Source organism: Hirundo rustica, unplaced genomic scaffold, assembly GCF_015227805.2.
Source record: "Hirundo rustica isolate bHirRus1 unplaced genomic scaffold, bHirRus1.pri.v3 scaffold_234_arrow_ctg1, whole genome shotgun sequence".
Taxonomy (NCBI): Eukaryota; Metazoa; Chordata; class Aves; order Passeriformes; family Hirundinidae; genus Hirundo; species Hirundo rustica.
Window position 1 is genome coordinate 1 of NW_026690292.1, and position 52,292 is coordinate 52,292.

Sequence of the window (52,292 nt, forward strand, 5' to 3'; positions counted from 1 at the left end):
TGGGAGTCCCAGCTCTGCTGTGAAGCAAAGCTGTGTGTACCTCCTCCTCCGCGTTGCCAAGAGAGCAAGCAAGCTCTCCCCCAAGGCCAAGCTTGATAATAAGCAACATACAAAAGAGCAAGTCTCTCTCTCTGACTCTCTTCTTTTTTCCAGAACAATTTTTAGGGGCTCGTCCACAGGATCTGGCCACGCCTGAAGAGGGACCGAAGACGGGACGGCCGCTCGCTCTTCGGACCTCCGGGACAGCTGGCGAAGCGGGAGCAGCCTGGGACCGGCAACGAGGAGGAGCGCCGGAGGGTGAGCATTCCGGCGGCGGGTAAAGGAGACGTGCGAAGTGGGAGTGTGAGAGAAGTCGGGGGCGGCAGCTCGGACCCCCGGAACTGAGTGTGGACCCCTCGGTACTACGGTTCGGACCCCCGCGAGGGGGCCTGGCCAGGAAAAGGGGGAAGCGAAATGAAACTAGGTGAGTGAGGCATCTCCTTAGGGGCAGAAGGGCCCCTCCTCTGGGCGTGCAGGGGAAAAACAGAGTGTGAGTGGCACGCATTAGGGGCAGGTCCCCCCCATAAATGCTAGAGTAGCCTAGGAGGGTTTAGAGTCCCTGGAGGGGTGGGAAAACCGTACCAGGGTTGACGGGGTGTCCCCAGACACTGCGGGTGCCGAGAGCTCATGAGAGTCCCTGCTTCCCAGGACTGAGCCAGACGCACCGGAGAGGGTGTGCTGCCGCCGGTCTCAGGGAGGAGGCCGTAAACCCATAGCCCGAGGACACCGGGGGTGGGGAGTCAGCTTGGAGGCAAGCGGGCATCCTGCACACACACACTCATCCCTCTTGCCGAGGCTGCTTCGCTGGGGAGAAGGAGTCAAGCCAGTCCTGGTGGAAGGCAAAGGAGTCGGGCCCTGCTCGGGTTGATCCTTGGAAACAAGGAAGGGATACCCCCCCAGGTAACCCGTGCGGAGTCTTGACCTCTTACCCTCCGTTTCAAAAAGTGAAGAGGGGAACGGTACTAGTGACAGGGCAGTCTAGTCCGGGGTTTCGGACTGAAGGTGTCCGGCCCGGCGGGGGCTAAGGCGGGGGAAGGCCCTGAGGCCCGGAAGGGGATGCCAGTACTAGGGACCCTGTCGTGCGCCGCAAAGCGTGTCCAGAGTCTCAGGGGTGAGCAAGGCGCGGGGGTACATAGGAGGTGAGGTCATTAGGACCACCTCAAAGGGGTCAGAAGAGAGTCTGAGCCCCTGGTGTGAGTAAAGTGTGAGCGTCCAAGAAAGTGGAGAAGGTTAGAGAAAGTGAGTAGAAAGAGAGAGTTTGTTCCCTAAATGAAAGCAAAGTGTAGGAAAAAGTAGAAAAGCATAAAGTTTAGAAGTTTTTTGTTGAAGTGTTCAAGAATTAAGTCAGGAGATTTGAAGCTAGAGTGAGAAAGGCCGAAGAATTTTTTTTTGCTTAAAAACCTGTGTTGCCCATCAGTAGAGGGCACCTTTGAATTTTTTTTTCCAGTTTAAAGGAAAATGGGACAGTGTACTAGTAAGAAAAGAAATCTGAAAAGGAAAATAACAAAGTGAAGAGTATTCCACCCTGGTAGTCCCTTAGAACAACTTTTAGCTAAATGGGATTCTTTAGAAGCCACAAAAGGACTAGATCAGGTTAAAATGGTGTTTTATTGCACAGAAGTCTGGCCAAAATTAAAATTACCAGGAGAGTGGCCCATGGTTTGGAACACATGATGAGTGGATGTGCTATCAGTTAAATCAGTACCTAAGAACTCAAGAAGATCCAGACGTAAATCAATTAGCCTATGCTGCTTGTTGGCAAAAGAGAGCCACAAGTAAAGAGAATATAAAGGTCTGCAAATTAAAAGAAAAGAGTGTGAAAGAAAGGAAGAGAAAGAGGAGAAGGAAAACTAATCAAAGATGGGACCCTCTAGACCATTTACCCCCCTCCAATTTACCCAGAAGTGCCCCAAGTCCCTCAAAATCCTGTCCCAGTTCCCCTACTAACTTCCCCGAGTCAAACTCAAACTCCTTCAGAACCCTCTCTTCCTCTTCCACCAGTGGTTCCATCATCACCCCTCCTTAACACCCCTTCTCCTCAATCCTTAGTACCTTCTCCCCCCTACTCTCCCAACAGCCCCTTTGCCACCTCCTTCCAATAGTCAAGGTTCTTTTGCCCCAGTTATAACCCCTTCAGTTTCCCAAAACACAACCTCTTCCCTAGCCCCCCTTCCTCCCACAGTACAATCCTCTGCTTCTCCTCCTACAGATTTTACTACCTCCCCCTCACCTACAGTAATTCCCCTGCCACCCCCTAATTGGGAGTTAACCAAAACCCCTACAGACTCCAGTGAGTCATCCCATTCTCCTGGAAATCCCCAGGCATTCCTAGCCCGGACAGTGTTATCTGTTGATAATGTAAGTGAAGGACCCTATTGTAACACCAGATCAAAAGCCTTAAAGCCAGAAAGACTTTTTCCCCTCAGAGAAGTGCCTATGGGAGGAGTGATTGGAGGGGTAGGATTTGTAAATGCCCCATTAACAGCCTCTGAAGTAAGAGGATTTAAGAAAGAGTTAGGAAATTTAGTTGAAGATCCCATAGGTATTGCCACACAGGTAGACCAATTCCTTGGACCCAATGTTTATACCTGGGGAGAGTTAAATTCTATATTAAACATCTTGTTCTCCCCTGAGGAAATACGAATGATCAGAACAGCAAGTATCAGAATCTGGGAAAGGGAGAATAGGTTAGGGCCACCTGGAGATCATAAATTACCGATCAGCTGACCCGGGGTGGGACCCAAATCGAGAAGAAGAAAGACAAAATATGAGAGACTATAGGTCCTTGATAGTAAGAGGCATAAGGGAATCTGTCCCCAGAGGGAATAATACTAAATTAGCTTTTGATGGGTCCCAAGAAAAAGATGAGACTCCTGCCACTTGGCTAAACCGATTAAAAAGAAATTTTCAATTATATTCAATCATAGACCCTGATAGTCCTGAAGGACAAGTAATTCTAAAAGTGCAGTTTGTAACAAAGTCATGGCCAGATATACGGAGAAAATTAGAAAAAATTGAAGATTGGCAGGAGAAAAGTATTAATGAATTATTAAAGGAAGCCCTAAAAGTTTACTTGAGGAGAGAAGAAGAAAAAGCCAGAGCCAAAGCTCGCATTATGGTAGCTGTAGCAAGGGAAAGTACTGGAGTAGCAGAAAACCAGAGAAACTCCTCTTTGAAATCTAGTGAGGGAGGACCAAGACCCTCATTTAAAGAACCAAAGTCACCCATAGTACCACCATGGGTAAATTTAAAAAGAAGTAACTCAGGAGAGAATAGAACTTGTTATTACTGTGGTGAAATAGGGCATTTAAAAAGGGACTGTAAGAAATTATCCCTTGATGAAGCTATTGCAAGGGAGCAAGATGCCCTGGAGAGGGTGCTGAAAGGGGAGGATTAGGGGTGTCAGAGGCTCTATAAAATAGGGGACCCAATGGAACAACAAGATGAGCCTCTAGTAAACTTTGATGTGGGGCCCCAAAGTGAAGAATATGAATTCTTAGTAGACACAGGAGCTGATAGGTCAAGTTTAAGGAAATTACCAACAGGGGTAACAATCGGGACAAAAACTTGTGAAGTGTTAGGGGCTGAAGGGAGGCCCTTTCGAGCATTAATAATTGAAGGAGTAGAGATAAAAGGGAACTCAAAGTATTGTGTAGCTGATTTTCTTTATTTACCACATACAGAAACCAATTTACTAGGCAGAGACTTACAAGTGCAGCTCGGGGTAGGAGTTATCCCAAAAGATGGAAAAATGGTTGTGCATATCATGAAACTGACCCAAGGGGATATACAAGAGATAAATCCAGAAGTGTGGGCTACAGAGGGAAAGTATGGGTGTTTAGATATCCCTCCCTATTAAGATAGAAATGCAAAAAGATACCCCCTGCCATCGGAGTCAAGCAATACCCAATGTCACCTGAAGGAAAGAAAGGGCTAGCTTCAGTAATTGAGCATCTTTTAAAAGAGAATATCCTAGAACCCTGTATGTCCCCTCATAACACCCCTATATTGGCCATAAAGAAAGATGAGGGAAAGTTTAGATTAGTCCAAGATTTGAGAGAAATTAATAAAAGAACTATTGCTCGACACCCAGTAGTACCTAACCCCTATACCTTGCTGAGTAAAATTCCAAGAGAGCATACCTGGTTCACAGTGATAGACTTAAAGGATGCTTTTTGGGCATGTCCCCTAGCAGAAGAGTGTAGGGATTGGTTTGCCTTTGAATGGGAACATCCAGACAGGGGAAGAAAACAACAGCTAAGGTGGACACGGTTACCGCAGGGATATACGGAATCGCCAAATATCTTCGGACAGGCCCTAGAGACATTATTAGAACAGTTTAGTCCCAAAGAAGGAGTCCAAATTTTGCAATATGTGGATGATTTATTAATATCAGGGGAGACAGAGAAAGAAGTTAAAAATGTAAGTATTCAACTTCTAAACTTTTTTGGAGAAAAGGGGTTAAAAGTATCTCAAAGTAAACTACAGTTTGTAGAAACTGAAGTCACTTATTTAGGACACATAATTGGAAAGGGGAGTAAAAAGGTTAAGCCCTGCAAGAATTTCAGGAATAGTATCTATATCACCTCCAAAAACTAAGAGAGACGTAAGGAAACTTCTAGGCCTGTTTGGATACTGCAAGCACTAGATAGATAAGTACACTCAAGGGGTCAAATTTCTTTATGATAAATTAATAGACCAGGAACCAATGAATTGGACAGAGAGTGACGAGAAGCAGCTACAAGATCTAAAAGAGAAATTATCCTCAGCACCAGTTTTAAGCTTACCAGATCTTAAAAAGGAGTTTGATTTGTTTGTAAACACCGAGAAAGGAATAGCATATGGAGTTTTAACCCAAGAATGGGGAGGATACCGAAAGCCTGTAGCATTTTTATCAAAATTGTTAGATCCAGTTGCCAGGGGATGGCCGGCTTGCCTCCAAGCAGTCGCAGCTGCAGCTATTCTGATAGAAGAAGCTCAAAAGTTAACATTACAGGGAAAGATAAAGATACATACTCCACATGATTTGAACACAATCTTAAGCCAGAGAGCTCAAAAGTGGCTCACAGATTCTAGAATCCTAAAATATGAAATTATACTAATAAATACAGATAACCTAGAACTAACAACATCAAAAAGCTTAAATCCAGCCCAGTTTCTCTCTGGTGAGCCCACTGAGGAGATAGAACACCATTGCCTAGAACTCATTGATATGCAGACAAAAGTGAGAGAAGATTTAGAAGACACACCCCTCCCATATGGGAGAGTATTGTTCACAGATGGGTCATCCCGAGTGGTGGAAGGGAAAAGAACATCCGGATACTCTGTGATTGAGGGAGAGAAAATGGAAGTCTTAGTAAAGGGAAAGTTACCAAGTAATTGGTCAGCGCAGTGCTGTGAAATATATGCACTAAAGAGAGGGCTAGACTTACTTAAAGATGACCGAGGGACCATTTACACAGACTCTAGATATGCCTTTGGTATTGTGCACACATTTGGGAAAATTTGGGAAGGACGGGGATACTTGAATTCAAAAGGGAAAGACTTAATACACACAGAATTAATAAAGTCAGTGTTAAAATCTTTACAAAAACCAGTAGAAATTGCAGTAGTTCACATAAAAGGGCATCAAAAGGGAAATATGCCTGAGATAAGGGGAAACCAGTTAGCTGATAAAACAGCCAGAGAGGCAGCTTTAGAACCGGGAGAACCAGTAAAAATCCTCAAATTAGAGAAAATACCAAGAAAAGTAAAAGAAGAGATAGAGCAGGTGTTTAGTGAAAAAGAGCAAAAAGCAATAAAAGAGTTAGGATTACACCAGGGGGAACACGGAGTGTGGTTAACAGCTGACGGACGGAAATTCTTGAATAAAGCCCTAGCCCGAAAAATACTTACAGAAATACATAATCTAATCCACTGGGGAACCCAGGGGTTATGTGATCATTTCCTAAGGGAAAACCTATGTATTGGAGTACACGAATTAGCAAAAGCAGTTACTCAAGGATGTATAATATGTCAGAAAATAAATCAAAAAGTTATGAGGAAGACTGAGCCTGGAGGGAGGGAGTTAGCCTTAAGGCCCTTCCAGAACGTCCAAATTGATTTTACTGAGATGCCCCCTGTTCAAGGTTACAAACACTTGTTAGTGATCATAGATCACCTTACCCACTGGGTAGAGGCATTCCCTACAAAAAGAGAAACAGCAGAAGTAGTAACAAAAATAATATTAGAAGATATCCTTCCTCGGTATGGGCTGATAAATAATATTGATTCAGACAGAGGGCCACATTTCACAGCACAAATTCTACAACAAGTAACACAAGCCTTAGGGATAAAATGGAGGTTACACACCCCATGGCATCCCCAAAGCTCAGGCAGAGTAGAAAGAATGAACAAGACCATTAAAAATGTACTGATGAAACTAATAGCAGAAACTCAACTAAATTGGCTTAAATGCTTACCCCTAGCATTATTACGAATCAGAACACAGCCACGAGCAGATCTAGGAGTGTCACCATATGAAATGTTATTCGGGCTTCCCTTTTTGTTATCTCCTTATAGTTCTAAAGACTACCTGGAAGGAGAGGAAGTCACTAGAAAATATCTAAAAACCATTGGACAAACCCTAGAAAATCTCAGAAAGAAAGGCTATCTTCCTCAAACTTCCCCTTTGGATGCAAACGTGCATAATATCAATCCTGGAGATTGGGTATTGATCAAAACGTGGACTAATACCCCCAGCTGACCCCGAAGTTTGAAGGTCCCTACCAAGTACTGTTAACAACCCACACAGCAGTGCGCACTGAAGAAAAAGGATGGACCCACATCACCAGAGTTAAAGGGCCAGTACCCCCTCCTGGAGAGAACCCGAGTTCAGCACCCTCACCGGATGAAACCGAGTGGACAGTAACACCACACCCGAAAGACTTGAAATTAACCTTTAAAAAGAAATAAGAGATAACAGAGACTGTGAAAACCTTTTTTTTCAGTTGCTTCTCCCCAAATCAGTGGACTCAAAAAAAAAAAGGGGGGGGGGGGGGGGGGGGGGGGGGCACAATAAGAGTTAATTTATGTAAACCTAAGTCAGTTTTTGTAATTAGCAATTTAAATAAGTTTAAGTAATAGATATACTAAAAAGAGTTAAGGGTTTTTTTGTATTAATTTTAAATATTGTTTAAGTTTTATAAAAAGAGTTAAAGTTTTTTGTATTAATTTTAAATATTGTTTAAGTTTTATAAATAGTGTTTTAAATAAGTTTCAGTTTTCTTATATGTTAATTTTAAAAGTTGTTAAGTTTTATAAGTAGCAGTTTGAACAAATTCAAGTAATAGATAAATTAAAAGAGTATAAGTTTTTTTTGAAAACAAAAGTAGATCTCCTACAGAACATTCTCTAAGGGCAACTAAATTAATAGGGAAGGGAAGTGGAAGCATGTAAGTGGGTTCTTGAGGAGACCTCTCCACTCCAAGAGGCAAGGCCGGGTGGAGTAAGAGATCCAGGAAGGATGGCCCATACCGGACTCTTGGGAGGGATCGTACTGATGATGGTCATAAAGCACACCTATGAAACAAAAGCCTGTACTAACTGCTACCATCCAGTGTACGATGGAGAGGATCTCAGATCCTTATTCAGGGTCCATACTAACGTGAACCCAAACTGCTTCGACCACTCCCAGTTGAATACTTGCCAAGAGGATGGAAAAGTTTATTGGACCACAAAAAACACAGCTAGTTATGCACAGCGCCTATTTGGGGAATGTCCTATAGGAGACACTTGGTTATGCTTTGAAGCAGATCAAAAAGGATTAAGAGATATAATCAAAGAAAAAGTGTTGACAACAAAATTTGAAAAAAGCCTAGACATCCCATCAGGAAAAAACCTGTTCATTGACTTAGTAGAAAGAATCAGTCGAGAATTAAATTTAACCGAGTGCTGGATATGTGGAGGATACACAAATGTCTGAAATATGGCCTTGGGAGGGAATTAGTTTAAGCCCTCTAGAAATTCTAAAATGGAAACAAACTGAACAGAATACACGAAGTCTAAGAACAAGAGGAAGAGAGAAGTGGGATCTCAAATCTAAAATCATTGGGGAAGAATGTATCATGAGGACAGGAACCTGGTATCAAACCCGTGTAGGAAAATTAATGTGTAAAAGGTATATAATAGTGATAAACTTAAGTGCTAAATGGGTTCCCAAAGGGCCTAACAAGTATTGGTCAACTGAGAACACAGAAAAATGTATCTTTAATGAGAGGTATGAATTATATGAATGTATTGACAAAGCTATAAATCCTTTTGGGGAATAAAAGAACTGTCTCGGTTTTGGCAACAGCCTTTCGAAACTAGGGAAGATTACTGGGAAGCTCCAAATCACCTGTTCTGGCATCTGTGGGGATACTGCTTATACAAAATTACCTGGGGATTGGTCGGGAAGCTGTACAATAGGGATCATAAGCCAGCTTTCTTCCTATTACCCAAGAGATTAGGAGCACACCTAGGAGTCCCGGTATATGACAATCTGGGAAAAGTCGAACGAAAGAAAAGAGATACTCTAACAATTGGTGGAGACCAAAAATGGAAAGGAAAAATATGGACCCCAGAAGAAATCATTAAAACCTATGGACCAGCCACATGGGCACAGGACGGGTCCTGGGGGTATCGCACTCCAATCTACATGTTAAATAGAATCATCAGGCTCCAGGCTGTCCTAGAAATGGTATCTAACCGAACAGCTCTCGCATTAGACCACATCAGTGACCAACTAACACAAACAAGAGCTGTAATACACCAAATACGTCTGGCTGTAGACTACCTTTTAGCAGATGAAGGAGGAATCTGTGGTAAATTTAATTCGTCTGAATGTTGTTTAGAAATTGATGATAAAAGTGCAGTAATTAAAAACATCTCAAAAGAAATCAGAAAGCTAGCCTATGTGGGAAATCAAGAGTGGACTCCTTTAATGGACACCAACTGGTGGAATAGTTTTTGGTCATTCAAGGGATTGGTGGAAGAAAGCTGGGTTTATGATAATTTGCTCAATCACCGGGTTAATGTTTTTACCTTGTCTAATCCCATATCTAATTCGAACTATTACCTCCACAGTCCAAGCCAGTATCCAGATCCCTAAAGCAACCAGTCAAAAACAAACCAAAACGATGGTGATAGAGAGTCAAGGACCTGAACATGAAAATGCCAAAGAAATATATGAAAAGTTCCAAAAATGTAGAAAAATTTATTTTCAAGAAGAAGAGGTAACAAATTGATGCGAGCCTAAAGCTCGATCAAAGAAATAGAGGGGGGAATTGTTATAATAAGTTCTATTCGAATAATCTATGTTTTAGTTACTTAATTGTTAAGTAATTTCATTAAGATTGTTTAATGCTAGTTCTGTATAAAGAATTTGCCTTATTCCTGTTTTAATATTGATTTATCACCTTATTTACTTGTTTGTTAATTAAGAATTCACCTTATTACCTGTATCTCTGCTCCCATTCGCTGGATAGTGTCTGAATATGCAAATAAAAAGAACACTGGAATTCTGGGAACAACTCAAGAACAAGAGACTCTAAAAAGCAGAAAACCAAAGTAAAATCCAGGACTGAAGTCGCACTTTAGACTAGTGCAAAAGGTACGGGGGTCCGCCGAAGCAGTTTTATTTAGTCGCCGTGACCTGAGAAGGAGTCCCCCATCGCTGGATGACCCCTGATCAGCGACGCGAGACGGACTCCCCGGCAAGGGGAAAAAGCCCGTGAGGGGGGGTGGGAGTCCCCAGCTTTGCTGTGAAGCGAAGCTGTGTGTGTACCTCCTCCTCCGCGTTGCCAAGAGAGCAAGCAAGCTCTCCCCCAAGGCCAAGCTTGATAATAAAGCAACATACAAAAAGAGCAAGTCTCTGACTCTCTCTCTTTTTTTTCCAGAACAAGCAGAGCCTGAGATCTCAGCCGTCGGGGTCCCCAGAGTGACTGTGAGGAACCAATTAAATGTAATTTATTCCTCAACATATGTTATATGAATCCATTTTCTGACATGCGGTTGAAAAATTTCTACAGCGGCTGTAGACGTGTTGGGAGCCTTAACACACCCACGTGTAAAGGAGGTTGAGAGGAGAAAACGCAGGCGGGCTCCGTTCTCTGGGGGGCTTGCTGGGCGACCCTCCCCTTGCAGGAGGGCAGACCGCGAAGCCCGGGAAAATTTTGCCCGTCTGACCAACAGTCTTCCTAAAAGGGCTGAGTTATGGGAGGAACCTTAGCATGTAAAAGCAGTTAACACTGCCAGGTTTTTCCCCGGCATTTTTGGCTTTTGTTGGGCTGGGAGCACCTGGAGGATCCGGCTTCCTGGAGAGCCACTCCATCCTTGTCGGCCCTCGCTGCTATCGCCGCTTCCCCGCCCGCCACTGGCAACTGAGAGCTCCGCTTTGTCCCGAGGGAGGCAGCCGCCGCGCCCTGACCGTGACAAGCCGCGGCTGCTGAGCCCGGCCGCCACAGCTCGCGGGACAGAGCCGCGCCCGTGCGGGGCCGGATCGTGCCCATCCCGCGGGACAGAGCCGCGCCCGTGCGGGGGCGGATCGTGCCCATCCCGCGGGACAGAGCCGCGCCCGTGCGGGGCCGGATCGTGCCCATCCCGCGGGACAGAGCCGCGCCCGTGCGGGGCCGGATCGTGCCCATCCCGCGGGACAGAGCCGCGCCCGTGCGGGGGCGGATCGTGCTCAGCCCACGGGACAGCCGCGCCTGTGCGGGGCTGGATCGTGCCCATCCCGCGGGACAGAGCCGCGCCTGTGCGGGGCTGGATCGTGCTCAGCCCACGGGACAGCCGCGCCTGTGCGGGGCCGGATCGTGCCCATCCCGCGGGACAGAGCCGCGCCTGTGCGGGGCCGGATCGTGCCCATCCCGCGGGACAGAGCCGCGCCTGTGCGGGGCTGGATCGTGCTCAGCCCACGGGACAGCCGCGCCTGTGCGGGGCCGGATCGTGGCCATCCGGCGGGACAGAGCCGCGCCCGTGCGGGGCCGGATCGTGCCCAGCCCGCCGCAGGCACGCACGCTCGGTGCGGCTGGCAGCACACGTGCTCATGCTCCATCTGCCGAGCGGGACAGAGCGCCCCAGGGTTCTAGCGGTAACGCTCTATCCCTGTCTCCTGTTAACTCTCTCTGTTTCTCCTTTCCTCTCTCTGCTCTCTTTTCTATCCCCTTCTGGTCGGGACCAAACCCTTTCTTTATCAACAAACAATTTTCACATATCATAGTTGCTGCGTTTGTGCCTTATTGTCGCCCGAGAAATCTATCAAAAAGAACTCGCCTCTCCTCCCCTTACAGCGGGCCAAGACAGTGACCAACACACGTGTGCCTCCCGCCGGTGTCTGCCCTGTGACAGCAGAGCCAGCCACCAGCCAAGGCCATGAGGGAGCCTGTCAGGAGAGCACTTGTTTGACCTTCTCTGTCCCCAGCAGAAATTGCTTACAGCCCTCTCTCTCTCATGCCTGGGTTTGGGGTTTTCCCCTCTGACTCTTTTCCCCCTTCCCACCCCCCTCTTTTTTCCCTGTACACTCCTCTGGGCCACTTGACACAGGGCTGGGGTCAGTCACTTGTGCTACTTACAAAGTTGGGGTTGACCAGAAACACACCAGGCAGATGTTGGTCTGCAGTGCTAGGGTTTATCACCCAGTTGAATTTAACCTTTGCAGGTGTTCTCCAGGGTGACCGTGCTGTGGATGAATTCATTAAAAATCTGGAGAGAAGGCATAGGAGCAAGGAAGTTACATGACCCATGGCCTGCTGCTGGGAATCCCCTTCTCTCTCCTGGGGTTGAAAGCAGACACATCACAGACAGGGAGCAGGGAGGAGATTACAACACAGGCACTTGGGCACCTGGGGAACCTCAAGCACAGGGCACCTGCACAGGACCAGGGAGCTCTGGCAGCACACAGAGGTGGGGGGTAAGAGCCATGTGAGAGCCAGTAAGAATTAACCCTGGGGACACCAGGCCCTGCTGCACTCTGAGGGGGTCACCAATAGCCAGGAGAAACAGGGCAGCACTGAGGCATTCCAGAAGAAAAGGCAACCTGCCATGCAAGTATTGGCAAGCAACCTGCATGCAACAAGGGAGTCACACAGGGCAACACAGACAGGGCCAGCAGCTGAAATATCTGTGGGGCTTTCAGCTGAAAAAGAGGGAAGTGGGGATATTCTGGGACAGGCTCTCCAGCTATAGCGACAGGAAGCCAACTGCTTCCCCTGATTATTGTGTGGATTAAGCAAGAGCATCTCCTTGGAGGTCAGGCTTTAGGAGTGGATCAGCAGAGCAATGTCTCAGGGCCATGCCCCTCAGTGCATCCCCACTGGGACCCTGCCTGGCCCTGGAGGCAGTGTAAGGTACCCTGAAAAAGAGGCATTCCCAGCATTTTGGCAAGGTTGGAGATGGTCATTTTAAACCAGCTTGGATGCCGGATGTGTCCCTCAAAAGGTTGTACTTCAAGCCCCAGAGCCAACCAAGGGGCTGGGAAGGGGAGGGAGCCCTGGCCCGAAGGTGGGCAGGAACCCGCTGGCTGTGGTTGCAGGCAGGGAGCTGTGCCAGGGGACGTTTTGTTGGTACCTGTAAGCCACAGTCGATCTCCCGGGGGTTCAGGAAGTAGCTGACACGTGAGGCCCCCCCGGTCAGCTCCACCTTGTAGGTGGGGCCTCCCTCCACGCGGCACAGAGCCCTGAGACCATCGATGGTGTTGAGGGTGGCCAAAGAAGGTGAAGGAGACCTGCTGTCTCTCTCCCGGCTGCCAGCACAGCCCGACAGCGGCAGGATACGGAAAGCCTGAGCGGAGGACAGGAGAGATTGAGGTGTTGAGCATGGAAACAGATGCAGAAGAGCATCTTGGAGCAAATGGCAGCTGTAGCTGGGAGGGGGTCCTCTTCCTCAAATATTCCTGCATCCATGCCACTGACCAGTGGAGGGACCATGGGGAAAATCTTCTCCCATGCTCACGGATCAATGCATTAATTAATACACTCATTAAAGTGAACTGGGACGTCTCCTGGCAGTAGAAATTCTCTCCAATGCACAACTTGCCTTTTAAAAAAAGCATTTCTTACTGCTTTTAGACAAGCAGGTGACTCAGAGTGAGAGCTCTTGGAGCTCAGCAAAGGACTCCAGCCCAGCTCATCTGACTCCTGAGGCTTTTCCCCACTCTCTCTCTGATTTCTATGCTGCTTTCTCAAGCTGTCACAGCAAAAATTTCCAATGGACCACCTGATGAGGTCCAAGGGCAGCAATGCCCTCCATAGGTGCTGCACAGGTCCTTGGGGCAGCCCTACAACATGTCCTGCACGGCCTCTCCAACAGCCAGTTGCTTCAGCAGCACTTTGTGAGGAGCCTGGAGAGATGTGAGTGAGGCCCCTCTGTGGGCAGTGCTGAGGGCCACCAATGGGACTGGGAGCTACAGCCCTGCTTGGCACACTGGGAATGGGGAAGTGAGACAGATTCCCTCTTACCTTCGATACTTTGTGTGGTAAGTCTATGGAGGACCTGAATTGCCCCAACCCTGGTGGGATGTAACGCTTTTCACGAGTATGTGGCAGCAGCACCTGAAAAAGAAGGCCATTTTCTGTGCTAGGAGGAAGAGAAACAGCCACTTTGCAAAGTCTCATCTTGTAAGACAGCTTCAGGGCCATCTCTGCAATACCAGCTCTCAGGTGAAAGCAGAGATCTGGATACAGGTAGTCTGGCTGGGTTGGGAAGAGGGTACACTGAGATCAGGACTCATCACAGCTTGCTCTGGGAAGGAAGCTGGAGATCTTATCACCATGATGCAGATAAAAGCCTCATCTTAACATTGTGAAGAAAAGCAAGGCAAAAATATCCCACACTCAACACAGGTCTGTAGGATTGGAGTGAGCTTCTCCAGGAAACTCTCCTATTTCTCCCTGCCCACACACCCCACATCTAGCCCACCGGCCCTGCTGCCCAGCCCACTGTCAGGGCACAGGAGAGCAGGGGAGCAAAAAGGGAGATCAGCACGAGCACGACTTGTTGGTGGCAAGCTGGGGGAGGCAGCATAAAGCAGTAGGTGTACAGAAAATGTAACCTCTGCTCCTGAGATTGGGCAAGATCCCGTGAATTCTTCCAGGGTTGTGGCTGGCTCCTCCACATTTCTAATCTGGAAGCGTCTCCATTGAGTTGGCAGGTGCTCCACATAGATCGACTTCACCTTTGGTGGTTTGGGTTTAAATTTAGGTGGGTGAAGCTCATATCTGGAAAATAACAGAACTGTGAACAGAGACCTGCAGTGGGAGGGAGGGACACCTGCACGAGTAGCTCCTGGTCAGGATGCAGCCCCTGGGTGGGTGCTGGTGTGTTGAACTGAGAAATGGCCACAGAGGTCTGAGAAAGCAGCTTTCACCCCAGCTTTCCTTCCCAGGGGAAACCACAATGAGCACCAAGTTGGTGGAAAACCCTGAGCATCCAGCCTGACCACAGCTGCTCAGTGTTACTTGCACAAGGACAAGTCAGAATCAGTTTGTCAGATCCTAGGCAAACAGCTTTGTTCTTTGCAAAGTACAAACAGGACACCAGGAACAAGAGCTTCAAGGAGAGGGCAAAGGTGCACATACATCACCCTGTTCGCCTGGCTGTCTGTCTGGAATGCCCAGTGGTACTTGACAGGAAGTGGGCTGCAGTTGGTCATCTCCAGAGAATGCACTTCTTCAGTGCCAGCCATGACGCAGCCAAACTCCAGGGTGCTGGGCTGGATTTGGAGATTCGGGAAGTGGACTTCTCCCCAAAGGGTGATTTGCTCCACAGAAGGATGGCCTCTGACCATTTCTATCTTCAGCACCTTCTTTTCTTTCCAGCTATTAAAATCCAGTTTATAAGCTGGGTCAAATGCAATGTAGAGACGACAGGTCTGCTTTACATCCACTGTCACAGGCTGCAGGGACAGGAACAGTAATTAATCACCTGTGGGATGACATCTCAAGGTCTGACAGCATGTATCATAGGTTGGCACAATTTTGTTTTCTAGATATAGAGAAATGTAAAAATGTTTTTCCCTGCCTTAACTGTGGCGTGGGTTGTTGGGGGGGGAAGGACAAGTGACTTATTAAAGAAAATATGGGTATTGATCTAGTATCGATACCCAACTGTGACGGGACAAAAAAACTCTCTCTAACAGTTTAACAAGTTAGAAAGTGTATGTTATTACGGGCCGGGCAGCACGCGGGATAGTTCCCTAATTCGCACTGCGAAATTCACAGGTAATTACAAAGTCTTTTATTTACAAAAGTGTTGAATATCCAAAGATACAAATGCGTATTCATACCCTGTCACCTCCCATTCCTCGCTTCGTATGCTAATTGGCAAAAAGGCTATTAAGCAATGCGTACTTTGTTTCTTAAAATGAGGTCGGGGGTCTATTTGGGGAGGGGTCACCTAAAATGAGGAAGTAAGATGAGTCTTCCTCGTCCTGACCTTTCTACCTTTTCAATGCATTCGGTGACAAAATGATTCCTTGGTAGAACTTACAGTTCCCTGTGTTCAATGGGTCCTTTAAGCAGGAAATCTGCAGCTATCTTATGTCCTATTTACCACATTCTGTTTTTCATGACAAGGACAACTACATAAACACAAACCTGACAAGAAATGAGTTACAAGATCCGGGGTAGCTTATCTAAGATCCGGCTTCTGTTAACTGCGAACAAAGATTACCTATTTACTTCAGCTAATTCAGCAACTTATTATCTTAACTTTCCTAAAAAATCCTTAGTTCCTCAAAATTAACGTCTCACAAGGACATATCAGAAAGCAGGCTGGGACATTGACAGCTAAGTTGACCAATGAGAAGTGTCAGTGTGACTTTGGAAGGAACATTTAAAACTGATCTGCGGCAGACGGCCTACTCTCTTGCTTCGGTGATCTGCCAGGAGGTAACGTGGTCGGGGCCGGGCCCGGGTCGGGCTCTGCTGCCTCTTTGAGTGGCTGGGCCGGGCCCGGCCCAGCTGGGCTTTCAGGAGCTGCTGCCTGCATGGAGAGCGGGGGGAGCCCAGGTTGGCCCCCCCATTGCCAGCTGGGCAGCTGGGCCTGGGCCCGGCCAGGCTTCTGAGAACTGCTGCCCGAATGCAGCGTGGGGTGGGGAGGGCCCAGGTCAGGGCCCTTCTGCCCTCTGGGCGGCTGGGCCGGGCCCGGCCGAGCCTCTGAGAGCTGCTGCTCGCAGGAAAGTAGCCCAGGTGAAGCCTTTCCTTGCAGCTTAGTGATACCTCTGAGGTGGGACCGACCTGGATGAGACCGAGGATGGAAAAAAGGACATTTGCCGTTTTCTTCTACCATCGCCGGGTGTGTGCACGTGGCTTTTGCAAGCCCGGGCAAAAAAAATTTAAAACCCTTTCTTAGCAAGACAGAACTTTTAAAGGACAATTCTTCCTCGAGAGAAAGAAGAAAGAAGAAAACAGAAGGTACATGGAACAAACACTGCATGAAGTCAGTTAGATAGAAGTGAAAGAACTAATAATATTGGAATAGGATTGAAGAAGTGGACATTTTTACCGGATCTTTTCTAAGAGAAAATTATGAAGAAATGAAACTGTTTTTTGCAGCATCTTAGTATTATTTTGGGTAGAATGCTATTCTAATCAAAATTAAGGACTGGTGTAATAGCGATTTATTTAGAAACTTTGAAACCCCCGCTCCTGGGTCAAAAAGGAAGTCTCAGCCCTTTGAGACAAAGATAATTTTAGATCTGAAGAAGTATTCATAAATAATACCGCAGATACACTGAGAAGCTCTGCGGATAGAACATCACAGTCTGCAAAAACTCCGGGCGGCAGCAGAATGTGTAACAGAAAGCATTTGACTATTTTGTCTTATAGCAAACGTCTTCATAAAAAGATCTTAGAAGGACTCCTCTCCTAAGTAATAAGTAGTTATGTCTAAATAGTGAAACTGACTGAAAACCCTAAGCTGTGTTTTTCTATGTTGTGCAATAAGAAAGTTAATAGTTTGTAAGAGGAAAAAAGCGTGGTTTTGAAGTTTCATTCTGTTTTAGTTTTTTTTCCCAGCTTTCTTTTTTCTATTCTTTTAGTGCGTGTTAATAAAAACTATTTTTTGTTCATTTTTAAGCATAAGCCTGCTTTGTTTATTTCTCTCCTAATCTCTCCCTCCCCACAAAAATATTAACACTAAATCCCCTACATTAATTGGTGTTTCTGCCCGGTTTTTATTAAATTAAAACCATTACAGCATGAAACAGTAAATGCTCCCAAGTGTGACCCCAGCACGGGCTTCTCGGTTTCATGCTTCATTTCTTGACAGCAAGGGTCTGACTGCAGGCAACCACAGTCTAGTCCAGGATTCCCTCAGACCCATGTTTCTGTGCTCAGCAGCAATACAAGGGGGTGGCTGCTGGAGAGCTGGGAGGCTTTCCAGGAGACCCCTTTACTGCATGGCCTGCCCAGACTTAGTTGCCTGCTCCCTTCTCCTTGTGCCTTAAAGCCAGGATGCATCTTCTCAATTCAGATTAAGATTTTGATTCCTTCAGCAGCTCTGCTGATGCAGCTCAGCCCAGCACGCTGCTGACACTACCGAATAAACTTCTCGACTCAAGGACCGCCCAAGAGAAGTTTCACCACCACACCCCTCCTCTTCAAACCCCACTGGAGGAGCCCAGGGCTGCTCACCTGGCCATCTGGGAGGGGCTGCCGGTTCGCATTGAACACCTGAAACGGTCGCTCCAAGGACAGCATAAGGTCGAGTGGCAGCGAGCAGGTGGTTCTTTATAATCAAAGGCTGGTAGTGCAGGGTCAGGACATCGCTGGGTTTTCTATGGAAACAGGAGACAAGGAGAAACAACCTCAGCCAGCCACAGACCCCCTGCTGCTTCTGCTGCATCTTGCAGTTTTCAGTCCCAGAAGTGCATACATTTCTTTTCACCCTTTCTATTTGTTTCTACCCTTCCAGGAGATTTTTCTTTATAGCAGATGCTTTTCACGTTTAGAAATAACAGCATCCTCTTGGGGGACAGGGAAACACTCCCACGTACAGATGAGGGAATAGGACCCCGAGAGGATGCAGCTGCTTGAACAAGATCTAAAGCAGAAAGTGAATCCAGACCATTTGTCTCCACTTCTGTCTCTCTGTTGGGCAGAACAGCACTAGATGATCTTCACTCGCATACAGCCATTTCTTACAACCTTACTGGCTCCAGCAGCCTCATTTAAAAAAGCAGTTTGTCTGCAAGATGTGTCCTGCAGCCCCTGCTACAGGGACAAGGTGTCTGTGGTCTCAAAGCTATGATCAGCCTAGGCTCTTCCTTCCTGTCTATGCATTGTGCTGGGCTTCCTGCATGGTTCAGAGAAACCAGAGAGTTTGGGAAACTACTTCTGGATGTACTGATATCAATCAGGCGCTGTGCCACAGTATGCAATAAAGCAGTTTGTGTGTGTGGCATCGAGCAGAACTCAAGCAGAATTAGAGCTGAAAAGCTTCTAATTACATCTGAACTGCCCATTCCAGGGATTCTGTACTTGAGTGGAAGCCTGGGAAGCACAGGAGAGGCCTGAAACTACAGAAACCAACTAATGAAAGGTCTTCTCTTTCTCAGACAACTTGCAGGAGAGGGAAGCATGATGCTGGAGTTGGGATCCAGAGACTAAAGGGCACCTGCTCTGCCTCAGTGTTATCATCACTGCAGCTGCAGGGTGTCTGGGGTCCTTTGAGGCAGGTGAGGCTTAGGGAAACGCACAGAGCTACACCATATAGCTATATCATACAGCATCCATGCCAACAGCAGAGAAGGCAAAGAGACACAGGGGACGATGGGTTTTGCCTTGTCAGCCTGAGGAATCCACAGGAATCTCCATTTTTCCCAGCTTCCCTACAGCATCGGTGTACAGACATCACCGTGCCTTGGAGGATCCTCAGAAACCTCCCTTTACAGTGAGCAGAGAAACTGGCATTTCTCTGGAAGTGACCACGATCCCCCTTGGCAGTGCAGCTGTAAACTGATCTTTTACCTTGGGGAAGTTAAGTACCAGTCTCATCTCTAAAAGCATCTTCACTCACTTTACAAAGTGCCCCAGGAAGGGTAAAGAGGCGCTTTAACACAAGCACACACCCCCCTCAGCCATGCTGTTAAATGCCAGGAGGCAATCCAGAGACTTACCTTCACCACCCGGAACGAGAATTGTCTGGGTGATACTTCTATAGAAGGATCAATAAACTCGCACGTAATGATTGTTTCTATTATGTTCTTCGTCACGCTGCCTGTCCCGATGACAGCTTCACACCTCACATAATCCCGCACCACCTGCATGCAAGAGTCTCTTGTCACCAGTGGGTGGTGGGAGGGCATCCAGCAAATGCCCTGCACTGGCTCAGCACCCACCACGGGCCCTATTCCTACCACAGAGTTACGGTCACTGCCCGCTTTTCTTCCTGTCATGCAGCTTATTTATCCTGCACTCAATTGTCTGTAGCACTGCACCCCAATAGCCACAAAAGGCACTTGTGAGAAACTCCCTCCCTTCACATGGCTTTTGCTTTACTCTGTGCTTACTCCAGATAAACCACTCGGCGCTTGTTTATTTCCCTTTCTTTTTGGGCTTCTAGTCTAAGTGTAGCTTAGTTCTCTGCCCTTCTTTGATGACTAAGCATGCAACACTGCCCCAAAAGAGCAATATTTCCTTCCATCCCTACTTTGGGATCAGCACTGGGTTTTGGTGGCTGCGGAATCACAATAAAGCCTTACTGGTCTGATGGTGGCCAGCAAGGAAAGCAACTGCTGCCACCACAGAAACGTGTGGTCTTAAACCAGTTTCTTGAAGGGCCCTGCTCATTTCCCCAGGCAGATGACAAGGGACTGTGGAACAAGCCCAGGGGAGGGGATCTGATGGTTCCCCAGGCTCAGCCCGTGGTGAGGACCTCACCTGTGGGACACGGGAGAAGCCTTGCAGCACCATGTCCACAGACTCTCCTGGCTGCAGGTCCATCGACGGTGGCTCCAGCCCAAACACGGGGCGGGTGCGTTTGGGGCTCTGGGAATCATCTTTGGCCTCGGGGCTGCTGAGGGCCGAGGTGCTCTGGCCCTCCTCCTCAGCTGGGCTGTTACATTCCACCTTCCAGAAGAGCCGATGGAAATGGTGGCCCCTGTTTGTTAGTCTGAACCGATGAATGCAGGGAAGGACGCTAGAATGGAAGCCAGGATGGAAAAGAGTATGAGAGTAGTTATTTCCCTGGTCATCAAATTGCTCCCAGTGAGCAATCTGAGGTGTCAATAGCATGGAGACTGTCTTCATTTCCAGCTCTTAATGTGGGCCAGAAACAGTGTCTGATAAGCTGCTCTTCTGATGTCATTATTGCAAAGAGAAATATGTTTAAAATGGTAATGTAGCATTTTCCAGATGAGGCTAACAGGACCTGGTGTTTTCCTCCAAAATGTTTATTCTGTTGTGATTCGTACTGTTACTGTATTTTGTATTAATCTGCGCCCGAAACGGTTACTGAATCTCCCAGAACCTGCCCTTGGGGCCCTTGTGTGTGGGGGCATGATTGCAGGCCTTTTTGAAAGCCAACTCGGAGGCAGTTTCTCGATGATCCCAGCAAGCTGCTAAAAAATCATCTGTCTGCTCCAGGAGAGGAAACCAGGGGAGCAGGGCCTCTCTTGTTCGTAGCAGCTTTGGTTTTGCACTGGTAGCCATTTGTAGAAACTTCATTTTGCAATCAGAAACCGTTTTGAACTGAACTTTGCAAACTCTGCTGGCAGCAGAAAAACGAGTGAGGTCCTGGGCAGGCAGGGCAGCAGCAGAGCCCACAAGCAGCGTGAGGAAGCGGCGGCAGCGGCGGTGCGGACTCCACACAAAGCAGCAAGTTTCCATCTGCCTCTGGAACTGCTCTGTGGGCTCCTGCCTTCCCGGAGGGGGCTGTCACCCTCCTGTCTCTTTGTTCCCGGGGCCCCTGCCTGCCTGGGAGGCGCCATTTCAGAAGGGAAGGGAAGGGTGATGCCATCTTCCCTTGGTCCCTCAGCCACACGGTGGGACCGCCTCATCCAGGCGCCATTTCAGGAACCTTTTGTTCTAGGGGAGCCTGCAGATCATTGCTTGATCAAGTGAGGACATAAACGTGTTAGAACTGTTATAAATGGGCAGGAGTCGAGGTTATCTCCTTTTAATGCCTTTATTAGTGATTTCAGCAGAGGGACGGCTCGGGGTAGGGATGCCCTTGCCCACGCTGCACCAGCCGGACACCGCCGAGGAGGAGGTCACGTCGGATCTGCGCCGCTGTCGTCGCAGAGCCGGAAGCCACGCCTCACGGGAGTCCCTAGGCTCGCTGATGGCTCGAATGTCTAGGGGGGTGACTCTTAGCAGGGACTTCAGAGGTTATGGCGACCCCTCTTCGGTGTTTATAGATGATACTGGCAGCTACCTTGGCTCTTTCCCCACTCAGCGCTGCATTCCGTCTCTCCGGGTCTTGATCAGGCTCGCTGTTCTGAGCGGTTCTTGGTTCTGGACTCACTTCCGGCTATACTCGATTTGCATAGAGGCGGTGACAGGCCCAGAGCAGGCGAGGAGTGGGCGAGGCCCCCAAGTTGATGGGCAGGCTGGTATGTGGGCGGTGTCTCGGAGAGCAGCAGGGCTTACAGACTAAGGTAGGGGTGCAGGGAAAGTACGGGACGGGATGAATGTAACATTCGAACCACAGAATCAGTGCATTTACGATCGGGGTTTAAGGGTACAACAGTACATTAAACAGATAACTAACAGATAACATTGATACATAGAACAGAGGATACCCACAACTAACTACTAACTGCTAATAACTAATGGCCTGGACCCTTTGTTAAAATCTTTATCTTTCTCAATCCCCCCTCTTTTTCTTTGATCGAGTTTAACTCGCATCAATTCTTTTGAGTTCTTGGTATTGATTGTAAATTTCTTCTGCTGTACTTAGTCAATGAATAAATTTTTGTTGGGGAGTTCACTTAATTCATCCTCTCTGATGGTTAAGAGTTTTTTTCTTTCACTAGGTCTGAGGCCCCTTCCTGATTGTCTATCTTTTCTAAGCAGAACCATTCTCTCATAGGGCATTCTCCAGTCAGACGCTGCCTATAATTGGCTATATTCTTGGCAACCCAATATTTCTTACCTTCCTCTTGGCAGGAGGTAAGTTGTCCGGCCTCAAAACAAGTGGGGTTTACATTCGTATGAACCCTTATCAACTGCTGTAAATCCTCCCCATCATAGATGGGTGAATAGCACTTTGTGCAAGCGGCCCCTTCTGTATGTTTATTCATCGCCAGGACTAGTATCAGTCCTATCAGCTTCCCCAAGAGTCCAGTATGAACCATGATTGTTTTGGTCTCACCTGGGCTTGCCTCTTGGGACTTAGGGGCTCTCCGCGTTCTGTCCTTAGGGTTCTGTAGTTATCTTTCCTTCCACTCAGAGGTTAATTTGGTTATTTCGCCCTTCTAAAGATTGCTCTAGGAGAGAAATTTGAATATATGTTCTAATTTACTTATCTATTTGCTTAACTGCTTTTAACATTAACTGAACTTTTATTACACAATGTCAACAATTTTCAAACCTAATACAACAGCAAGTGATTTATAATAACTTTTCTTCACTTGAATTAATTTCTTAATCACAGTTCTTTAACAGTCTCTGGGGCTCAACTGAGTTGCTCCAGTCTTCTACTGAGTTTTTGTTTTCCTTTTAAACGTCAGTTTTAGCGGGTCCAGTTGCGGGGTTACCGTCCAATCGGAGGAGTCAGCTGGTTGGCTTAGGTCTGGGGGTTCACTTGGGGGTGACACAGGTCCTTTTACTCTAGTGATGTGGGTCCAGCCTCTTTCTTTAGTGCGTACCGCGGTATGAGTGGTTAGGAGTACCTGGAAAGGACCTTCAAATTTTGGGGTCAATGGGGTAGTGCTCCAAGATTTAATTAAAACCCAATCCCCAGGATTTATTTGATGTATGTTAGTGTCGAGAGGGGAAGTCTGAGGAATATACCCTTTTATTCTGAGGTTTTCTAGTGTTTTACCGATGGTCTGTAGATACTTTCGGGCGGCTGTATCACCTTCTATATATTCCCCGGTACTGTATGTTGTTAAAAGAAAGGGGAGCCCGAACATCATCTCATAGGGGGAAGCCCCTATATCCGATCTTGGCCTAGTTCTGATTCTCAGGAGAGCTAGGGGTAAACACTTTAGCCAATTTAACTGTGTTTCTTCGATTAATTTTGTTAATACGCTTTTAAGGGTCTGGTTCATTCTTTCCACCCTCCCTGAGCTCTGGGGGTGCCAGGGGGTGTGCAATCTCCAATTTATGCCTAATTCTTTAACAGTTTGGCGCAGAATTTTAGCAGTAAAATGAGTTCCCCTGTCCGAATCAATGTTATTTACTAACCCATACCGAGGGATTATGTGCTCTAGGAGTATTTTTGCTACTACTTCCGCTGTTTCCTTTTTGGTCGGGAACGCCTCTATCCAATGAGTAAGGTGGTCGACCATGACCAATAGATGTTTGTACCCTTGGATTTGAGGCATCTCAGTGAAGTCAATCTGAATACTCTGGAATGGTCTCAGAGCTAGTTCCCTCCCTCCAGGTATGGCTTTCCTCGCTATCCGTTGGTTGACTTTTTGGCAGATCGTACACCCTTGCGTTATGGCTTTTGCTATGCTGTATATTCCTATGCAAAAGTTTTCTCTTAGGAAATGATCACATAATCCCTGGGTTCCCCAGTGGGTTAGTTCGTGAATTTCGGTTAAAATCCTTCTGGCTAGGGGTTTATTCAAAAACTTCCTGCCATCCGGAGTTAACCATTCCCCATGCTCTCCCTTCCTCATTCCTAGGTCCTTGATCGCTTTTAATTCTGTTCTATCGTACTTCGGTTTCTCTTCCCCTCCCTCTTCCTCTGATGTTTCATTTAAGGCCAATATTCTGATTGATCCTTTGGGGTCTTGAGCCGCTCTTTTTGCTTCTTTGTCTGCTAGTTGGTTCCCTTTCCCTTCAAATGTGGTTTCTTTTTGATGTCCTTTTACATGTACCACAGCAATCTCAATGGGTTTTAACAAGGACGTTAAAACTGATCTTATCATTTCCTTATGCACTAGGTCCTTCCCTTTTGAATTGAGATATCCCCGTTCCTCCCAGATCTTTCCGAAGGTATGGACTATCCCAAAAGCGTACTTCGAATCGGTGTAAATAGTTTTCCGGTCTCCTCCTAATAGGTCTAGTCCCCTTTTTACAGCATAAATTTCGCAGAGTTGGGCGGACCAACTCGAGGGTAACTTTCCCGTTTCTCGAACTTGGATGTCTTCTATGGTGGATCCCTCTACTACCGCATACCCTGAAACCCTTTTCCCCTCTAGAACTCGTGATGATCCATCAGTGAATAATCTTTTTCCATAAGGTAAGGGAGTACTTTCCAAATCTTCCCTTACCTTCGTCTGGAGACTCATAAGTTCCAGACAATCATGCTCTAAGTCTAGGGGTGGTTCCCCAGAGAGGAACTGTGCAGGGTTCAGGTTTTTGGAAACTGTTAACCTCAAGTTCTCCGAGTTTATTAAAGTGATCTCATATTTCAGGATCCGGGAATCGGTTACCCACCCCGGGGCTTTTTGGCTCAAAACTGTTTTGATATCATGAGGTGTATGAATTTGAATTTTTCCATTTAATGTGAGCTTTTGGGACTCTTCAACCAACACTGCGGTGGCGGCTACAGCTTGCAGACAGGCTGGCCACCCTCGGGCTACAGGATCCAATATCTTGGAAAGGAAAGCAATTGGCTTTTTGCATCCTCCCCACTCCTGAGCTAACACACCATAGGCCACTCCTCCTTCGGTGTTCACAAATAGATCGAATTCTTTCTTCAGATCGGGCAGGCTCAGGACAGGTGCAGTGGACAATTTGTTTTTTAGTTTTTCCAATTGTTTTTCATCCTCTTGTGTCCACTCTATGGGCTCTGGACTTACCAATTTATCATAAAGGAATCTCACATTTTGGGTGTACTCATCAATCCAATGTCTACAATACCCGAAAAGGCCTAATAATTTTCTTATGTCTCTTTTGGTTTTTGGAGCAGGTATTGCTATTATTCCAGCAATCCTTTCAGGGCTTAATTTCTTGTATCCTTTGCCAATCAAATGCCCCAAATAGGTCACTTCTGGTTTCACGAATTGTAATTTCTTTTTTGATACTTTCAGCCCTTTTTCCCCCAGAAAATTCAGGAGTTTAATGCTGGTGGTTCTCACTTCAAGTTGGTTTTCTCCTGAAATCAGTAAATCATCTACATACTGGAGGATTTGTACCTGTCCTTCTGGGGTGAATTGCTCTAGCAGCCTTTCCAAAGCTTGCCCAAATAAATTCGGTGACTCAGTGAACCCTTGGGGTAGGCGTGTCCATCTTAGCTGCTGTCTCCTCTTTGTTTCAGGATGGTCCCATTCGAACGCAAACCAGTCTCTGCTCCCCTCTGCTAGTGGACATGCCCAAAATGCATCTTTCAAATCTATGATGGTGAACCAGGCATGCTCTTGGGGAATCTGGCTCAGGAGATTGTATGGATTAGGGACTACAGGGTGTTTGGTGATAGTCCTCTTATTAATCTCCCGTAAATCCTGAACCAATCGATATTTCCCTTCCGCTTTCTTCACAGCTAAGATGGGTGTGTTATGTGGGGACATGCATGGTTCCAGGATGCCTTCTTTTAACAGTTGTTCAATAATGGGGATCAACCCTTTCTTCCCTTCCAAAGACATTGGATACTGTTTTATCCTGATGGGAGGAGTTCCTGGTTGCATTTTAACTTCTATAGGTGGTATATTCAGGAGGCCGCTCTTCCCTCCTTCTGCCCATACCTCTGGGTTTATTTCTTCTAAGTCTTCGGCGGTTAATTTCATAATCTTTACTCTCATTTTGCCGCCTTCGGGGATAACTCCTATTCCTAATAGTACTTGCAAATCGCGTCCCAATAGGTTGCTCTCTAGTTCTGGTAAATAAATAAAATCCGCTCTTATTTGTTTGGAATTCCCTTTGACCTCTATTCCTTCTATAATTGAGGCTGTGAATGGTTTCCCCTCCGCCCCTACGACCTCACATATTCTAGTTCCGACATTAACTCCCACTGGAAGCCTCCTAATACTGGATCGGTCTGCTCCAGTGTCTACTAAAAATTCATATTCCTCGTGTTGGGGACCCACTTCAAAATTTACTATGGGCTCACCTCGGTGGTACATCGGGTCCCCTAGTGCATAGAGCCCATGACACCCCTAATCCTCGTTGTTTTCGCCCTTTAATAGCTTCTCTAAAGCATCCTGTTCTTTTGTGATGGCTTCATCAAAGGATAATTTCTGACACTCTCTTCTTATGTGTCCAACCTCCCCACAATAGAAGCATTTTCTGTCCTCTCCTGGCCTCCCAGGAGTTTTCCAAGGTGGTAAGGCCCTTCCTCCCCCTGACTTGGTATTTCTCCGATTGGGAGGGTTTTGATCTTGTATCGCTTCTCTTGCTACAGCCACCATTATCTTTGCTTTCGTCTTGGTTTTCTCCTCCTCCCTCCTTAGATAGACCTTTAAAGCCTCTCTTAACAACTCATTTACATCTTTTTCTTGCCAGTCTTCTATTTTTTCTAATTTCCTCCTAATATCGGGCCAGGACTTGGTGACGAACTGTGTCTTTAACAACACCTGACTCTCGGGACTATCGAGGTCTATATTTGAATAAAGTTGAAAATTCCTCTTTAACCTGCTTAACCAGGTTGCGGGAGTCTCGTCTTTCCCCTGCATATTATCAAATGCTAATCTGGTATTATTGCTTCGGGGTACTGATTCCTTTATACCTTTAACTATTAGACTCCGATAGTCGTCCATACTTCTCCGGTCTTCCTCCCTGTTCGGATCCCACCTCGGATCTACGACTGGTAATTTGTAATCTCCTGGCGGACCCGTTCTGTTTTCTTTCTCCCAAATTTTCGTCCCGGCGGTCCTAATCATTCTAATCTCTTCTGGGCTAAATAAAATCTTCAGAATTGAATTCATCTCTCCCCACGTGTAGGTATTGGGGCCCAGAAATTGATCAACTTGATTTGATATTCCTACAGGGTCCTCTACTAGGTTTCCCAGTTCTTTCTTGAAATTCCTCACCTCTGAAGCTGTTAGTGGAGCATTTACAAAACCGACCCCTCCTGCAACTCCACCCATCGGGACTTCCCTTAAGGGGAAAAGTTTAGTTCTGGACCGGGTGTTATAGTTATGTCCCTCTGGGACTTCAGTTGCCCCTATGAGGTTGGTACTGTGAGAGGGGTCCGTATTCGGGGTGTTAAGGTCTAGCTCCCAGCTACGAGGTGGAACAGGAAGTTTAGATGGCGATGGAGAATGTATGGAGTTTGGAGAGACTGGCTGCGAGACTGAAGGAGGAGTAGGAGAAGCTACAAAGCTATAAAAGGGGTTTTTACTAAAGCTATGAGATGTTACTGTTAGGGGTGTATTCCCAGAAAAATTCACAGCACCTACTAGAGGGGCATTCATAGAAAAATTAGTCCCCATCGGGGACGTATCTACCGAAAAATTAGGGGAAGGGGAATTAGGTACAGGGGAGGAAACTGGTGAGGAAGGGGTCTGAGGACTGACTTGGGGTAGATCAGGGTAAATAGGAGGAGGGGGTAAGTGCTCAAGGGGGTCCCATACAGGACCCTTCTCTTCTTTCTTATCTTTATTTTTCCCTTCCTTTTCCTGCATCTTGCAAATTTTTACTGTCTCGGTACCTGATCTTACATGCATCCAGCAAGCAGCATACCTTAGCTGCTCTGTGTCTACTTCCTCTTGGGCTCTCAAATATTGGTTTAACTGTGAGCTCATCCAAGAGTCGGTGGTACCGTACCATGGCCATTCCCCGGGTAGATTAAGGGTTGGCCATACTTCCACGCAATAGTGAATCATTTTCACTTTGTTTAAATTCTTAGTTTTCTCATTGTTCTCCCACTGGTCTAACATTCTCCCTAGTGGGCTATCAGAAGGGATGTTAGCTACCTTCCCTTTTCCCGCTTTTCTCTCCTTCCTGATCTTACTTCCACACACACCCATTCTTACTTAGTCAAATGAAAATACTCTACTGTACGACAGGACAACGCAAACTAGAAAAGCGACCTTTCTTGAACTAAAATCTTATAAAGTGCCCCTACTCAAACGGAAATTTTAAAGACGGGCAACTAAAATCTAAAATTTCATTCACTCTGGATAGCTTACTGGCACGCCCTTAGGTCCTGGCCACTATCCCTCTTTCACTCTCTCAGACAGCCTGTTGGCCCGCCCTCAGGGCCCAGCCACTGTCCCTCTCTTACTCACGACGCCACACTAAACTAATCCCCGCAGACGGCCGATAGACCGGGGCCCAAGGTGTCAGGCACCGCCTGCAGCCAGGATTAGTGCGTCGCGGTGCGACACTCACTCGGTCCCTAGCTTTGAACTACTCGCACCTCAGTAATTCCCTAACCACACACACTCCCACCCGGGACAGCGTCCTGTCCGCCCGCCGGTGGGCTGCCCCCGGATAGCATAGACGCCTCCGCCCAACGGTCCCAACGTGTCCGGTAGCGTACCCTAGTGGTACCCCCGCCCAACACTCCCGTCCGGTTTGCACGTCTACCCCCGCCAGGGCAGGTCCCTTACACCCGGTAGCATAACTCCCCTTTGAGCTACCCCCGCCCAGTGTAAGGCTCGCACTCTTGGTCCCACCGTACTACGCCGGATTAGCGGCGCACCCCCTCGTTGCCGGCCCGTAGGTCCGCCCTTAGGACCCCAGCCGCCGCGCTACGGGCTTCCTACCGCCCTTGCTCGCTGGGTAGCCTGCCGGCCCGCCCTCAGGGCCTCAGCCACTACCCCGGGTAGCCTGTTGACCCGCCCTCAGGGCCCAGCCACTACCCTTGTGGGGGGGGATCCCTAGTGGGGCCTCCTACCAGTTGCCTATCAACCTCACACGGGCCACTCACACCCTAGGTTTCCTCCGCCCGTTCGGAGGGGGGCCCACTATGCCCCTGGAGGCGCCTCACTCGCTCAGGCTCCACTCGCTTCCCCCTGTTCCCGGCCGGCCCCCTCGCGGGAGTCCCGGAACCGCGGTACTAAGGGGTCCACACTCGCTTCGGAGGTCCGAGCTGCCGGCCCCCGTCTCATTCACACCACACTCGCTCGCCTCCACTCCCGCCACCGGCTATACTTACCAGCCGGCGCTCCTCGGCGCTGTCTTCCTCGATGCTGCGTCCCTTGTTGCTGGGGTCCGATGTTCGCCAGCTGTCCCAGGAGTTCGAAGATGGGCGGCGCCTTCCCTTCTTCGTCCTCTTCTGGGCGTGGCGATCCCGGACGAGCCCCCAAAATTGTTATAAATGGGCAGGAGTCGAGGTTATCTCCTTTTAATGCCTTTATTAGTGATTTCAGCAGAGGGACGGCTCGGGGTAGGGATGCCCTTGCCCACGCTGCACCAGCCGGACACCGCCGAGGAGGAGGTCACGTCGGATCTGCGCCGCTGTCGTCGCAGAGCCGGAAGCCACGCCTCACGGGAGTCCCTAGGCTCGCTGATGGCTCGAATGTCTAGGGGGGTGACTCTTAGCAGGGACTTCAGAGGTTATGGCGACCCCTCTTCGGTGTTTATAGATGATACTGGCAGCTACCTTGGCTCTTTCCCCACTCAGCGCTGCATTCCGTCTCTCCGGGTCTTGATCAGGCTCGCTGTTCTGAGCGGTTCTTGGTTCTGGACTCACTTCCGGCTATACTCGATTTGCATAGAGGCGGTGACAGGCCCAGAGCAGGCGAGGAGTGGGCGAGGCCCCCAAGTTGATGGGCAGGCTGGTATGTGGGCGGTGTCTCGGAGAGCAGCAGGGCTTACAGACTAAGGTAGGGGTGCAGGGAAAGTACGGGACGGGATGAATGTAACATTCGAACCACAGAATCAGTGCATTTACGATTGGGTTTTAGGGTACAACAGTACATTAAACAGATAACTAACAGATAACATTGATACATAGAACAGAGGATACCCACAACTAACTACTAACTGCTAATAACTAATGGCCTGGACCCTTTGTTAAAATCTTTATCTTTCTCAGAACTAAAGACAATTCAGTGGCAATTTAGCACCTGGTTTCCCTTTCAGTGGTTTTTGAGGCTATCTAGCAATGTTCAACTGCCCATCACATGTTTCTAAAGGAATCTGCCTTCAGGGAAGGAGTCAGGGCTTTGAACACTGAAGAAGATCTTGCCTGAAGGACTACAGGAAAACTGCCTCTTGTTGAGACAGGAGGAGAGGTGGGAGTGGGGAGATCTCCTACCTGAACTGGTATCCCAAGTTGAGCTCCGGGGTGAACGGTTTGTCTATGACAATTGTGCAGCCAACGCCCAAAGCCTGGAGCATGAGGATGCTCCAAAGGCTGTTCCCAATGAACAGCTGGATAACATCATCAAAAACCCCAGTGTCATCCAGGGTTGCTGTGATAGTCACAGGAACTGCACCATCAGCAGGGATCACTCCTTCTCTGGGTTCAATAACGTAGCAGTGGGGTTTACAAACCTGTAAGACAAGCATTGTATGCATTTAGGGTGGAAACCATACACCCTGGTCTCTTGTGGGATATAAGAAAAGGGGAGACTAAAGAGGGAACCATAAAAATCATAAAGGCTTAATTTCCCTAAATTTAAGCTATGGTATCAGGCAACAGCAGAGCTTATACAACCTGTTATTTACCCTTCTTTAACAGACTCACACCTAATTAACCCAGTTTTGCCCAACACAGGGGATGCTTATCCTCAAGAGAGTGCTCCTTCCCCAGTCTTTCTTTGGAGTGTGTGCCAAGGAAAGCTGCTTTCTCTCTCCTGGCTTCTCACAAAGGCTCAGGGCCAGAGGACGTCATGACTGCTCAAATCCCACTCCAGAAACCACACAGCTGGAGGACACTGCTGAGAGCCTGAAGAATATCTCTGCAACACCAGCTGAGCAAAATCCCAACACCAAACTCCTCTTTCCCAAGGGGCCATCAGTGCTTCTCAACAGCTCCTGAAGGACTGAAGCCCTCACTTCCCACTGATCATCAGCTGTAGAGAGGTGCCCCAGTGCCCTCTGCTTTTGGAAAAGTCAGCTCTAAATGGTTATAGCAGAGCAGGAAAGCAGGGAACAGAAAGAAAACTGGATGACATGTGCCCTGTGGGCATGGCCCACTCTTCCCAAAAACTCCCGTCATCTGTTTCTCATGGACTTCCAAGGATTGGGCAAGAGAGCTGGAAGAGCCCCAGGGAGGGAGGAAAGGCCTTGCACCAGCACAGCTGCACAGGCACAGCTCTGCAGGTCCAGCCCTGGTACGAGCATGTGAAGCCCATCCTTTACACACCACGACCACCCAGCCAAGGTGCATCGCTCCCTGCAGAGGTGGAAAGCAGAATTTCATTGTGGAGTTAGAGAAAGCTGTCCTGGAAAAATCCCTCCCTTTAAGGTTACATTTATCCCCCAAACAGTGCGAAAAGCAGCAAGAGGAAAATTCACACCCCTCCTCCTTGGCCCAGGAGGCTGTGGCTGGACTCTCCCACATGGCTTTATCCACAGACATAAACAAGTCCATAGCATCAGGTTTTAACCAGCTCCAAGTTCAACACACCCAGCATGAAGAAGAACAAACGTCAAGCCCCTCACAGATCTCCCCCTCCAGCAGACATCCCACCCAGCCCCAGGCCCAGCCTACAAGCCCTTCCTGGCTGTACCAGCCCTGCTCCCCCTGCCAGGGAGCAGCCCCAGCTCCTTCTGCCCTATGCAGCCTCCACATGTTGAACAGCCTTTCTCTGCAGCTGGTCCCCAAAGACGCTCTTCAACAGCACAGCGACCACAGGCTGTGGGGATGCACAACCCCCACACACAGTGTCTTTGTGTGGACAGCCCAACTGGCTTGACCCACAGCAGGTGTGAAAATTGCATCCCCATGGGCAGTCTGAGGACAGACCTCACACCCTGTTCTCTGCTATGAACAGCAGTTTGGCACAAAGCAAATGTAGATGGAACAGGGAGACCACAGGGAAATCCATGATCTCTGAGGAGCAAAGGACCACAGGTTTCTCTTGATCTCAGAGCTCCAAAAATGTGACACACACAGCTAAAGACCTCCCGTAAAATTAGGGGAGAACTTGTCAACACAGTCCAGATGAATTTCTGGTCCAACATCTCTGCACCTGATTTCACTGGGGGGTGCCCCAGCTAAAACCTCTCCTGAGCCTGATTCCTCTTGCCTCGCCCAGATGGAATATTGGAGTATCTTGCTTCCTCTCATGCAGGGCAATATGGAAATCTTGCAGATAAAAACCAAGTCATGGCTGCCATTGACCAGCCAATTTCCCTGGAAGACAGCCCCACAGATACTTACGATCTTCATCCTGAAGTATTTAGGGACGAGACCTTCGTTGAAGAGGATAAAATTTTGTGAATTAGGCTGTAGCACTGGGATCATGCCAAACTCTATCAGCCTTGGACTTGGGTAGATTTCTGACAGCTTTCCATAGCTCTGTAGTTCTATTCCCTGTTCATGAAAGCAGGCAAGAAAGATTAAGGGGGGGGGGAAAAAAAAAATCAAACCACAACAGGGAAACCTAAAAAAGCTTAAACAGCTGAACCCCGCTCAAGGTATTTCTTTAGGGACAGCTACCACTCTCCAGCTGAAATGCTGGGCTCTTGGGGAAAAAAAAAAAAACCCCAAAACATACAAACAAACAAACAAACACACTTATGTATCCACCTCCAAGTTGAAAGGGATTAAGTGAAACTTTCAAACTCCAAATTATTGGCCCAAAGGTAGAACCTTTGCAAGAAATCTCTAGTTAACATCAGGCTGACAGTTAAACAACTGGTTATTCTGGTGGGATAAACCCTTCCCTTTAAGGTAAGCAGCCTGAAAGTTGAAAGCAACTGCTTTGTCAAACTTCAGGCTCCCTGGCACAGCCTGCACTGCCTGCCCTTCCTGTTGACTGATTTACATGCAGTGCCACAATGGTCCAGGTTCAGATGTTTGGTGCCTTCCAGGGAATCTGGCATCATCATTTCCATATGTTTAAATATAAATTTAAATCCTTGCAACTACGCTTCAAATGCCAGCCTTCCTTTCTTTTACAGAAAGCTCAAGGTCCCCAGAAGTCTTCTGACACCCTCTTTTGTGCTGAGAGATGACATTTTAAACCAGATGTTTCCAAAGTTAACAGCATTTGAAAGAGTAATTAACAAAAATTAACCCCCGACTCCAGCTTAGATGAACTACATTCTGGGTCAGACACTGAGATTACCATCTGTAAAGGCATGAGCTGTTTATGCCACCAATCCCTTCTGTCCTTCCCCACAGCAGCCTGTGCCTGTTTTCCCCAGAAGAATCCCTGCACACTGTTGCACAAAGGCACACACCTCCCCTTGCACTCACCAGTGGGTTTCTTTCATCCCCGAACACGCCGATAGGAGCTCTGGTGCGATGCTTGCCCAATGTTTGGGCTTCAACTACAATTGGAATCTCTGCAGTGCTGTGAGGCTGGACAATCCCACAGGGTTTGGGGCTAGAGTAGAACACAGGAGAGTCCTCCTTGCGTTCCTAGAAGGGACAGAATCAAATGCAACTTCAGAGGGACCTCTGAAGGAACTTTAAACTCCTTAACATCCACCACAACAGCAACTCACGCACATTTTTAAAAATCCCCAGGACAAAGGTAAAAGGCACAAACAAAAATGCAAGAATTATAGGCTTAGCATTCTCAGAGGGTTCTGCAAGGAGGCTGCCAGCACAGGCATCGGTGTCTGTGCATGCAGCGGCTCTTCACAATTGTTGTTGCGCGTTATTTGGGTTTATATTGTATTTCATTTTTACATTGGGTTTTGTAACGGTTTCTTCTGTACCACCCTGTTCCCCTGGAAAATGTTATCACGAGGTTTGTCCCTGCTCCTTCTCCCTGCCCATCCTCCCACACTGGAATGTAACCCAACTCCGTTCCACTCCCACCTTATCCCTGCCTCTAGCCCCTTCCCCCTGGGTAAAGCAAGGAGACCAGGTGGGAAAATCTTTCTCGCTCTTGGGACCGGGACAGGGACGGGGACTGGACAGATCTCTGGACTCTGCGGGGGCAGGACCCCAGAATAAAGCCGTGACCACCCCCCTGACCAAGGGCAGACTCTTTCCTTTTGCCATTGACAGACGCCTGCTCTCTCCAAAAGAAAAGGTCCCAGCAGCCTCTGGGATCTTTAAGGCCCTGAAGGGAAAATGCCTTCTGGTGTGGATTCTGTCTCAAGCTTTTTTACCTCAAGGCGAGGTAAAAATGGAGCACAGGCTCCAGGAGAGAGAGCCACATCACACAACCCTCTAAGATCTCCCACGAGAAAACACCCTGAAGACTAGAATGTAACCTGTTTCCTCAGGAGGTTAAACTGCATCCTAAAGTTTACATTCAGGTAGGATCCTGTTCCCAGCAGCTCTTTAACACCAAACAGAAACCAGCAAGGTCTTATCCAAACCCCTTTTTTCCCCCTAATAATCTCCTCAATAATATTAGAGAGGAGGAGGTGGGTGCGATGCCAAACCTGGGGAATTAGGCCATAGCAGCCAGGAAGGTGGGTGTTATTCCTCATGAAGAACTTCCTCTTGAATGGCACCTTCAGGCAGCTGTCATCGATGCACAGGATTGGGGGGTACACTTGCAGTTTAGGAACGAAACATCTGGGCAAAGAGATGACCCCAAGGGAATCAGAGACACGAAGAGAATGGAGAACATTTACCCCCAAAGATTGTGAAATGGAGCATAACACATTTGTCACTGTCAAATAGACATTTAACAGCCCTACAGTGATAAATTGCCTTCTAAGTCTTCCCACACAAACATGTCTTGTCAAGGAGGGGCAAACGCTGAGAGGCAGCGCCCAGAGGCTGCCAGGTGCCCCAGGCAAAGCACTTTGTCCCACAGCTGCCTCAGCCCCTCCTTTACCCAAGAAGGCTTGCAAGGACTCCTGTAACAGTGCCAGTGATCCATGAGCTCTGGGGGAGCCTTCCCAACAAGGATCAGTGCTCACGAAGGCTCAAGGAACACACGACTCCAGTGTCTCAGTAAAAATGACTCCCTTCTCTCCCATGGTGCTGTTGCCCTGCCTGAGAACTCAGCTGTTTGCCCCAGCCTTGGAGGGCACGAGACACCACCTGCCCTACAGAGGGGTGATCACGCCCTCCCGGTTCCTACAGCTCCCTCTGTCCTTCACTCCACAGGTCCATGCACTGACTGTCCCCAATAGCACTTGCTTTAAAAAATGGCAGCCCAGGCACTGAGTGGATGGCTCTGCCTGGGAGTGGGAACAGCACCAGGGAACTGCTTCCTTCTTGTCATTAAACTGACACCTAGAGCAGCACAGCACGATGGAATTCTGCTGCAGCAAGAGCAACTTTTGCTTTAAGTCTGAGAACATCAAAGCTCAAAATAGGAAGCAGAGGGAAGGAGAAAAACTAGAGCTGAACACCATGGGCTGATTTCTCCTCTTAAGATCTCGTCCTCACCACTCTTGCTGTCAGCCACTTCCCCACTGTCACACGCCCTCATTAACAGAACCACACCCTGACTCTCAGCAGGCTGCTTGGTGTGTCCCAAACCAATGCAGGGTGGTTGCAACCCAGCACAACTCCACCTCATGCAGGAAGAAGGAGAGGAGGCCCTTAGGAAATTAGTTCCACCTCAAGCACCAGGCCAATGAATTATATAATTCCTGGTCCCTTTAGAAAAAGGCCCAGGACCATGCTGGGCTGTGAGTAGGGGTGCTTTTCACCACAGGCTGCCTTCCAAGCACTGCTGTTCTCACGTCCAGCTGGGCAGAACATGAGGTCATTAAACAACCCTTCTCCTTGGGATCTGCAGCCTGCACACCCTGTGCAAGGCAGTGTGCTGGGGGAGGCCAGGGAAGTGCTGGTACCTGGCCTGGAGGACCAGTGATGCCACTCCCTCGCCAATCTCCTCCAGGTCCACCAGCAATTTCCGGCAGAATTCCGTCACAGTGTTAGGACACAGGGTGACCTGGTGGAAGAGAAGAGCAGTAAATTCCTCCTTACAAAAGTTCATTACCCACGTGTGGTATCCTCCAGTTCTTGTTTGGTGCTAAGGAAAGGGAGGCTTTTGCCTTAACTCTTCTGCTGGTCCATGGGTAGAGCACGGTCTCTGAGAGTAACAAAAGCCTTCTGGCAAAGACCAGATTTGATGCGCACACCTTGCTATCAGGGCATAGGTCAGCTAAATTAAAAAATTAGACTAAAGCTCGATGCACTGCTGTCTTCAAATTAAGGGGCCAATTTGTCATCTGATGACATAAATGCAGAGGAAATCTGCTGACTTGAACAGAATGAGTTCAGCTTTACAGCAGGAAGCTGAGGGCAAAGTGTGGCCCAGCACGTGCTGGGCAGTTCATGGCCTGGGGAGTTTTTGGTCTTCACTGGAGATCCCTGCAGTGAACACAAATCATTCTGCTCCCCAGGAGAGGAGGAATGAGACCAAGAAGAAAAGCAAACTGCTTTATACAATGACATCTCTTTAACAGCCACCTTCTGTCCTCATCCTTGCTCTGCCCACTTGCAATCAAAGAAATTGCCCGCAAAAACACAAGAATGGCCTCAGCACTTGACCATCTGCTACATGATTTCAGCTTGTGATTTTGGAAACAAAGCAGTGCTCCTTCAGGAACATCCCAAGTAGCCCAGCTAACAGAGGCCTCACACCAGTGCAGATCTCTCACTCACACGATGCTCAAAGCTGGCATCAGAGCTAAAGCCCTCCCACACTCCAGTGAAGCTTCAGCCCTGGTGCTGAAGTGTGGATGGCTGGACTCTTTCCGTACCTCGATATCCTGGTGTCCCTGGGGGAGGATGGTCCCTTGGCTGGGATTCATTGTAAACTCCCTTGGCTTCACAGAAGAATGAAGTCCCTCCCTCCAGGACGGGTCACTGTCGCTGCGTATTTGATCAAAGCTGCTAACAGCAGGCTGCGTGCCATCGTCCGACACGCGGAGCTTGAACGTCACTGGCACCAGGGAGGTGTTAGTCAGGCGACAGAGCCTGGTGAAGGGAAAGCCTAGGAAAAGGACACAAATTCAGTCATCATTGAGAAGAAGCTACAGCAAAAGAAAGGGAGGATGGAATCAGGAGCTAGAACATGATGCAAAGCACTCTAATGCAGTTTCTCTCTGCAGGATCCTTAAGGCATCTCTTGGTTTGGGCCAAACAGACTGAGCACGTGACAGCTCAGAGCCCACTCAACTGGAGACAAATCCGAGCCTTGCTTCGAGATTAGCAATTAGGAACCTTGTCGCACCTGACCCAACAAATGGGGACATCACACCCACGCTGCTCCCTGTGATTGCTGCCTGCAAGGGTTTACCCCGCTTTAGCTCTGAGATTTGCTTTCCGTACTGGAAAGCCAGAGACACAGCCGTGCATGGTGGGGATGTCCTGCAGAGCCTGGACACCAGCCACAACCTGCTCTGAAGTGGACATCTGGCTTGGCTGGCCAGCTCTGTGGGGAGGAGACTTCTCCCCAGGCCTGCTCGCCAAGAGTCATTTGAACACAGATGAGGGGAAAACAACTGCAGACACAGCCCAGAGCTTCTCTGTGCCCGTCAAGAGTGATCACTGCCAGCTCCAGCAGTGACTCCAGCAGGGAGACGAGAGGCACAAAGGGACAAACACAGATGTCAGAACCTCAAATGAGACTGAGGGAAGGTCGGCAGCGTGGTGCTGCGTGACGTTGTGTGCTTGGCCCCGGGACTTCACCAGGCTGCAACTCAGCACCGTGATCGAACCTGCCTGCCTTCCCCGCTTCTGCCTGCTGCTGTGTGGCAGTGCCGAGATGCCCTGCTGCCCGTCGTTTGCAAAGGCAGCGATTTCCTCCTTCCCGCCCTGCCGGGGCTGGCTGGGAGGGGATCACTGCCCTGCCAGAGCCCGCAGCTCCTCCTGCCTGTGATCATAACTACACCAAGGGGGGAAAACAGGACTTGGCGGGTTGGAAACTTGCACCATTGCATTGTTGTCTGTGCTGTCCTGGTATATTCTAGTAAAGAACGGTTATTCCTTTTCCCATATTTATGCCTGGAAGCCCTGTCATGTCAAAGGTATAATAACTTGGAGGGAGGGGGTCATCTTTCCATTCCAGGAAAATTCCTGCTTCCCTTGGCAGAATCTGTCAGAGACACCAGCAAATACTTGGTTCTATTTGATGCCACAGTGGCAAAATGCCACCTGAGGCACCAGCAGCCCTGCAGTTCACACCCTGAAGAGGCTGCTGTGGCAGAACATGAGTGCCGGATGCTTTTATGTTCGAGTGGTCCTTTCTGGAACGCACAGATCCCTCCCGCTGTGTCCCAGCCCAGGGAACACTCACCAAAGGAGATGTCACCAAAGTCGAGCTCATCGACGTCGAAGTGTAAAGTCGGTCTATGGACACGCCCCCTGCGATGAGGAGGACAGAGGACGAAATGGCTTGGTTAAAGGGAATTGCAAAGCCTCTGGCTGTCGTGGCTCAGGGACATAAAACCTGGTGTCAGAGGCACTGTGGGTTTCAAATCGACACACCACCATGTGCTCAGCACAGTGTCCATGGGCACGGGAGGCAGCTGAAGCCAAGTGGCCAGCAGCAGACAGCCACTGATGGGGCTCTGGGCACAGGGCAGGCAGGAAAAGCCCCCGAGTTGCTGGTGGTCCCTTGAAGGACCCTGAACCTACACCCAGACATGACAGTTTTGAGACAGGAAGCCAAGGGAGCCCCAAACATCATCTGAATAGAGCACCAACAGTTCTACACAGTGGACAGATGAATCCTAGAGGAAAGGACCGGTTTGTCACCAGCGCACCAGCTGACACAGCCAAGAGCAATCGCTTAAACCACCAGACATGGGTGTCCCGATCTACCACACCTCCTCACGTGTCCTCGAACTCAGCAGACAGACTCCAAAAGTCACCAGCATCCACTGACACCAGCACGTGAAGCTGCACAACACGAGTTTATTTCATGGTTGATGCCAATCAATGCCCCCTCTGACTTCTGGTTAAAAGTCAAGGACCAGTGAACTGTGCCTTCACCTGTGTTCACAGGACTGCCACTGGCTCTGCTCTCACACCTCAACAAGAGACACCTGCCCTTGCTCAAGGAGAAAGCTGCTTATGCAGTAACATCCCATGACCAGTTTGGGGAAGGGACAGAGGAGAATCCATTATTGGATGGTGAAAGGTTCCCTCTTGATTTCCAAAATAAAAAAGCGGCACTTTTCCTCCAAAAACAAAGCCAGCATAATTGTTTCTCTACTACGAGCACACCTACTCAACGCTTTTCTCTTGCTAAGTAATAAATGTCAGGTTCTTTTTTATACATCTCCCTTATCTTATTGGTATAATTGACTGCAGATTGCTTTCATTTCTTTACTGCCTTGATCCTGTGCCTCCCAACAGCAGCAGCCTAGCTCCAGAGCAGCCAGCATCAGCTTTCCTGCTTACACTACATTATCCTATCAGCACATGGCTCAGGCTAGCAGGAACAAGCCCTCATGCTGCTCTGGTCCTAGGACTGAGCTCTGCCTCCCCTGTCATCACCCCTTCTCCTTTTTGCTGGGCCAGGATTATCTCTTGCAATGGCACCAGCCCATGGGATGATGCCCATGTCCTGGGGACAGTTCCTGCTGCACAGTTCCCTGTCTCCCACATCAGCCTTTTCCTGGCTATGGAAAGGAGGCACCAGAGCACTCTGCACAGGAGTTGGGAGCACAGCTTGTCCCCCACAGCATGGCCATGAGAGGTGAGCTGAGGCTCATTTGGGATGGATTATTAACAGAGCTTTTAGAAACACTGCTGCTGGTGCAGAATCACCCAGGCTGGCCCATCTCCAAAGCCCTGGGGGCCCTGCTGGGTGTTCAGGTGGGACATCTCAGAGCACCCAGAGCAGCTACTGCCCAAAGCTGATCCATGCCATGGCCCAAGGCAGAGAGAGATCCCTGCAGGGAGGAGTCATTCCACCCCCCCAGGTACCACACAGGGCAGCGGGCATCCTCACAGTAAGGCAATCCCAGGACAGAGCAGAGATTAAGACCTTAGGAAACACCTTTTTTCTCTGCTCAACCCCAACATGAGGTAGATGGGGGAAGTCCCAGATACAGCTACACATGTGCCCGCCAAGCTCCCAGAGTCCTTACTTGATGGTCAGGATCACAGGCGTAGGAGATCCAGCCACACTGAATTGGAATTGTTCATCAAAGTACCCCAACACGGTGGCATTGAAGGAGATCTGAATAGTCTGGATCTCACCCGGTGCAAGGATGCCCTCCTCAGGTGCAAACTTGAAGCAGGAGCCCACGTTTGTGATTGAAGGGATGTAGGTGAAGGGAGCATCAAGGAGTCCTTTGTTAATCAGTTTCACCTGCAGCATCAAGAAAGCAAAATAGAAACACGTGTGGAATCTTACCTTCTTGGGAGTTATTTTCTAATGGTGCAATTAACACCCAGAAAAGTCAGAAGATGCTTTGTGCTGCTGGATGGCAGAAGTCAAAAAAATACAACAGGACAAGTTCTGCCTTTGGGTTTTCATGCAAAGCAGTGGTAACTCCACATAGCCAGAGTCACCCTGGGGTTATCCCATGGACACAGAGCAGGCCACCTCTGGCCAGCGTCACCAAGCTCATTCAGACCTGGCCCTGAGAGCAACGTGGGGTGATTGCAGCTGCGTAGTGAATCGCCACAGAGCTGCCGCTGCCCCAGTTAGCACAGCTCCAACAGCACCATCTACTCATTCACCTTTTCCCATATCAGGAGAACAACACATTGAGAATGAGGCATCAGCATCGAAATGTACAGACAGCACCATCTTTTGGTAAGAAAACTCAGTGTGTCTTTCCCTTCCACAGCCAAACTTGAAAGTGTCTGGCATGATGTAGCGCCTCTTTTTCTACCTCTTTCAGTTGCTCTCTATTTTTTTTTTTTTTTTTTTTTTTTTGCAAACTTGACACTATTGGAGGGAGGTAAATAGGTAGAAAAATCCTTTGCTTTATTCCCAGGAACACTTTTCTCTTTCTAGAGCCAGAGATGCTCCAAGGTTGAAGCGTGGTGAGGGACTGGTCAGCAAGGGAAAGAGCTCCCAAGCCCTTTGCAAGGGCCAGCACTGAGCCAGGAGGCTGGAAGGCTTTCCTGTGACTTCCAGGAATAAGCAGGACACTGAAAATTGTTTTCAGTGGCCTGAAGCTCAAAACATAGACAGTTTTTCCACCTGCTTCTGAGCAGCCCAGTACAAAGGTGCCTTGTGTCTGGTGCTGCCACAAAAGCCTCTGAACAGGCAGCTTTTTGACCCAGGGTTGGTTTCATATGCCAAGGGGTTGTTTTGCAGGAAGCCTCCCAGCTGATCTCTAAGGGAGGCTACCCAAAAGAAGGGATTGGAGCTTCCTGGACAACAGACACACCTTTCTGACTCCCCCAGATTTGACCAGTATGTGAAATATTCCCTGCTCACAACTGCCCAGGTTGCCAGGAATTCCACGGGTCCACCAAGCTTGCAGCTGCCTCAGGAGCCATCAGGATCCATCCCAACCCCTGGTACTCACCTCACAGTTGTGGGGGGTGTTGGCAGAAAGGCTCCCAAGGTTCAGGGTATCACTGCAGAGCTCAACCAAGGGTCCTTGGCCTTCCCCTCTGAGGCACAGGGGCAGCCTGCTCTCACGGCCTGGGGAGAGATGTCCATTTCAGTACAGTAATTCCCTCTGTTATACTGTATTTTTCCAGGCTGCCTCAATGCTTGTCCCTGGCTCTGAGCTGCATGCAACCAGCTCCTGATGCTGCAGGACAAGATATGGACCCTTCTCTTCCCTCAGGAGATATCCCCTGGGGTTGACTTGCAATTTCTAACCCATTCCTTGGGCTGGTTTCCAATTTTAGCCACCGGTTTGCTGAGTTTAAAACATCTCTGATGTCCTGTAGTGACAGGCCAAGGAGTAACAGGTGTAAATTGAAAGGAAATTTACGTTACATGTTAGGAAGAAATTTTTAACTGTGAGGGTGGTGAGACACTGGAGCAAGTTCCCCAGGCGAGTTGTGGAGGTTCCAGCCCTGAAAGTGTTCAAAGCCAGGCTGGACGGGGCTTGGAGCTGCCTGGTCTAGTGGGAGGTGTCCCTGCCCATGGCAGGGGCCTTGGGACTAGATGATCTTCCATTCCATCCTTAAGGTCCATTCCATCCTTAACATACTATGACCCTATGGTTTCCTTCCCATGCACTTAGAGGAACTTGGAAATCCATTCCATGACGGCACAAAGCTCATTAAGAGTTTGGCAGTTGCTTCCTGGCAAATTGGCAGGCAGCAACTGCCAAATCACCTGGCCCAGTAGCACACGACCTTGTTGCCAAAGTCCTCAGTTTCTGACACTCAGAACTGTGTTCTGTTTCCACAGTCTGAGAGCTGCAAGGTGACAATTCCCACACAAGGAGAGAAGCAGGTGCTGGCCAAGGGTGGTTCTTCTACAAACAGCCTGGGCTCAGCAGGGCTCAGCCACCTCTGGCCTGGTGGTGTCTGGCAGTGGGAGGTGAGCCGGGGTCAGGGAACACATTTCTAAGCCAGCTCCTACTGCCTGATGATGGATCCAGGTCAAATGGACCCAAATGGAGGTCAGTGGTCTAGAGGGGCTTAGTGCTTGTTCACTAAAGCTGTTCTGCTCTGTAGCTCCTTGGCCTTTGAGGAAATGCTGGCAAAGCCATGGCATGAAAACTTCTCCCTGCACTCCCTGCCTGGGTTGTTCTGGGATCAGCAATCCAGACACAGGTGTTCCGAGCCCTGGCCTTGCACGGGAGACTCCCTGGAAGCTGCAGGGACAGTGGGGGTGTGCCAGCGCTGCCCTGCTGACCAGGGACTCTTGCCAGCAGTTACATGGGAGCCCAGTGGGCTCAGGCTTGCACCATGGCTTCACTGTGGGTGAGAGAAGCAGGGGAAAGGAGCTGTACCTGAGATGTTGCAGTAAGCCACACATCGATACTCTCGTGCTTCTAGGGGTTTAAAGGTCACCTTGATTTCGGCCAAACAATGTGGCCCAATCTCTCCCTCCTAAAACAGAAATAGACAGCAAAACATTTATCTTCAAACTTCACACTTCCTTTTTTCAACCGGTCCTGCGAGCCTTTCTTTAGAGCATCAATGATGAGTGAACAACACAAGAAGCCCGAGGAAACACTCCAGACCCAGCTCAACACACTGCTGGAAGCTCTTAATGCTCAGCTGATCAGCTCCCACTTTCCACAATATTCCTGCTGCTCTGACACAAGCTCTTGGTCACATCACGCTGCTGTCAGCCACAGTGGTATGTAACTGCCACTGGGCACTGGTGACCCTTGGCCTCAGATGGGCCATAGGAGTAACCAAGAAGAGAACATGATCCCCTTCCTTGGAAATAAAAATATTAGTTTAACCTGTTTGGAAAGAAAGCAGAGGCTGGGATTATTCTAGGGTTTACTCCAAGATGAGAAGGGATTTTGCACTGTGCAGGCACCAGGCATTCATCATCTCTCACAATGCCAACACTCAAAATCAGGGCTCTGGCTGATGGGAGGACGTGGGGGGTTGCTTACATAAGCAGAAAAGGAGAAGGTTTTTTGTTCCTGTGTGCCAGAGAACTCAAAAGGCCCATTTGAACTTCCCACCCTTGTGTCCAGGCTCACAGACGACACTGGAAGGGAGACTCACAAACAGTGCAAGTCGTGCTTACAGGAAGGGATTGGCATTTCTATGATTAACCTTGGGCTGAATTTGGCCTCCTTTTCCAGAGAACCATTGCACGCTTCAGGTCAATATGGAACTGGCAGTGCTCCAACACTCTCTGCTAAACCCCACACAGCACAGCACATGACAGGGGAGCCCCTACCTACAATAAGGGTCCCTGGGGACACTGCAAGGGCATGCACGGAGTGCCCCTGAGCTCGAGCCCTGGCAGCAGAGCTGGGCTTTGTCAGGCTCCCAGCCCTGCCTTGCTCCTGCAGGGCAGAAATGCCTTTAGCAGAGAGCTCTGCAGCCGCACCACCAGAAACTCCATGTCCTCCCTCTCAGCACATCGAGGCAGCTGAGGATCTGCCGAGTGACCGCATCCGGGGGGACGGGGTGAGGGTAGGGTGGGTGGGAGGAGGAAGAGGAAAAGGAGGAAAAATAGGTTCTCAGCTATCACTTACCATTGGCTCAATGAAAAAAATATCATTGGAGAACAGCATGGGGTCTGCTTGCACCTTTGCATTGTCCTGCTTGTACTTGTTGCAGAGGAGGAGGGCGCGATTTTCACAAAACCCCTTCTCCTTCTCCATTTTCTTGTCCTTTTTGTAGGCTTCCAGCCAGACCTTGGCCGATGGCTGCAGCAAAGAACACTGCCTGCAGCCACAGGGAGAGACAAAGGCAGCAGCTTGTTTAATAAGCCACATATTTGCAGACAGAAGTGGAAGTGCAGGAGAGCCAAGCACTTGGGGAGGAGCAGCAGCAGCTCCCCAGGGTTATAAATACAGATTGTATTGTTGGCTTTTCGCAAATATTAAAATGAATGCTATATGGATAATATTGAAATAACTTTGCTGTATGTTATACTTTTTAAAATTATTTCTGCTGTGACCAAAACTTGGAAATAGCAGTGTGATAAACATCTACATTTCTTAGGCTACTGCATAATATTAAATGGAAATGATGGGATGGTGAGAGGCTTTCACCTTTGGAAAGAGGGGCTGGCAACTCAGGAAATGTTTAAGGATGTTGCCAGGTCATGTAGGAAGAAGATTAGAGAGGCAAAAGCCCAATAAGAACTTGAGGAAATCCTGTCATTGCAATCAACTTTTCCTTCCCAAAATGCCATCCTTGGCTGGAGTATAAATGGAACTGGAATGCCAAGTGCTGGGCTCCTGAGGCCCAGGGACACACACCCTAATGCCAGGGATGGTTTACTTGGCCGAAACCATTCAACGTGGGGCCATACATTAGTTTTAGTCTTGGGCCATGTATCTCATAAAATGCATTTTTCAAACCAACCTCCTCTTCTCTTCATTCTCGTGTTCCTCAGTAGGAAAAGCCTTCCACTGGAAGTGGGCTGTGATGTTACTGCTGTTTTTGATGAACATGGTTGTGTGTTTTGACATGTTGACAAAAGTCTTCTCAACCTTCACAAAATTTGTGTTCAACTCAATGTTTACATCTTCAGCTTTTCCCTGAAGGTTTGTGCAAATACTTTCTTCACCTGGAACAAAGCAGAGTCTTTGTTCAGCTCAGTTGCTGATGGAAGCACAAGGAACAGAGCAAACCACAGGTCACAGAACAAAGTGTCACAGCTTTAGCTGTATTAGCAGTTCCATGGATCAGTATCTTCATCATGCCCTGACAGCTCTGTGTGTACAGTGTGAGGATGTCCTGGGCACCTCCTTAAACCCCTTATTTCTGAGCGTGTTTGTAGAGATTTGGCCCCAAGCTGACAGTATGTACAGTGAGATTTGTCAGATGTGCTCAGGTGACCCACTCAGATCACTGGCATTTCTGTATCAAAGTTCTTCAGGAGATGCTGAGGAGCCCTGGTCAGTCCTGCCTTGCCCAGGTCTCCCCTGGGCATCCCATGAGACTCCTGTCTCTCCTGATCCCTTGGATCCCTTGTTGCTGAAAGGCAAATATGCCTGGGGGCATGTGCGCAGAAAAAGGAGGCCCAGAGGAACAAGTGAAGTGACAGCCCACAGCAGGAGGGGACACAGGCCAGGAAACGCAACCAGCCTGGCTCTGCAATATGACAAACCACTACAAAATGAACACCATAAAAACCATCATCATCTCCCTGTCCAAACCCACAGCCCCATCAGTCTTGAAATGTTTTATATTGTTCTGATCTCAAAAACCAAGCTGGAGCATTTCAAATTAAATTAAAAAGGGACAAAGGAAAGATTAGTAAGTACAGAGCAGCTTCTATATGAAGACTGAATGGGATTCCTCAGTCTATGGGAAATCAAATGGGAGATAGATGTGAGAGGTTTGCAACAGCATGAACAGCCTGGGAAATAGGGACGAGGAAAAATTTGTCTTGATTTGTCACCAAACAGGAACTCGAGGGCCTGAAAATGTTATTAGACAGAAACTGCATATATGTGTAGAGAGCAACATAGAAAAAGGGTCTGTGACAAGCCAAAGGAAAAGCGGAAATTACGGGACAGAGGTGTGCAAGAAATACACTGCATTACAGAGAGCCTGATGGAGACCTCACACCTCACATATGGCACTGCCCAGGAATAAAATAAAACTTCACCCAGGCATAGCCACACGGTGATGGAGAATCAGGGTTCCTCCTTCCTCCACTCAGCAACTCCCGGCAAAACAGGATTGCAAAAATCTTAGCCCTGTTAGAGGGGATCCACTTTATCAACCCCCCAAACACCAACTAGTTCTCAGTTTTCTTTGGGGTAAAGCTGGAACAGGGGAGCTACGTCCAGAGGGAACGGAGGGGGATGGGAGAGCAGGGAGTGATGGTGGAGAACTGTCCCTGTGCCCCGTGCAGGGCCCGGCACTCACCTGTGCAGCACACTACCAGGGATCCAGAATGGTCACCAGCCGTCAGCGGGTGAAATCCCACTGTCACCTGCATGGTGTCACCAGCGCCCAGAGTTCCTGTGGCTGGAACCACGGAGAAAGGACTGCAACACAAAGAGAGGGGTCAGGACTCAAGGGGACATCTGGCCATGATATTCCTTCTGCAGTGCACGTCACTTCGGCTCACTTGGGCCAGCAGGGAGCAAACCAAACACAGTCAACAGAAGACAGACAGAACAGACAGGATCAGAAACAGCTACTGACCCACTTCTGAGGAGATGCAGCCCTCAGAAGATCCTGTGGGTTAAAATGACCTCATCTCCCCCATACTCTGCATCCAGCTCTCTGCAGTGAGACTCAAGGGTCTGACTGCCAGCAATCCCATCAGAGAATGGTTTGTGAAAAGCACAGAGAGGGACAAGAGCTATCTGCATGCACAACTTGACACTGACTTGCCTCAGGAATTTCTCTTTTCCTGCTGCCTATAAACCTCATCTCAAGAGATTCAAATGTTAAGGCACTACCTGTCCTCTGAGATTACAGCCTAGGAATCAGACAGGGAGAAGGAACTTTTCCTTGAAGACCAAGGAATAATTACTGTTGAATTTGTCGTGTGGGTCTTTGGTTTATTTTACCTTGAAAACATCCTGATTTAGCCTAAAAAGGGCACATTTTATCAGCATTTCAATGAAAGCTGCTCCAAGAAAAGGAGCAATCAAAACTGTGAAAGAGTGCAAATGCAGATTTAGAGCAATACAGGAACATGGAAACAAGACCCAAAAGGAGGATGCCATTTACAATCTGAAGGATCCAATCCCAGCTAAATGAAGCACCATGAGCAGGAGCACATCAAGGAGGCAGAACAGGAGGTTTCTGTGTATTTACCAGCAATGCAGTCTGGGACTCTGGGTTGTCATCCAGGCTGGTAACTGTTTGCTTGGCTTAGCAGACAAACTCGGAGCAACGTGTTGGAAATAATTATGCAAATGCATTGGTGCATTTTGGATTTTACAGGAGCAATTAGGATTGGTCACCAGGTGAACACCTCTTGCCTGACAAACACTAGACTCCGTCCTTTGAAGCTCAGGGACAGCTCAGGTGAAATGTGCTTCTGCCCAGCAGCTGCTGGGCTTTGTGCTCTTCTACAACCCCACCGAGGAAACAAAAGTTCCTCAGTGCTTTGCTGGTGGTCAGTCTGTCCACAGAAAGGGTGTTCTGGGGAGTTTGGTGATGAATTTATCACACACAAAAATAAAGAGAACATCTGGCAAGCTAAACTGTATTCATGTCAGTAGTGACAGCTGATGAATTTGCTTTGGGTTCTGCTCACTAAGGATCTGTTGCTGCAGTCATGGGCCTGACTTGTTCCATTACCACTAATGAGAACATCACTAGTGGCTGATGGAGAAGCCTTGGGCCAGCAACATTTATGTGCTGGATGTGAGACTTTGGAGAGAGGGGAGGAAGGACAAGGCCTCCCCAGCCCCAGAGCCTGGTTGCTGTACTGCTCCCACACTGCCGCAGGTCTCTGCTGGGGCCTGGGGGAGGATCAGTGCCTGGTGTGGGCATGGCACAGGATTTTTTTCTTATTCTTTTGCCAGAAATTTCTCCAGAACAGAGAAGCTGCCAGTTAAGGGAGTCCCTGGCCACACTTCAGCGCTATCTTCCGTTCCATTCCCTTCCCGATCCTGCCCCATGTTACGTACTCCTGCCCTCAGATGGCAGGATGGGAATAACACTCCTGGGAGGTGACTTCAGGGGTTGCCTGAGAAAGAAGATATCTTCTTATCTTCAAATTATCAGGAGAAGAGGATCCAGCCAAGTTTCAGTTGTCAGGGCTGAAAAACTGAGTGCAAATCAGCCCCCACATCCCCTACATCCCACCCTGGGCTCTACCCACCAGACTCCTCTGTTACTGCTCCAGCAGTCATCTCTCACGTAGACCTGGATCCCCAAGGCCCAAGGACATAAGCTCTACAGTTAAACTTAACTCCTCTGAATTTCAGCCAACATCACTAAGCTGTTCCCTGAGCCCACAGATAGAGGAGCTGTGGAGGAGACATCCCTGACACTGTAAATAACCAAATGAAAACCACTGCCAAGAGAGGGGGCCTTTTTGGCCTTTTATCTATTAATTGTGAGCTGTCCCTTAAGATGATTCTCATCCTGTTAGATCTACCCTTTTAATGAATCACTACTGCACCCAACAGGCAGAAAAGAAAAGCTATGGAGTGTGTTTTAATAGATTGTTTTCTTCTGCTTTTTAACTAGGTCCATTTGTGTGTTTGTTCTCTTGTATGGCATCTAAAGATAGCTCCAGATCTCCCAGTGGCACCTTGCAACCCCCAGACACTGGTCTTGCTTTGAGCAGTGTGTTTGCTCAGACGATTTCCAGAGGTCCCCTCCAGCAAAAGTTATTCTATACTTTTATCTTCAAAATCCCAGAATGACAGAATGAATTAGGTTGGAAGAGACCTTCAAGATCATCGAGTCCAACCCATGCCCTAACACCTCAACTAAACCATGGCACTGAGTGCCATATCCAGTCTTTTTTCAAACACAGGGATGGTGACTCCACCACCTCCCTGGACAGACCATTCCAGGACTTTATCACTCCTTCCGTGAAAAACGTTTTCCTAATACCCAGCCTCTATTTCCCTTGGCACAGCCTGAGACTGTGTCCTCTTGTTCTGCCAGTTGCTGCCTGGAGCAAGACTGACCCCACCTGAGCACAGCCACCTTTCAGGGAGTTGTAGAGAGTGATAAGGTCACCCCTGAGTCTCCTTTTCTCCAGGCTAAACAACCCCAGCTCCCTCAGTCGCTCCTCACAGGGCTTGCGTTCCAAGCCCCTCACTGGCCTTGTTGCCTCTTCTGATTGTGCTCAAGGGTCTCAATGTCCTTCCTAAACTGAGGGGCCAGAACTGGACACAGCACTCAGTGTCCTTCCTAAACTGAGGGGCCAGAACTGGACACAGCACTCAATGTCCATCCTAAACTGAGGGGCCAGAACTGGACACAGCACTCAATGTCCATCCTAAACTGAGGGGCCAGAACTGGACACAGCACTCAATGTCCATCCTAAACTGAGGGGCCAGAACTGGACACAGCACTTGAGGTGCAGCCTCACCAGTGCTGAGTACAGGGGCAGAATGACCTCCCTGCTCCTGCTGGCCACACCACTCCTGAATGGAATAATCACCATTCTTAGTGATGGTATAGCTTCATTCAGGCAAGAACAGTTCACTGTCAGTGTCCACTGGATTTATGCACAGGCTGTCTGGGGGTGTTGAAGGGTGAGCAAGTCTTGCTGAGCACTCCCAGCTCTCCAGTTCATGGATTGTACCATGTATGGTGTCCCAAAATCCCAGTTGGTGCCATATTGCTGACAGGGCTCTGCTGGGGTGGCCATCAGTACCTGTTGTTCTTCAAGCCTCAGCAGTCCCATAGCAGTCAAAGGATTCAGCTGTTTAATTTCCTGTCTCCACATTAGCTGTCTCAAATGCCCTTTTGTGTCCTTGAAATGCCCTCTCCTGAGGTAATCTACACCAGGGATACACAGAGGGCCTCTGGACCAGTCATAATGGGGTGGTTTGCCACTCATTCCCAGCCAGGCTCACTTCAGTTTCCAGTACAGTCAGCTGTGGGGATACCTCTGTCAGTCCAGAAATAGATGGATTCTGCCCCTACAGGTCTTGATGGCATCCTTGAAGAATTTCCTGTGGTGGTTCCTCCTCTTCTCGACTAGATATGTGTGCTCCAGGATAGATGTGGGGTTTCCATCCCACTTCCTCATGTCCTCTCCATGAGCACACAAGAAAAACCACAGGTTACTTTATGGGGTGTCCTCTTGTCTTGGGGTGATTTTATGAGGGTACTCTATTCCCTAACCATCTGCTTTATGTCCAGAAAGGCTGGTGTAGCTCTGAGATGAACCCGGACTGGAGCCGGAGAACCCTGGGCAGGCTCTGTTCAAACCCTCTCTCTCCGGGTGCTCCAGTGGTGCAGACTGGGACACTGCTTTGTCCCTTTTGCTGGATTCTTTTTTTTTGCTAGCTTGAAGCAAGTTTTTTTCCTTCCCTTCCCCTAGCCCGCAGGCTGTACTGGGAATCCTTTCGGCACTGTTTTTTGTTGGTGGTTTGGGTTTGTTTTGTTTTGTTGTTTTTTTTTTCCTTTTTTTTTTTCTTTTTTTTTTTTCTTTTTTTTTTTTTCCCTTGAACCATTTCATCTTGGCTTGTTTTTCTTGTCAGCTGGTCCAGGGAGCCAGTGGAGGGCCGCCCTGAACCAGTCTCAGAGGAGCTGAACCAGCACGAGAAAGCACACTAAAACCCACCAGTCAGCTTCGCCTGCTGTGAGGAAGAGACTAATGCCAAAAAAGTTCCCATCTCTTCTGCCCGAGCGGCTCCACGAGCTCCTGTTTCTCCCGTCCCCTCAAAGGGGAGCTGCCATCTTTGCCTCTCGGCCATGCTGCAAGGCATGCAAGGCTGTAAGGTTCAATTTTTTTCCTGTGCTTTATTAATAAACAGTTTTACTTTTTTATTTTCACTTTCATACCCGGGTATTCATTCCTTCCATTGGCAAAAAGGGATTATTGGAGCCTTTCTCTTTACAGGAAATGCTAATTCCAGGGTGTTTACTCCTAAAATTTGTCTGTAAACTGAGACACCCCTCTCTCTCGAGCAGGGGAGCACTTGCTTCCAATACCAGGGACTGGTCTGTTCTGGCAGGGCATGGGACAGTTCTTTAAATTGCTGGACTGACTTGAACAGCCTTTACCCAGCTGAAATGCAGGCCCACAAGAGGAGAGAAACTTTCTTCATCTCGCCGGAGGAGGGCAACCAAATTATCTATTGTTTGTTCTCTTTCTGTCCGTGCCATCACTGCCGATGAGCTGGCATATGACAATGGTGCACTCTATAGAAACTTATGCCACGTGACTTGTGTACACTGAACTTCATCTGCATCTATAGGGGACTGTTTGTTATTTGAACCACTGTAGGCTACTTTCCTGTTGGAACAAAAGTAGAAGGGTAAATGGAAAATAAACCGAAGTGTAATGGCTTCACCAGCTAAAAAAAATACAAACACAAATTGCCAAGATAGGCAAATAGACATTTAAAATATAAGAAATGAAAACAGCTGCACAAAGACAAAATTTTGCACATGAGCCAAGCACAGTTAATGAAAAAACATTTTTCAGAGAGGTCAAAGAACACTTCCAAAACCGCTTTACTTCTCCCATCAGTCCCACAGAACCTCATGTTTTGTGGCTGTGGATTTCAGCATTTAGGATGAAAAAATTTCTATTTTGCTGCAGGAAGGCACACAACTGGCAATTTACTAGGCAGCTATGCTCTCTGCTTAAACAAACTTGTGTTTCATTATGAACCAAAATACAGTCAAGCTTTGAAAATTTATTTCTTTTAATCTGGTGTACTTCTGAACTGGGCTGCCTGGAAAATGGAGCAGCACAGGTCCTAAAGAATCTAAATTGCTCAGTGTCCTCTTGCTCTCTCCCTCCTCCTGGCCTCTGTTGCATTTTTTGTCTTTTAAGTGACACTATGGGATATCTACCATATCTATCTCCAAGTTCACAGGCCAGTTTCATCTCTGTAAACATCTAGGCTATCAAAACATCAACAGCAAAATGCATCAGGGTCTTCTCTGCTAGGTGATGGAGGCAAGTCACTTTTTTCTCAATGGGACACTGATGTCATTGC

General features: G+C 48.4%; 2 protein-coding genes across 2 annotated transcripts; both read right to left on the minus strand.

Annotated features, from left to right (window-relative positions):
* Nucleotides 1-13,333: 13,333 nt before the first annotated feature.
* On the minus strand, nt 13,334-17,775 carry LOC120747860 (uncharacterized). The gene is made up of 5 exons (XM_058424360.1): nt 17,691-17,775; nt 14,634-14,950; nt 14,096-14,273; nt 13,515-13,748; nt 13,334-13,396 (listed from the first exon to the last, which is right to left on the minus strand). The coding sequence occupies exons 1-5, from the start codon at nt 17,754-17,756 to the stop codon at nt 13,334-13,336; spliced, it is 858 nt and encodes a 285-aa protein (XP_058280343.1). The 5' UTR covers nt 17,757-17,775.
* A 919-nt stretch (nt 17,776-18,694) lies between these two features.
* LOC120747861 (hydrocephalus-inducing protein-like) lies at nt 18,695-46,679 on the minus strand (the record flags this gene model as incomplete). Its single annotated transcript, XM_040053896.1, has 16 exons — nt 18,695-18,739; nt 19,175-19,318; nt 19,938-20,196; nt 30,319-30,557; nt 32,392-32,544; nt 33,433-33,597; nt 34,578-34,713; nt 35,949-36,049; nt 36,864-37,096; nt 38,402-38,469; nt 40,203-40,426; nt 41,601-41,719; nt 42,990-43,089; nt 44,205-44,397; nt 45,043-45,247; nt 46,558-46,679. Coding segments are annotated over 16 exons (2,506 nt in total), but the record flags the coding sequence as incomplete, so codon positions are not given.
* Nucleotides 46,680-52,292: the final 5,613 nt, after the last annotated feature.

Coding starts and splice junctions, on each gene's coding strand:
- LOC120747860 (XM_058424360.1), bottom strand. CDS start 17,756: ATGCTGTCCTTGGAGCGACCGTTTCAGGTGTTCAATGCGAACCGGCAG. Junction 14,951..17,690: donor AGCCCCTCCCAGATGGCCAG/GTGAGCAGCCCT, acceptor CTGTCCCTGCAG/CCTGTGACAGTGGATGTAAA. Junction 13,397..13,514: donor TACCACACAAAGTATCGAAG/GTAAGAGGGAAT, acceptor ACATCTCTCCAG/GCTCCTCACAAAGTGCTGCT.